The 72089-nt window shown below is 39.6% G+C and overlaps 1 pseudogene; it reads left to right on the forward strand.

Moving 5' to 3' along the window:
- The first annotated feature begins 24141 nt into the window (after positions 1 to 24141).
- Positions 24142 to 30324, forward strand: LOC148019766 (uncharacterized; annotated as a pseudogene).
- The last annotated feature ends 41765 nt before the right edge of the window (positions 30325 to 72089 follow it).

Below are 72089 nucleotides of genomic sequence, written 5' to 3' on the forward strand. Positions count from 1 at the left end.
TCTCGCCCTCTCCCTTTTGGTTTTGGAGAGTGTTAGGATATATTGTGAAAGGGAGAGGAAATGAGAGAGAAAGAGAGGGAGAGGGAGAGAGAGGGGGAGGAAATGAGAGAGGGAGAGAAAGAGAAAGAGATGTATACTCAAATGGATAGCTTTATGGAGATGTATGTCTACTCAAATGGATAGCTTTTGTCTGCTCAAGATGTAGTCCATCTATGTGTATATATATTGGAACGATAACATATCCATGATTATGGTAATTGTATGCACTTTGCTTTTTTTATGGGTACCATTACATCGACTCCTTAAGAGGGCTAAAAATTGGTCATACACTTTATAAAGTCTAATTAGGAGATTTAAGATGCACGATAATAGACTTATCGATAATGGTATGCAATGTGCTTTACCATGGGTCACGTACATTGGTAACTCTTGAAGATCGCTTAAAATTGTTCATATCCTTCATAATGTCCAAGTAGGGGATCTAATTGTGATATGCATAATTCCTTATTTTTGTATTAACTTTATAGGCATAACAAATTAGTAATCATGCCAACTAGTCAACGGAAGGACTAAAAGAAAATGATCCCCTAGCTAATGGTCATTATAGTACTTCATCAGAATGAACCCAAAAGTATAGCCATAGAAGAAGAATGCCTTAAATTGAGCATAGGATATTTTCTTCAAATGTTATGACTATGATTATAATTGATTGGAACAAATTTTATAACTATGGTACACACACACACACCCCCACACAGACACAAACATTTTTACTATTTGATATTGTCTTTGATATGGTAACCTTGTATTACATTGTTGCATTTGATGTCTTCCAATCATTACAATAAAAGTTGATAAATTTCATAGATGGCATTAATTTTTATACATGGACCTAGGACAAAAAAACCACATTACTAAGATGCTTTTTGTTGAGACTGATTTATTATTAGACTAAGAGATCCTCAATGATGCTCATAAATTTTGTTGACTAGGATTACTTATACTCAAATCCCTCTAGTGCAGTTGTATAAGTAATCCTAGTAGAGCCCCTCTAAGATACTCAAAGTACATAACCTAGAGACCGTAGCTAGGTATATAAGGTATAATGGCCATACAAGAAGACACCTCAATAATTGATTGATCACCACTAAATCCCAAAGAAGAATCGTGTTCCATCCTCTTCAACTCTATATTCAACTCGTGAAGAACTTCATTAATCATAGCATCCTTGTCACCAATCTTTTTGTTGCAATGATGAAGTAACATATTCATCACTTTTTCTTTTAGCATCTAAGGCATTATCCAATTTTTTAGTCAAGTCCAAACATTTAGTCTTCAACTCATGAACCTTATGAACCAATGCTTTTTTTTTCTACAATAATGAATAATTCTTTACCGGAACAAACAAATCCTTGAGCATGGTATATGGCCGAGATATAGCATCAATAAATCTCTCAACTACTATGTCCCATGCATTTTTTACATCAATCAGTAAAGCATTTCTTATATCTTGAAGTTTAGATTTCAACAGCATGGATGCATCAATATCAACCTCAATGTTTTTCAAAATTTGCTTCTCAACCTCTTGTAGAGGCTAAAACCTCTCAAGCAAGAACTTATGGTCAACTTGCAACTTGACATACATCTCCATAAAGCTATCCATTTGAGCCTCGTTTTCCCAGATTGTATTACAATGGATGCCGAGTATCTCAGTTGAAGACACTGCTTGCACTCTTAAGTGTGCAAGCAAAATACGAGTGGAGCGATACGAGTGTGACCGAGTTATTCAGGTACCTTGCACATAGGCTTCATTGATTTTTATTTTTGACACTATTATTATAAACATTTGTGCTTTTTCAAGGTGTTTTATGATTTTTTTCAGGTTATTGAAATATCATATATTACCACCTGCAAATGCCATGCCTGAGTCTCATGATGATGCACGACATGTTTTACGGAAGCTTGGCATGGACTACAATAACATCCATGCATGTATCAACGATTGCATACTGTTTCGAGGATAATACAAGACTATGGAGACATGTCCAAAGTGTGGTGCTTACAGGTATTGACAGGACTTGCAAGGGCAAACCATCCCTCAAAAAGTTCTCAGATACTTTTCGCTCATCCCCCGCATAAACCACATGTTTCGTACGTCCGGTATGGCGAGCTTGACAACGTGGCATGCACAGAATAGGTCCACGGATAGAGTTCAACGAATATCAGTAGATTTACGTGCATGGAGCCACATTGACTCTACGTTCCCAGGCTTTGCACGAGAGCCAAGGAATCTTCAGCTCGGTCTCACAATGGATGGCATGAACCCATTCGGTCTGCGCTCAACTTCTTACAATGTATGGCCTATAGTCCTTGTCAACTACAACATCCCTCCATGGCTTTCTACGAAGAAAGGACATCTCATCCTTAGCTTGCTCATCCTAGGCCATTACAAAGTAAAAAATATGAACGTGTATCTTCGTCCATTAGTCGATGAGCTTAAGATTTTGTGGGAGGAGGGGGTCACTGTGCAAGATATGAGCAACCGCGATGGTATGCAGCGGTCAGCCAATATTCGAGCCATTCTCATGTGGACGATGCATGACTTTCTGGGATTGGGAGAGTGCTTAGGTGAGTAGGCCTTTGTTCTCACTGGTAATATCTATATTTTATCTCATTCAATCAAGTATTCACTAGGTTGTGGTGTTGGAACAAGTATGGTTACCTTAGATTATCATGCATGTCCATTGTGCGGGCCACAGTTAGACTCTTGAAGGTCACGAACCATGAAGAAGATGGTATATCAAGGACACGTTGCTTTCTTGCCAGAGGATCATGAACTCAGGGAAGGTTTCCTTGGATGACCTCCAACACGTATGAATGCTGCAAGCTAGTACGAGCTAAAAATGGTCCACGCGGAATCACATCCAAATGGAATGCGACAGTTCTCAAGTTTCTATGAGTTGCCATATTGGACCCACTTACAGGTCAACCACTTGTTGGATCCCATGCATATTTTCAAGAATGTGGCCAGCTTGCTATGGGACCACATCACAGGAAAGAGAGACACTATAGTGGCACGAATGGATTTGAAGGAGGTAGGTAAGATGGAGACGCTTTGGCCGCAGTCAAGTGCTGATGGTCGCGTGCAGCTTCCTCGCGCTCCTTGGGTTTTTTCCACTAAAGAAGAGCGCATTGTAAAGCAAGTAATCAAGTCTATCCGCACTCCGATGGGTATGATGCGTTCTCTCATGTCCGCATTTTCTAAAGACGACCAATTGTCAGGGCTAAAATCCCATGATTGGCATAAGATATGTCAAGTTTGTGCTACGAATGGATTGTAATTAGAGTGGGCATTTTGCTATTTGGAATGTGGCCATTATTCATGATGCTTTCTCATTTGTGGTAGTTTGTACTACCGATCGCGATCGTAGGATGCCTTACTCAAAAAATTCGCGGGGCCATTTACAAGTTCTCGACTTTGGTGCAATGGATCTCAGAGAAAGACATTAAGACGTCCTCTATTGAATTCGTGAGGTGGGGAGCAATGGAGACGGTCTGTCTCTTTGAGAAATACTTACCCACTAGCATGCTCACGATACAAATCCACCTTCTTGTGCATCTTGTGGATGAAGTGGAGATGTGGTGGTTGGAAATGGGATAGAAAAAAGAATGGATGCCTCAATGGAAGAGAAGGTGAATCGGTTTTTTATGTTACACCATGCCTCCATGGAGACGTGGCTCACCAAGTACCAGATTGTAAGGCAAGATCGAGAGGAAGCGCGAGCTGAATTCCGACGTAGTACGCCTCATCGACCGATTTGATATCCCGAAGGCATGGAGGAGATGGCGTGGTTTATGTCAATGCGATAGTTGCATGGAGCCTTGACCGCAGCATCTCGCGAAGGGACAAAGATCTCAATGGAGGAGTGGGAATTCTCAAGGGGATGTAGTCCAAAGGTGATGAGGGGTTTAGAATCTATCATATTTAAATTTTATATGTGACATCTAATTTGAGTGTTTCAATGTACAATACAAAATATATAGTGCAGTGTGATCGCGCGGACGGCATTTTCATGTGGAGCGTATTGACAAAATACACTCCACAATGGACTGTGGTGTCATGGCAAGGTTCGAGCAAGAGAGCCGATGACAAGCAACGGATCCAAACACGGTTGTGGATGTGATGGAGTATTTTGGGAACTTGCAAAGTATTATTACGGTGGATTACCGTAGCTTCTCCATGATACTATTCGAGTGCAATGGTTCAAAGTGGTACTTGGAGGAGCTAGAGCAATAGTTCGACAAGGTCCATTTGGATTTCTCAAAATAGATTTCGAAAAAAAATAGTGAGATTTGCGCGACACCTTTATGTTTCCGGCCCATTATGAATAGGTGCATGGAGTCATTTGCTTGCTAATTGTATTACAACATGGTTTATGTCACAATGGTTTGAACTCTCTTGTACGTGTTTGTGAACAGGTAATCTTCTATCCAAACCCTCGACAACCTCGATGGTGGTATGTTATACCTTCAACTCCCCGAAGTGCGAGAGTATATGATCAAAGCGATGTTTCGAGCATAGATGAAGATAATATGCAAATAGAGGGGTCGATATTGCAAGGGGTGGAGGCCGTCGAAAGCTTGGAGCCAGCATCGGCTAACAATGATGGAAATACAGGAGTCCAAGAATTTTTTGAGAATGAGGCGGACTCATTCTTTTGTGGTGACATGTCTATCGACCTTCGAGTGCATGTGGAGTTGTGTTAGGAGATTAATATGGGACCATAGGATACTTCATACTTGGAGCATCCACTTACTCAATTCATTGACCAATCTCTTATAAAGGTACATAAGATATGCATTTTAAGTGAGATTTTTTTAAAATGATTTATATTACTATGCTTTGTATGATTTAAATTGATTATTCTAACATAAATTTTTATCTGTGCAGGTGACATTTTCAGGATGAGTCGAGGGATGAGTGATGAGGAGTTGCAGGACATCTTCTCACGCATGTCTCCAAACTAGCTCACGAGATTCAGAGAGATGGCAGACCAGGAGCTGTCTTGTTCTTCGTCAAGGCACTCTGCTAGATCTGCTTGAGCACGATCGGATGCTTCGGCTTCGAGCAGATGATCTTGATGCTCACGACTTGGGCCAGAGGGAGGGAGTGCATCGGGATCAGGGGGATGCTGTTGTGGAGACATGGATGTGTTGTCTTCGTCTCGTTGTTCAGCTGGAGCTGCATCACCTCCAAGATTTGTCACACCTGTGGGGACGTCTACTCCAGTTACTCTGGATTTTGCGCAACCATCAGCAGAGGTGGCACCCCTTTGGGTGCCACTCCGAGAGAGATTACCCTCGTCGATACACCAGATGCAGAGGGGTCTCCTGGATATGCCTAGGATCGTGGACGTAGATGGGAGAGGACCCATCTTAGGCAGACTCCTAGGGGTTATGGATATCTGGTTCATAGTACGTCAGGAGCCATAATCATGAATGATGAGGGGAAGAGGGTGATGGCTAGCATGAGAGAGTTATGCCAACAAGTTTTTCAGCACGTCTTGGATCATTGGAAGAACAAACCGGAGGGGAGCAAGGACTACATAGTAGCATCCTTGCACGAGGAGTTTCCGGTGCCAGCCACAATAGATAGATTCTCTACGGGTTGGATGATGGATTGCATGCATGCATACATGTCACATAGACAATCCGACGCACGCAAGGCAATCAAGAGTGGGGCTGCAAAGCCCGCGTGGTTAGATGTAGACGGTTGGTGCCGACTGAGGGAGGAGGCTACAGATTCTCCAGGACGTTGGAGTCAGCAGCGCGAGGCGGCGAGGGCACGACTCAGGGCCGAAGTGGTCCATCATCTTGGGAGTGGCGGCGGCCACATGACATATTTGGAGGACTTTGTAAGTTTTTCTTTTGTTTTGCTTGTTTGTTTTTTTGAAATATTCTTTGTATTGACAATCATGTTTCTAACAGCTAGCATTTTGTTTTCTTTGAAACACTCCATTACAAATCGCGATCCGATCGGCCTTGATACTCGATATGCGGAGAGGCACGATCTCAATGCATTGATCGACTGATTGTATAGACGCAGCGGCCTTGTAAGTCACTCATCTTTCTTGTCCGTAGTTACCATGAGATATTTGAATGCATTATTATATGGTGCATTGATGTGTTGTTTCTTTTTCTCCAGAGTCCGTTCGATGCTCCTTTGCCGGGATGAGCTTTCGGGGGATGAGGATTTGTAGCTCGCCCTTGGATCCGTGGAGCTCACACACCTTTATTTTTGAGTCGCCTGATCTATGTAGACATTTTCTATATATTAGTGATATCCTATCATGATTGTACCAATCGCTTTTTATGCGATCATGTATCATTTTTATGATTTCAGTATACATTCTTTTTGTTTGCAAGCGCTTTGTACACAGTAGTGCAGAAACTATTTTGTATGGCTCCCATAAAGCACACTGTACTATATGTGGCAAGGCAACTTGTTGCCCTGTCATAAAATTTTTTTAATCCTTGTTACCATCGCTATTAGTGTCACAAATTTTACTGCTTGCGTCGCTATTGCCGTCGCTATATGCATCTCAAAACGTCAGTATTAGCATTACTATTGGTGTCCAAATGCAATGCTGATAGCGACGCCAATAGCGATGCCAATACCAACGTTACTATGGCGTCGTTAATAACGATACTTTTTGCGACGACAAGGGAAAATTTTGTTGTTTGTATTTTCGTTGCTTTAAACGTCGATATAAGCCCTATATCTTGTAGTGTTGCTTGGTACAAGTAACCTCATGACCATTTGCTAATTCCACAAGCAGGGTAGATACTTCTACTGTGGCTATTCCTAATCTTTTTGCACATGCTAATGAGATAAAGGAATGTGTACTGCCACAATCAATCAAGGTCTTGAAACTTTTACCTTGATAGTCCGACAGTGTTTGAATCACCGAGAACTGGCGATTCCGCCCTTTCTTATGTAGAGTGGCATGGACTGTCGCCCTTTCAAACTCTGCTTCCATGGTCAGATCTTCTTCTTCTTCTTCCTCGCACATTTGCCTATTGGCAACATAGGCGGTTCTTCCTCTTCCTCGGGTAACGGCTCCTTGACCGTGGCCTGTTCCTTGGAAAGGCTTGAAGAAGGGATTACCTGTTTACTTAATAAAGCTTAACAAGGTAAATCAAGATGGTTAGATAGAAGAAGAACCATCGTGGTTAAAAGAGTACATGGATATATTTCATGAAGAGCTAACAAAGTTACTTTCGGAAAGAGAAGTTGATCATGATATTAAACTTCTTCCAGGAGCTGCTCTAGTGGCAAAGAGAGCTTTAAAAATGTCTATTATTGAAGCCATCAAACTAAAAGAGCAATTCAAACAACTGCTACAACAAGGGTATATTAGGCCAAGTAGTTCACCATGGGAAGCCCTAGTATTATTCCAAAAGAAGAAAGATGGAACTCTCCATCTTTGTAATCGACTACCGAGGGTTAAACTAGGTAACAATGAAAAATAAGTACTTGATCTCGAGGATAGAAAAGCTTCTTGATCATCTACAAGGTGCAAGGATCTTTTCTAAGATTGATCTTTGGTCATGATATTATCAGATAAAAAACAAGGATAAAGATATTCCTAAAACTACCTTCAACACAAGATACGGTCATTTCGAATTCATCATGATGTCATTTGAGTTGACAAATGCCCTAGCTGCCTTCAATAGGTTAATACAATACATTTTTAGGCCCAATCTCAATGATTTTGTTCTTGTATTCTTTGATGACATCCTAACTTATTCTAAGGAGGAAGAACGTGAACCACATCTTCGCATTGTCTTGGAGACAATGAGAATACACAAGTTCTATGCCAAGAAAAAGAAGTGTGCCTTCTTCAAAAGGAAGATTGAGTACTTGGGATTCATAGTGTCTGTTGAAGGTATATCAATAGATCCTACCAAGGTCAAAGATGTTCAAGATTGGCCACCCCTAACCACTATCAAGGAAGTGAGAAGTTTTCTAGGTTTAACAAGATGGTATAGGATATTCATAAAAAATTAGCCCAAATTGCCACACCTCTTACAGACCTACTCAAAAAGCAAGTTGCCATTATCTCAATGCCAATTGAACAATCTAGCATTGAGCAACTAAAGCATAGTTTAGTAACTGCTCCTACTTTAAGGCTACCTGACTTAAGCAAGGAATTTGAAGTTTTCACATATGCCAGCTCTCTTGCATTGGGATGCATACTAATGCACGAAGGACATCCTGTAGCTTACTCTTCAAGAAAGTTGAAAGCCCATGAAAAGAGATATGCTACTCATGACCTGGAGTTGTTAGCTGTGATTCATGCTCTCAAATTATGGAGACATTACTTGCTGGGAAATAATTTTTAATTAGTTATAGATCATAAAAGTCTTAAGTTGATTTTTACTAAACCTGATCTTAATATGAGGCAACGACGATGGATCAAAATTCTACAGGAGTATGACTTTGAAATTAAGTTCATAATTGGTAAAGAAAATTTAGTAGCAGATGCCATTAATTGTAAAGTCTTACTTAGTGCTCTTATCACTAAAGAACCATCTAGGGCAAAAAATCTGGCTACAATGGTATCAATGCGAACTAATCCTATCATCTAGTTGACTAAGGATGAAGGAAATAAGGACCCAAACTATCAATAATTGTTTTGGGAATTTTAGAATAAGGAACAAGATCCCAAATTCAAAATTAAGTACTAAGAATTTTCCATAGATGAAGACGAATGACTTTTTTATTTCAAAATGAGACTATGCATTCCTTCAAGTCATGCTCTCAAGAGAATGATACTCTGGGAAGCATATGACTCTCATTTTTCAGGACACTCAAGGTATGAAAAAACTCTTAATGTTATCAAGAAAAGCTATTACTAGCAAAGTCTCAAGGGTGATATCCTTAAGTTTGTTACTGAATGTCTAAATTGTCAAAGGGTAAAATCTAAACATGTCAAGTTAGTAGGAAGACTCCAGCCACTTGACATTCCCTAGATGAAATGGAAATTTATTAGCATAGAATTTGTAGTTGGGTTACCTTCTGTGCAAGAAGGATATAACTCAATAATGGTAATAGTCGAAATGCTAACAAAGGTTACTCATCTTATTCCAACAAAAACCAATTACAAAGCTTCAGATATTGTAAGAATTTTTGTAAAAGAGATTTTTAGGTTACATGGGTTACCTAAAAGGATCATCAATGATCGTGATTCTCTTTTCACATCACATATCTTGAAGAGTTTATTTGAAGCCATTGGGACTCAACTTTGTTTTAGTACTACTTATCATCCACAAATTGATGGGTAGACAAAACAAGTTAGCCAGGTGATTGAGGATATTCTGCATGCATATTGCAACAAGGAACCTAAAAGGTGGATTGAGTATCTATCCTTAGTGGAATTTGCTTATAATGCCTCCTATCATTAAAGTATTCATATGACTCCATTTCAGGTACTATATGGTCAAGATTGCCATATGCCACTTAATTTTTTTGATCCTACTCTAAGGGTAGAAGCTTTGAGAATTTTTTTAGAAGAAATAGATCATCAAATCAAGATTACCAGACACGATATTAAAACTCCCAAGGACCGACAAAAGGCATATGCTGATCTAATAAGGCAAGAACAAATCTTCAAAGAAGGAGACATGGTCTTCGTATGTGTCCATCCAAAGAAGAGTTATTTGTCTTTACGAGAATTTAAGAAGCTAAGTCCAAGATATTGTGGACCCTATAAGGTTCTCAAGTGCTTAGAACCAGATGCTTACAAGACACAACTCCCTGAGAATATAAAAATCCACAATGTATTTCATGTTAGCTTATTGGAGACATACGTAGCTAACTCTAACGGTATCCTTGACGATCAAAAAGTTGTAATGCCTAGCCAAGGAGTCCTTGAACTACATTGTGATATAGTAATTGATGTAAGGGAGAGAAAATTAAGGAGTAGAGCCCTTAGAGAAAGCCTTGTCCAGTGGAATGATTATCTTGAAGAAGATGCAACATGGATAGATGAGAATATTCTTTATCAACAATACCCATAGTCTCTCTCGAGATGAAGATATCTCGATTTCTCTAAGGGGAGGAGGATGTAATACTTCCACGAAATTAAAAGTCAGTTGGTTAGTTCAAAACTTAGTTAGTCAATTAGTAAGTTAGTAAGGTTGCTAACTAAAGACTAACTAAAGTAAAAATTAACTAGCATTAATAACTAATTAACTAACAAAAAAATCGAGTTTTTTTCAGATTGACAAGGACTATAGCCACCCATCACAGAAGTTGCCATGTGAATGAGAGTTATGAGACATATTATTAGTATTAGTATGTATAGTATGGATGGTCCAAAAATACTAGATTTTTGGGTAAAACTAGCATATTTTTTATATATTTAAGATTATTTATTGTAGATATCCTAAAAATCTATGGAAAATTCTAGAACATGATGTCATGTAAAAAGAACAAGTGGTTTTTTTCAACTAGTTTTGGAGATTTAATGTAAAGAAATAAGGATTCACAAAATTGCGTGTGTCATGATCGCAGTTTAGAGGCAACAAATAACACTCCAAAATAGGGAGAAGAAGAATGAGTGATCTAAAAGATTTTGGAGCAAGTGTCTTGGTGTTTTACCTCCCTTTGGAAGCCAAGGAACCATCATATTTGTGATTTGAGCATCAGATTGCATCTTAGAAGTTTCAAATTGCTGATTTTGTGAAGATACCCTCCATAACGAGCTCTTATTCTCAGTCACAATCCTTCTTCTCTTATTTAGATATAAATAAGAGGCATGGGGAGTGGTTTAGAGAGGCATAAGGAGACCCTAAGAGGTAGAGAGGGAGGTAGAGAGAGAGAGAGGTAGAAGGATACTCCTTCAAGAGGTTGCAAGACGGAGCTATTGAGAGAGAGAGAGAGAGAGAGAGAGAGAGAGAGAGAGAGAGAGAGAGAAAGAGAGAGAAGTTACCCCGAGAGGTTGCGAGGGAGAGAGCTAGCTCAACTCCTCCCTTACCTCGGTCTTCAACTAAGCAATCTTATCTTACGCTATCCCATCCCAAATTTATTCCTCCTTATTCATCCCTTGAATCCATTTGTAGACAATGGCTCCAAAGCAAAGAGGTGGAAAGACCATGAGAACCACCACAACCAGTCAAAGAATGGGTATTGCCGGAGATATGGGAGTGCCCAAGGTTGCTAGAGTTGCCACTACCAATGGACTGGGTGTAGCGTACGCAAGTCAAGCAAAGACAAAATTCCCAAAGTCGTCATGCCAAACTAGGTTATTCACATAATAATTAAGTACAAAAAAGTATTAGCTACCATATTTTTCACTTACACAAATTGATAATTTCATCTAGAGAGCATATTAGTATATGCATAAATGGTTAACTGCTACCTATGATTTGTACAGTTAGATTAATTAAGATTATAATTCATAAGATCATGATGGAAATAATTGCAGGAGGAATGTAGAAAAAAATGAGTAAAAGACTATATGCACACTCGAGATTAAAAAAATAACTCGATATATTGTCAACGCAACAAGGTTAAGGATGATTAATGCTTGTTATGAAAAGTGAATGTCTATTTAAGGGTCTTATAAATCATCTTATTAGAATTATTGTCGCAATATTTTTTCTAAAGGAAATTCGGGTATGTTGAGTAAGTTAGCCCCAAATGGAAAATTCATGTCTTTCTTAACATGTTGGAAGAGATGTTCTCAATACTTCTTTATGGGGAGGAGAATACTCATTAGAATATAAGGTTACCTTAGGATAAGGTCTACCTTGGTGGCTATGGAAGCAATGAATTGTACGATGGCATGGTTTTTATTGTTTGAAAGGATTATTGATATTTGCTAGAATCTAGATCTCTGATTAAAAACAGTGACAAACAAGATAAAATGAAAGATCATGCTAGGCTACCCCTAAGCTAGCAGCAAGACCCTACTCCAAGTGGGTCATGGTTATTGCTTCAAGAGGCTTAGACCGGCTCCATAGAGAAAGGTCTGTTCATAGGGATAGCCTCACGCAGTAGTAAATGTGGGTGCGAGGGGGAGCTCTAGTGGTAAATTTTGCAATACTCCTAGAATCGAACGAGCCCCTATGTGACCCAGGATGGGATCTTGGAACCTTAGATACTAGTTATAAGGGTGGAATCCTAGCAACAAAATACCCTCATGGAATTTTGTATATCTTTCGCAGTCGAAAAGATGAAAATTGTAATAAACTTCTAGCATAATAAAGAAATTTGTTTTATTCAAGGATTGTTTGAATTGTATGCATGTCTATGAGATAAATTACGTGAAGGAAGTTGTGATTTAATGGACTAATTAAGAAAGCTAGTTGTATATGTTTCAATAAATGTATTGTAGGTAATTAAAAAACTAAAGATGATTCTATCATCAAAGGAAAGCGGGTGGATGTAATCCTTGATGAGTTCGTCCAATAGTAGGATGGACTTGATTAGCTGCAAGCTTTTCTAAATCGGCATTAGAAATAGGAAGATGATAAATTGACCAACTAGTCATTAGGTAGAACCGACATGCATTGTTTTAGGGAGTCGGAATGGGATTTTGCCTTATGGCTAGGAAGGTTGATATACCACACTCCCCTCCGTCTCCCATTCTCTTTGAACTAAGTTCAATGGCAAGTCTACTTCAACTTGAGTAATCCTATAGAAGTGGAAACTTGAAATTACTGACACTAGATGGTTGCTAGGAGACCCGTCTAATTTCAGAAACCCAAAAATTCAAGTTGATCCTAGTGGGTTCGGCCGAAACTCTTCCGTTGCGATGTAGACTCTGTGGGGTCTAAGTGAGAAACCCCATGATGTTCCAAGGGAGTATTGGGCGGTGTCATTTGGAAAACCTACTGATACCTACTGATGGACTACAAAAAGGTGTACCTTGGAATGAGCTTGGCGGACACCTCACATGTTTGTAAATTTGTATATAGGATCTCACATTTTTTTCTTGTGCTCCCCAAGGGTTTTCTCATCTACAACTAGAGGCCTTTATTTGAGTGGGGATGTTGCAGCTATATATAGCTTAGTCTATCTAGACTAGGTCTCACACACATATATGTAGATTGTGATCAATATGAAATAGTCTTTGGGAGTGTACATGGTGTGTCTCTTCTCTCTCTCTCACATCTCTACATATCATCTCTCTCTACATCTCAATAGAGAACTCACGAGCCTCAAGTGCATCCAATTTCCCTTTATCAATACTAATCTTGCCAACACACTATATCAGCAAAAGACCTCTTCCAAGAGAAACCTACATATATCCTAATATGTAGTATTAGTGTTTAAAGCTCTTCCCTCCACTTGATTTGTCAAATCCTCATGTGCAAGAATGAGGTATCTTATCTACTAGAGTCCTATAAGCATAGTAACCAAATCTACCACCCATTTGTAATGAAGAGAAAAAGAATGGGCTGGTTGGATTCCATCTTGATGTTTCGTAATTAAGTACATTTGGTAGATACTAGACGAGTCAACAAATTATGCAATATCCTTGTAAATTCCTTTCCAACAACATCTTTCCTTAATCTTCTTAAATGTGCCCTAAACACCTCTATGGCCAGCTTAGTTACTCTCATGAAACTTTTGCATTTTTGGCAACAACTGACTAGCTCTCTCAATGATGACTTGTAGTGGAGCCCCTCTTTTCTTCTTTGCATGATTTCAAAGACATTCATCTTTCAAGAAGAATCCATATGCCTTTGTTTTAATCCTCTTTTGACCACTCATATTTCTTAGATAGTGTGCTAAGATGCTCGCATATTTTCAACCGTTCACATGTATATAAGTCCTCTAGCAACACCTTCATGTCTAAAACATAACCCATAGCATTTTCTTCTTGCTATCCAAGATTTATCGGTTGTGCTATATACACTTTATTTGCTACTAGATACACTATTACAACAACACTCCTAGTTAGTATTCTTGCCATACTTGCTATATTTAATGTTATCCTTGCATTTATAATAGTTGTACTTGCATTTATGATAGCCATGTACTTCCATTTATGATAGCTATACTTGCAATTACAATAGTTGTCATTGTAGTTATTATAGTAAAACATGCATTTTCAACAACAAAATCACCCTTCTCTTCATCTTCCATCATTCCCTCTTCATCCTGAAAAGTGTGCTCTTGATTGCTAAGTATCAATGCATTTAGGGAATATGACATATATACCAAATGAAATCATATATTTCCTTATGATTTAGGTGTAATTATGTCATCATCTTCTACTAGTATGGGACATGTTGAGTCAACAAACAATGCATCCTCCAGTGAGGATGAGACATTGCGTCTTCACAATCGAGACGCTTGGCTATGACGGAAAATCAAATGTATGTGTGATCGTTGTCGAGGATGTTTTTTTCGAGCACATTGAATCACAATGTTACACCTCAGCATGTACGGACAGTGGGACCAAGAAAAAGACCCAGTAATTTTTATTGCTTTATTTGCACAAATATTATTGGTCTATGTTGCGTCTTCACCATTCAACAAAACCTCCTTTTTTTTAATTGAGTAGGATGCAGTACCACATCCTCAAGTGGTCTCTCCAGGGCATTGAGAGGTTGCAAAGCGTCGACGCGAGGAGGCAGAGTCCTCAAGAAGAGTAGAGACTGATGTCGAGGATGTTTTTTCGAGCACGTCAAATCACAATGTCACATCTCAGCATGTATGGAGAGTGGGACCACGAAAAAGACCCATTAATTTTTATTGCTTTATTTGCGCGAATATTATTGGTCTATGTTGTGTCTTCACCATTCAAAAAAACCTCCTTTTTTAAATTGATTAGGATGTGGTACCACATCCTCAAATAGTCTCTCGAGGGCGTCGAGAGGTTGCAAAGCGTGGACACGAGGAGGCAGAGTCCTCAAGAAGAGTAGAGACTAATGACGATGATAGCATCCCTCTTCAAATGCCCCATCAAGTTTTGGAGAAAGAGATTTTGGACAACATGGTGCACGATTTATTTTCCCATGAGGTTAGTGTTGAGAATCAGCAATCACACTCAAACAGCCTCTTTGTATGGAGTCTCAGGGTCAAGGACATGCAGGCTAACTTATCCCATATGCACAATGGTGCCTACTGCAGTTTCCTACTTTCCTATAAAGCATTGTACTTGCTTCCTTTCTTAATGCAATGATAGTACTCTTTTCATTTCAGTAAAGTGTCAATGTCATTGTCCACATACATAAGATTGTGTTTATGAGTCCAAGTCTCAATCTTGGAACGTAATTCACTTGTGTAACAAACAGTGTCCATTCCATCATGAGTCTACACTTCTCCTTCCATCCTCCATAGCTTCCGGTTATGTCATGTTCTAGATCCCGCATTTCTAACATGGTATCAGAGCGCAGCTGAGCATGGCTTAGCATGTTTCAGGTCCTCTCTTTGCTCCCTCAGTCTCTCATGATCTCTATCCAGCTCAGTTCAAGTGTTTGACTTAATCTCCAACTTCATTTTCACTCTCTACCCCTTGGCAGCCATAGCCAAACTGGACCTGCAGTACTTGGAGCCTCCATATCTTCCTCTACAGACCTTATCTCCTCACGATTTCTTCTATGAATATCTTCTCTAGGTCAGGGCGAAGCCTCCTGGTACATCAGAGTCTGACATTGGTCCGTCTATGCTCCAGCATTGCTCAAAGTCGTGATTGCTATCCACATCTGCGCCTGTGCTGGTCGTACGTCTGATTCTCCCTCTGCGCTGCGCGATGTACCCTGCGGCCTTAGGGCTTTTGAAACTTACCCCATAGGCTTGCTTCTCATCAACCAGCACGCCGAATAATCCGTCCTACGAGCTGCGCCAGGTCGAAAACCAGTCAGGCTGAAAACCCTAACTGTGGGACTCCATAGCCATTTTTTCCAAGCTTCCATTTCACTTGATTTTCCTTATTGCCTTGAGTCAAGCTAAACCCTGCCACTTTGATTCACTGATTTGATTAGTCTCCAACAACATTTGTCCATCAAATCAAGGAGGGGAGATCTCTGAAGCATTGAAGCACTTAAAGACCATTGAAGATTTGAAGACCTCTCATAGACTTGAGTGACAGTAGATTTTCAATCAACTGAAGGTTTTGATACTCTAATCTACTCCAAAACTCAGTCTTTAGCAAGAAATCAAAACATCAAAATCAACAAGAAGGTTCAAGAAGATCCAGCATCAACATCAGGCTCATCAAGAACAATATCTATTGATACTTATCAAGTGTTATTTGACACTATTTTTCTTGTATCCTTTGATACACTTGAGTACAACACTCTTACTAATTTAACTCAGATCTGAAGGCATCAGCATCAAATCAAGAAGGGGAAGATCACTTGGAGTAAAATACTTTTGCAGATTTGGTATTCATTGACACTAAGCTAGTGCTTTTTAGCACTTGTGTCTCTCAATCAATTCTTCTATTGCTCAAATCTAATAAAGTTTGAAGTTGATTTGCTACTGTTCCCGTCAATCTAACATGGGCAAAGACTCGCCAAATGCTCGATTCAAAGGAGTCAGATTCCACACTTGGCAAACCCGCATCAAGCTCATCCTGATGAAGAAGGGTCTCTGGGCCATCACAAATGTCAAAGAGAAGAAACCAAGGGACGCGGACCTTGCAACTACTTGGCAAAAGAATGATGACAGAGCCCAGGCCATTATCAAATTGGAGCTAGACGACAGTTATATCCATCATATGGATAACTGTGAGACCTCACAGGATACATGGAAAAGACTTGACACCCTGTTCAGTGCACAATCTAAATCATCAAAGTATGGTCTCCTGATTGAATTCTTCAGGCTTGAAATGAAGTCCAGCGCATCACTTGCCACACATCTCAATTACATGGAAGGACTCCTAACCCAACTTGCAGGAATAAACATTAAAATGGATGAAGATGTTTGCATCGGTGTTCTACTTAAGAGCTTGCCTCCTGAATATAATAACGCATCAACAACTTTAATCAACATGCCAAATCCTGAACTTGTTGATATCCAGGCATCACTGTTAGAAGAAGAAAAGAAGCTAAAAACTAAAGAAGAACCAAGTACCTCTAGAGATGAGCATGCATTATATGTTGGCAACAGGTACAAAGGCAAGAAAGATCAGCTCTTTTGTGACTTCTGCAAAAGGACCGGACACACCGAGAAGTTCTGCCACGCAAGAAAGAGATCCCAAAAGGCCTATCTAGTCGCAGTCAAAGAAGAAGAAGAAAATGAAGCAAAGGAAGAAGAAGATGAAGATCACCAGGATCGGAAGGACAAGACTCATCAGTCCTTGTACTCTCATAATTCTGATAGACTGTTTTAATAGCCTTGTATTTTCCATGCCCTAATGCTTCCTGCCATAAGCTTTGTAAACTCCTTATGTAACTTGGCATTACAGTCCTTGTACACTTTGTGAGGCCCCTGTTACAGCCTCTGGATGTCCACCATGTTTATGGTACCCACACTTAGCTTTTTCTACGACAGCCTCTGGTGTTTTGCCATGTCTGTGGTATGCCCACACTTTGCAGGTGGTTCTCATTACAGCCTCTACACACTTTGTGCCTTTCCTAGTTGTGATTGAGGAGGGGTGTTGAGAATCAGCAATCACACTCAAACAGCCTCTTTGTATGGAGTCTCAGGGTCAAGGACATGCAGGCTAACTTATCCCGTATGCACAATGGTGCCTACTGCAGTTTCCTACTTTCCTATAAAGCATTGTACTTGCTTCCTTTCTTAATGCAATGATAGTACTCTTTTCATTTCAGTAAAGTGTCAATGTCATTGTCCACATACACAAGATTGTGTTTATGAGTCCAAGTCTCAATCTTGGAACCTAATTCACTTGTGTAACAAACAGTGTCCATTCCATCATGAGTCTACACTTCTCCTTCCATCCTCCATAGCTTCCGGTTATGTCATGTTCTAGATCCCGCATTTCTAACAGTTAGGGGGGAAGGCGCCACTAGAGAGACAGATGACCCACTACACATAGCATCAAAAACTCCATTATACGAAGGTTACACCTACTCTGTTCTACGTGCATCTCTCGAGATACTGAAGTTACAAACCATTTATGGATGGAGTAATGCTAGCTTGAATGCATTATTGAAGTATGTATCATTTGATATTAATTCATAAATGCTTCTAGACAATATTCCCGGTTTGTTAACTCTGTTTGCACAATATATGCAGGTTATTATCACAAATGCTTCCAAATGGAAATAAATTACCAACTAGAAGGGAGCAAGCAAGGCATTTCTTAACATCTCTTGGAGGTCTCGATTACGTTAAAATCCGTGTATGTGTCAATGATTGCATCTTTTTTTCATGGGGATCATGTATCTGCACGACAATGTCCTATTTGTGGTGAACCAAGATACAACCAGGAGATGAAATCAATGGATGTGCCCGTAAGGTTTTACGACATTTTCCTATTATTCCACGTATTCAACTTATGTTTAAGTGTGAATCTATTGCGAGAATCATGCCATGGCATGCTAGTCACCATTCAAGTGATGGAAAGTGGAGAATTCCTTCAGACACACTAGCTTGGCAACACGTAGACAATTTGTGGCCTACTTTCAAAGAAGAGCCCAGAAATTTGAGATTTAGTCTAGGATTAGATGGAATAAATCCATTTGGCATCAAAAGCACCTCATATAGTGTATGGCCAGTGGTATTGGTGAACTATAATATCCCTCTGTCCATGGCAATAAAAAAAAGGACATGTAATGTTGTCCCTTTTGATTCTTGGAAAACACAAAGTAAAAAACATGGATGTTTACTTAGAGCCTTTGATCGAGGAGCTAGAAATGCTATGGAGAGGTAGTGAGGTACAAGATGTGAGTGCATCATTGTCCTCTAGAGATTTTACTTTAAAGGGCATGTTGTTGTGGACCATGCATGACTTTCTAGGCTATGGAGAGTGTTCAGGTAGTTACATACTCTATTTTATTGATTTTTACCCTTAATCAAATATATGTCATCATTAACCCACTTGTTTTTAGAGGTTTAACTACATCAGGATATCATGCATGTCCAATTTTCGGTCCCTCTCTAGTTTCTTCTTGACCGACATGCTTGAAGAAGGTTATCTATGACAATCATCATCGTTTTCTTCCTATTGACCACCCCAAATATGCACCCCCCACTAATGGAAGAACTCCACAATCTCTGACCATTCAAGATTGAAAGGACACTTGGACACACACCAATGATTATCCTCCACTCGGCATGAGTCGGTAACTAGTTTACTTCTTTTGTTTGTCTTTAAAGTACACTCCATTACGAGAACAAGAAATAATATATTGTTTGTGCCTTAGATTCTCTATATTTTTTCGTCTCCCATATTGGACTGAACTTAAGATCAATCACCTCTTGGATCCCATGCATATATTCAAGAATGTTGCCTCTACATTATGGAATCACTTAATCGGGGCTCGTGATTCTGTCAATGTAAGGGAGGATTTACGTAGCGTTAGATGTATGAGATGAGCTTGGCCATGCATCAGACCTAGAGGAAAGATCGAGTTACCGCATGCATCTTAGATGTTGTCGAAGACCGAAGAAAAGATGGTGGAACAGCAAATATGTAGCTTTCAAACTCCTACAGGATATATGAGATGCCTCAACCAAGGGAGCCTTCATAAAGAAAAAGAAAAGAGGTGTGGAGCAACTATCTGGTTTAAAGTCTCACATATGACACAATGTGATTCAGGTAAGGATTTTCATAACCATAAATATATTAATTAGTGGAGTAACTATGTAGAGTAATTAACAATGTATGGATATTTACATACAGTTTATCCTTCCTACTAGCATATCCCACTGTGTTTCGAAAGATGTGCATGATATCATTTACAAGATGGGTGAGCTCGCGAGGTATGTATACTTTATACTTATTTTTTAGTTTACATATTATGTACATCACATAGTAAACCCTCTTGAATTTATGGACAAAACTAATCATCGTTCTCAATTGCATGTTGGTAGATTTGTGAGTTTGAAGGAAATTGATCCAAATACGTTGCAAGAGGCTCGAGTATTGTCCATTTAGGTGGTTTGTTTGGTGGAGGAGACTTTTCCTCGCTCCATTTTGACTACTCAAGTATACTTACTCGTACATTTGATTGATGAGATCACAATTTATGGGGTAGGTCATGCAAGGTGGATGTTTTCTCTAGAGCGCTTTATGAAAACCCTAAAAGATTTTGTAAGGCGAAATGCACGGCCCGAGGGAAGCATGGATGAGGGTTGGTTAGTGCAATCATCCCTTGTACAAATCTCTGAATATCTTACTATAGTGGACCCCTCTTTACCACGACTATGAAAAGATGATGAAGATTTGAGGATGACCTCTATAATACCTCAAAGAAAAGGAAGGAGCAAAGTGCTAGTGAAAGAGGAACTTCGTAAGTTAAATGTATTTTGTGTACTTAACAGCGAAGTAATGAGCAAATGGGTCACTATATAAAGAAGCAAGGGCAAGAAGAGTAATCGAAAGGCAAGCATTTTGTGCTAGACATGGACGTAATGTCCCATATCCAGAACATTTAAGTGTGCTTCCATATCATATTGATATAGATTGGCTACACGAAGAAATGGAGAAGATGGAAAAAGAGGAGGCGATGGATATATCGCAAGAGGAGTGGGAATACGCACAAGGTTGCTTATCAAAGGTGAGACATACTTATAATTAAATTATCTTTAGTTATATATGATATAATAATTTCACATGTTTCATCTTTAACTAAATCATTAATATGATCTCAACAATGTACTACTAGTGCACATTGTTCAATGCTATTTGGTGTGAAGGCAAATATTTTCGTGGCTTGATCCAAGATATATTGAAGCTTGAATTTAGGCAATTTTTTATATATGTACTAGATGTGAAGTGGTTTAAAGAAGTAGTAACAACACGTGAGCATTGCACAATTAGATGTCATCGAAGTGGATTTGTAGAATGACACATTCGTACTACCTCAACAATGCAAGCATGTATATTAGAAGCTATTTATTTTTATATATATTACTTCTTGATACATTCTCAAAATACAATAAATATCTAAGTTGCTTACTTTTTGTTTTTTAAATACAAGTTGTGTATCACCCAATGGTAAACAATAACTGATGGTGGCACGTCATCCCCATATTTAATCGTTCAAAACCAATATATGGCAATGCTACCAACATAGAGATAGTTTATGACAATCGAACAATCAATGATGATACAATCAAGATGATGCACATGATCGATGATATACATGATGCAGTGCAAGATGATCCCTGCAAGGATGTTCAAGGAAGCGCAGAAGAGGATAACAATATGGTTACATATGATGATGAAGAAATTGAGCATAGCAATATATCTGATAGTGGGATAGACTTATTTGTTTCATTGCCTATTGGTAACATAGACCTAGAGGTAGATAGTCTAGCAAGGGTCGATCTCATTGAAGATGAGATTGATCATTCATTGTAGCATATATAATTAGCTTTGAATGATTGGATGTATATTTGTAATACTCAGAAAGAAGTAAAGTTGGTAATGTACTAGCTGTTAAGATGTTTGTTCATATTTAGGGACTTTATGAGAAATGAAAAATATGTGCATTTATTTTCGCATCTATAGGCGCGTTTAAAAACGCGGGTATATAGATGCGTTCTATATACTAGCATGAATAGACACACTGATATACGCACTGATAAATGCACCCATTATTTCGCGTGTACAATGCGCGTCTATAGGGCCTTTCTTTTGTAGTGGAACAGGTTGTCAACAACAAACCCTTTGAGAGTTCCAATGAGTTCTTTGTAATCAGCGATTGCATCTTCATGCCAAAAAGCTCGACGTCCTTTCCCTTCTATTGTTCTTCATATTATCATCCGACAAGAACAACAATAGTCCAAGAGAAAGCATACTAAGCTTCCTTTCACCATGGCAATAACTCTCTCAAAAGTCCAAGTCACTGGCTCCTCATGAACTCCTAAGCTCGCCGTACCCCGATGTCAATTAATTGACTGCTCTCTGTAGCTTTCCAATATTTAACAAGCCTTGATATGCAAATTCCTTCTCACAAACATAAACATGGCCATCCTTCCTCAACAGCAAGCAGGCCCGTAGGCATCAAGGACTCAGCGTCGTCTCTTCTTCCCAATCTGGAGCACATGGTCGAAAAAGCTCATAGCTTTTCTTATTAAAGCTAAGGATTTATTTAAAAAAGCTATTATCTTCTATCCTTATATTGTCTCGCTGATCTTCCTTTCATACTAGACTTGTAAATTCAGGGATAAAAGGAGTTTCAAAACTTGTGATTATGATCTTTTTGTGAACCTCCTCTACTTGCATTCAAGCTTTTGCTTGAGTCACTAGCATTGCTTTTCTTCAAAACATCATTTCCATGACAGGAGAAGAGTGTTTAAAATGGTTTATGAAGGGAGCATCCTATAGTAGGCTACAATGTTCCTCTCATTTTGGAGATTTATTGCGGAAACATTTGTTGCATCTGAACTTGATGAGATTCCTTAAGTTGTAGCATCATTGTCTGTGCTAAACTGAAGATTATGTATCCAAAGAAGCTACACTGTCATCACTTCCTTCCTTGAGTCATGCATTGTGCCCTAACAAGGAAATATTCTTTGAAATAGATCATTGTGCTCATCCAATCATGATTCGAGAAATTTCGCAATGTTGGATCCATGCGATGCAACCAATCAAGAGATGCTCCCACACAAAAAATTATGAATGCATTGAAGAAGTTGTGTCTAGCCTAACTACATGTGCTCGTGTGTCATGCAAATGCAAATACAAAAGATACACACAACGGAAAATAAACTCATAATGATGTTGACTAAAGAGTTCAAAATCTTGGCAAAAAAGCCTTCAAGTTTGCAGTGGTAGACACGCAGTCTCATGACAATGATGCACTCTAGAGTTTTCACACTCTATTCGCCTAGCAGCATGAGATCCACCCATTCTTAACCTACAAATCCTTTGGCATGTGCCTAAGTCTTATAGATCTACAGTGCCAGAAGAAGTATCCTCTACCATGTCATTGTCTTCATCTTCTACCTCTTCTTCTTCCATATTCTCATGTTCATGCTCAGTATCAAGAACAAGGAGGGTTCATTGAATGAATCCATAAATGAGAGGACCTTGGAGGCATGAAAGCTACATGATCCATAAACTAATCGACTTGCATTAGATGTAGGTTGGACTAGTAAATCTAGCTACTTGACTAGAAACATTGCTGAAAATATTGTCAACCCCATGTGGAACCTATTTTCCCTATCACATTGAGGTGGACTTTCTCTTAGGGGAATTATGTATCCTTCATTCATGATTTCAATCGATACACATGGCTATACATTTTGAAGCACAAGGATGAGGTTCTCAATGCCTTTAGGGACTCTAAGAAGCATGATGAAAATGAACTTGGTTGTTATATATCATGTTTGAGATCTGATGGAGGTGGAGAATGTGTATCTAGAGATTTTGGCACGTACCTTGCTAAATATGGCATAAAAAGGCAGCTCACATGCAGTTACACACCTCAGTAGAATGGGGTGGCAGAGAGAAAAAATCAGGTGCTTATGGAAGTTTCTAGGGCAATGCTTAATGAAAAGAATTTGCCAAATGTTTATTGGGCTGAAGTAGTGGTTACTACAGTTTATGTATTGAACCAAACACCTACAATGGGTTTCATGATTTGACTCCGTATGAGAAATTGTATGGGTACAAGCTAGGCATTAGTCACCTAAAAGTATTTGGTTACATTGCCTATGTACATGTACTTGATGAAAAGAGAAATAAGTTAGATCCGAAAGCTATCAAAAGTGTTTTTCTTGGCTATGCACAGGAGAGAAAGGCTTATAAAATCCACTCAGGAAGCCCTGATGAACAAGGATGTAGTTTCTGATGAGCTAGCCTCATGGTATGGTGATCTGAATGCAGTGGTCTCTGATGGATAGCTAGCCCTACTTATGCTAAAAATTATCCTTCAACTAGTATGTCTATGAGTGGAGTGATAGGTGATGGTTCATCTACTATTAGTCCTTGGATAGGACGACTTTGCAATGGTGCTATTGCATCCACTAACACGGATATGTCACTGAGGGAGAGATTGGATAAAGGCAAAGAAAAGATGTTTGACAATGTGATTGGCCCACTTACAGCTAGATATGAGTCACCTGGCAGTGATAGTCGTGATAGTGAATTGGGCATACCATCAGTTATGATGCTTGGTGCGAGGCAAAGCAAGTATGTGCCGCCTCATGAGAGGCAAGCCCAGAGTGCACCACAGTTGAGGAGGTCTGAAAGGGTCTAAAAACTAGGTGATAGGCTAACATACAATGGGTATTCACCTAGACATTATGCATGTATGAATAAAGTGTCAGGCTACAAATAGCCTACAAAGTTCAGTGAGGTAGTTACATATGAGAATTGGTGTGCCACCATGGATGAGGAATACACAACATTGGCTGAAAATGAGACATGGGAATTAATTGGTCTATTTTTCTGAAGGAAAAGTACCCATTGGCTGCAAATGGGTTTATAAAGTAAAATGCAAGTTAGATGGCTCATTGGAAATGTATAAAGCCCAACTGATTGCAAAGGGATATGCATAGCAGTATGACCTAGATTATGAGGAGACTTTTAGCCTGGTTGCCAAGATGTCAACTATGAGAACAGTTATTGCATTAGTAGCTTTTAAGGGCTCAAAATTATGGAAGATAGATGTCAAAAATGCATTCTTGAATGGTGACTTGCTTGAAGAAGTGTATATGGAGCAGCCTGAAGGTTATGTACACCCTGACTATCTGATATATGTGTATAAATTGAAAAAGGCCTTGTATGGACTGAAACAAGCACCGAGAGCATGGAATGCTTGCATAAGCACTTATTTGCAATAGCTTGGTTTTCAGATAGGCCATGCAAATCACAGCCTATTTACAAAGAAGACAGAGCATGGTTATGTTTTTCTGGTGGTTTATGTCAATGATTTGATCATCAATGGAGATGATGATCATGGGATTGCTGAAATTAAAGCAATGTTGCATGTTGAATTCAAAGTCAAGGATCTTGGTGAGCTGTAGTACTTTCTTGGGATTGAGGTTGTGTCTACACCTCAAGGCATATGGTTATTACAAAAACAATATGCTTATGATAAGTTGTTGAAATATGGCATGACGGAGTGTAAAGCCATGGAAACACCATTGGATCAGAATGTCAAACTTGCAGTTGATATTGGGACTGAGATCGAGAATGTCACTATGTACAGATAGATGGTGGGTATCTTGATTTACCTTACTATTGCCCGTCCTGACTTGAGTTATGTAGTGGGGTTGAGTAGCCAATTTATGCAGAAACCTCATAAGCCACACTTAGATGTAGTCATGCAGATTATGCAGTACATGAAGAGTACTATTTATTATGGGTTGTTTTATGAGCATGGAAAATCATTCGACTTGATAGGTTATACGAATGCTGATTGGGCTAGTTGTCTCTATGACAGGAGGTCAACGAGTGGTTATTCTTTCAGTTTGAGTAGCAGTATGATCAGTTGGAGTAGTAAGAAGCAACTGACCATTGCTTTGTTTAGTACAAAGGCAAAATATAGGGGTGTAGCCTTAGCGGCATGCGAAGTAGTTTGGCTTGTGAAACTGCTATATGACTTGGGTATATAATTGGATAGCAAAGTCACATTGCATTGTGACAATCTCAATAGTGTGATGTTGGCTAGCAACCTTTCTATCATGCTAGATCCAAACACATAGAAGTTCATTACCATTTTATCAAGGAGATGGTACTTGCTGGAAAGATTGATCTACTCCATGTGAAGACAAAAGACCACGTAGTAGATATCTTTACCAAATCACTTGGTAAAGAGAATTTTATGCATTTCAGAGAGCTACTTGGAGTACAGTAGCTAGCTTGAGCTTGAGGGGGAGTGTTGAGAATCAAGCTCGTGATCAGTATCACTGACATGACCGACCTTATCTTAACAGTTGTCATCTTATCTGTCACTCTACATGTGCCTTGTAATAACTGAGTCGATCAAACTCAACCACAATTAGTGGTATGGTCAATTAGTGACCTAGTGTGTTTATCAGTTATGTGTGATTAGATTTCAGTAAGCATTATGGAAGAATGAGAAGAAGGGAACAAGAGAGTTCAATACTCTCTATTACAGTTCCATGTCTTTGTCTCTCTCTCCCTATGAATCTCGAACAAATTAATGCTCAAAGAAATAAAATTAAGGGTTCATGAATAGTATAGGAAACTTTGGAATATTCAAGATATGAAGGTAGAAAGTGGCGGCATTAAGAATAGGATATATGCAATGAAATAAGCTATTTGTAACTTCTTTCTTCATCTCAAAAAGTATTTTTTGAAGTATTTTCTATAATTGAGTGTTTTGATCTTGAATATAGAGATATCTTGCAACCCAATGAAGAAAGGGTACTGCACATAGAAAATTTCTTCTCAATAAGGAAGCTATCAAAGTGATCTTGAAGGATCAAAAGTACCAAAAGTTTGTAAACTAGAAAATTGAATCTTCTTGAAAGAAAAACAGATTTTAACCCAAGCAATATACAACCTCATTTGATGAGATAGCTATGTCCAATAGATGATGCACTACTATTTGCAAATCTCTTCAATTGAAGATAAAGGAATATAGGCTACATGAATCGATATTACCAAATACATTATCAATCAAAATCATATGAATGATTAAGTTCTATAGGTCCTAGGAGCTCTATTTTATATCAAGGATATGAACTATGGAGCAACAAGAGAGATGGTGGTATATAACAAATACAATAAGATAGTTTACAACTTGGAGGCCTTGTAACCATACTCTATTCCATTACTTGAAATTACTCCATATGAATTTGATGGCATCCTAAGATTTGTGCTCGAGCTCAATGAGTGTCAGATTATGAAGGATACAAAGCTAGAATAGGTTATCATCACCTTGATGAATATGATACTTGATCCAACAAATTCAAGGAAAATCCAAAATGGTTTAGTATCCAATTTGAGCATAATATATTTTCTCCAGGCTCCTTTGAGCTGAGAAATATATCTATCATGGAGTTTTTCTTACAATGATAGCATGGTTATGTCAAACTAAGAGTATTATATGCTTATAATGTGTGTGCACTCCATATTATAGTTGAGAATTTTGAAACCTTACATTGGATTTTTCATAAAATATATATATTGCAAATGATTAGTGAGTGAAGGAATGGGAGAATCTTGGAGGTCAAAAGATTTGGATGATACAAAGTAGAGTGGCATGCAACTAGAGATCCCAAGCCCTAAACTACATGTACAATCTTTCAAATGGATCCAATTCAAAGAGTCCATATATATATTGTATGCATAATGCAAAGCAGCTTGAGAAGAACAATTGGGAAAGGATGCTTGATAAGCACCTAAAAAATCCAAGTTTTAGGCCAATTTTAGACATTCCATTGTGGAGAGTCCATATTTGCATAGTGCACGGTCTTTATAAAATCATTGAGAATTTACTTTTCCTATATATGTGTTTTTTTCTACACAATACAACTAAGTCAATGTAAGTAAAGGAAATTGCAACTCTTGAGAAGGCATTGTCAAGCATTGGTTCACATGGTGAAAACACAAATATTAAAAAGGATGAGAAAATATCAAAGAATGGTTGAGGCATGCTGAAGATACTTTCCATTTGAGACCACAAAGTTTTTTACTTATACCAGTCTTAAATAATAATCCTTGCCAAAGTTATTATAGTTCATGTTAATGTGATTGAAGACATGAAAACCTAAATAAAGGCTCCCATTCTACAAATGCATCTAGATCAAATGGTTACATAACCAAATCGCACAAATAAGTGGTGATATATGTGAGTAAACAGGAAAGAGGAAAGTGGCTAGCCACATGTAGTTCCTCCTTTGTAAGAATCTTATGAAGCAATGGATGGTTTTGTAGATTGAAGAGCACTTCTAGTTCATGAGCCAAAATGATGGCATAGAGTGAAACATTAGAATGATATGTAGGATCAGCCTGTAGGTTACTAATGGCATGAAGTTGCTCAATAGTGGCTATAAGACAACTATTGGCATGAGCAATATCAAGTGGATGACTATACCAACAGTGTATCAAAAGGACGAGAAGTGGATCCTCTCCCTCTCTCTGAATCTCTTCATAAACAAAAGAAAGGGAGAAGTAAAGAAAATTGAAAATCAAAAGAGAAGAGAAAATACATTTACCTCAAAGCTTGAAGAAGAATCCTTTCATGCTTTCATAAACAAAAGAAATGGAGAAGCAAAGAAAATTGAAAAGTCAAAAGAGAAGAGAAAATGCATTTACCTCAAAGCTTGAAGAAGAATCCTTTCATGCTTCTCTCCTTCTTCTTTTCCTTCATGGGTTCCCTCCATCTCCTTTGTAGTTCTCTCTCTCTCTCTCTCTCACTCACTCTCTCTCTCTCTCTCTCTCTCTTTATTTTTCCTTCTTCTCTTTACTTTTCTATCTCCCTCTTTTTCCCTTTCTTCCTCCCCCTCCCTCTCTCTATTTTCCCTTCTTCCCTTTATTTTTCTATCTTTCTCTCCCTCCCTCTAGTTCTCTTTCTCCCTCTCTCCTCTCTCTCCTTTTCCCTTTCCTCTCTCTATTTTTCTCTTTAAATATTTATCTCCCTCCCTGCTTCTCTCCCTCTCCCTCTGCTTCTCCCTCTCCCTCTCTCTCTCTCTCTCTCTATATATATATATATATATATATATATATATATATATATCTCCCTCTCTACTTCTCTCTCTCCCTCCCCCTCTCTATTTTCCCTTCTTCCATTTATTTATCTCTCTTCCTCTCCCTCCCTATACACACACACACACACACACACACACACATATATATATATAAAATAGCAAATGATGCTTGTATGTATGCCTATAGAGGCTAGATGTATACCTAAAAGAGAGTGCCCATAAGAGGGTTTGTATGGAAGATATGAGAAAAGATTTATGCTCTAGAAGCTCTAGGGAGAGATGCCCTGAATCCCATAACCACGGTGAGGAAGAGTGGTACTATTGAAAAGCTATATAAGCATGTACTTGACACTCATTTCAAAAGCAATGGAGCTATCAATTTGAGTTACTCAAGACTGTATTTATGAGTCCAAGCTAATCTATCTTGGAACATAATTCACTTTAGTTACAATCTGTTCTCTCTATCATGTATTGTGTGTTTGATTTGCATCCACCATAGCTAACTAGCTTTAGATCCATGTTTCTCAACATGGTATTAGCAAAGCCAGGTTGAGCTAGGTAGCTAGTAGGTGAAGTTTCTCTCCTTCTATGAATTTCATGTCGCAAAAGATCCTCTACTAGTTCATTGGCTTCAAGCAAAGAAGGACTAGGCAGCTATCAACATCATCAATGAACCAGAGACCCTGCCTAGTGTTGGATCAAGAAGTCTACTTGCTATTAGTGACTTTTGACAAGTGCAGACAAGCCAAGGTATTTCAATACTGCAATATGATAGTCATACAAGGATGGCACAGTCTCAAGGTGCAATTGGTGATGTTGGTGGGGCACCAAAGACACGTGTAAGAGCTTGACCAGGTCAAGCAACTGATCCCCACAGTATTGCTAAGCGGCTCTGATGGGAGAGAATAGCAGAACGAATGAAGGCGCTTCAAGAGTTGGTTGCAAATTCTAATAAGATTGAAAATGCATCAATGCTTGATGAAACTACTGAGTATGTCAAGTTTTTGAAACTACAAGTGAAGGTCCTTAGTATGACCAGGCTTGGAGGTGCTGTTGTAGTTGCACCTCTTATTAGAGATCTACCTATTGATGAGGGAAAGAACACATTGGTACAAGCAACATTGGGTCAAAATTTAGGTCTTCTCAAGATGCCATGTTAGTAGCTGAACATGAAGTTGCGAGTCTGATGGAAGAAGATATGAGCACAACCATGTAATACCTTCAAAGGAAGGGCTTGTGTCTCATGCCCATATCATTGGCCCACAGCAATTTCAACCAGTTCAAGCCAAACTTCAAACAGTCACATTGAGCAAGTACTTAGCAGTAGCAAAAAACTACAAATGGGAATGTTCTTATCATTCCTTGCACACAGCAACAATCTGGCTACAAGCTTGATTATGCCACCTGCTACAGAAGCATATGGAATTAATGCCACAAATGCAAACACTGATTGCGCAATGAACCAAAGGGCCCACATGCAACTGATTGGTGTTGGAATAAGTAATGGTTCTGTATCATTAGCTCAATCATTAGCTTAGTTTGTTCAACCATTGAGCACCGGTAGTTATGACTCGACTTCACATTACACTAGCGGGCCATTTCTTTTTCTAAAGCAGAAGAGCAACTCACTCAACTATGAGTTACGATATTCACATCTATTGGTAGAATGATCTGGATCGGTGCAAAGAAAGGGGGCATGATAGACTAAGTGCAGGGTGCCACTGAGAAGGTCGAAAGCCAAGTGAAGCAAGCGATGTAGAGCTTGAAGGCCTCGGCTCAGCACATGGTTGAGGGCGTCAATGATAAGGTTGCTAGCCAAGCCAAAGAAAAGGATGTCTAGTTCGGAGACAACATCGAGAATAAGCCCAAAAGACCAGCTCCAAGGTCAGCGATGAGGCTGGCAACATCAAGGATGAGGCTTCTTCGGGAGCCAAGAAGCTAAAGGGAAAGGCTAAGAAGGCTAGTGATGAGGCTAGTCAGTTTGCCCATAACATGAAAGGGAAGGAAGTGGAGTCTTATCAGGAGAAGATTCAGAGAAGAAAGAGGACAAGGATGAAGGTGTTGGCCTCAGCAGCATTATCGATGGAAAAAACAAGAAGGGTCAATCATACACAGTAGGAACCTCCTCGGTGATGCATTCAATTGTGATATGCTCTTCAATGGTATCAATGAAGGGACCTACATGGTTTGGTGGTTGCGATTCATATTCAAAAGAACATTTTTACTAGAGGGACATAAAAGATGTCTTGGCTATAGTACTTCAAAACATCAAACCTTTTACGTGTGGAGAAACCAAATCTTCAATGATATTGGATGTGTGCTTGCTCTTATGTTTTCTTTTTATAGTAACCGCACTATTAGTATCACTTTCTTGTGAACCCATCATAGTCTCTTCATTAGGAGACAACAAAGTGCAACATACTCCTAAGAATGCAACTCATTTCACTTACCATGCCTCTGGATCCTTGTGTCTCTTTTTTTTGTTTTTTCCTTGAGTATTTTTGGTACAAACTTTTCTCATTGGAGGGGTATTCACCTTCTAGAGGGTCAAGGAAAATAGGTCATCTTCAATATACCTTTTTATCCCACTATTGCTCTATCTAGTAATCCTCATACATGCATTGATCCTCCTGCACATTTGCCCAGTCCTCACTCTCATGGAAGAGTTTTTAATAGTCCTCCTCTCCATCTACCCGTACATGAACCTAACTTTCAAATTCGCCATTACAAATCTTGAATGGATTAGCAAGATAGCACCACAGACATGCTACTAAAGAAGAATAGTGTAAACTACCTATACAAAATCCTCCATGCTACCAACTTCGTTGACTTCTAAGACTCTATATCTTGGTATAGCTTGAAATCATGGAAGACAATGCAAAACATTTTCTCTCTATGCTTTCTCTTTATCTCCTGGGTGTATTGGAAGAACAAATCGTGGTCCACTTGAATGTTATTGTAGTCCTCCCAACTAAAACCAATCTCTTTCCGTCATCTTGCAACATGGCCCAAAAGGTCTCTTGTCTTACCCAACTTCAAAATGGTGCATTTTCATCAGCTTGAATCAAAGATATGTTTTTTAATACCAATTCATCAAACTTATGATGCACATAATTTAGATGAACAAGAATAACCTATGTTCAGGCATGCCCATCAATGTTCGATTTTTTCTGTCAGAACCCTCCATGGCCTTCAATATCCTTACGCGATTTGCCTCATTTAGCTTTGAGGATGCCAATGTGTATACTCTCTCCTCGCTCAATACACCCTCTTTCTTGGAGCCCCACTCCAAGCATGAGACATTTTTGCATTGACAAACACATTGTTTCTTTGGACAAATGTAGTATAAGTACATATAGATGGCAGATACAAAGAGGTAGCAACTTGCTGATACCACTTCTCTCCAAGACTAGGATCTGCAACTCTTAGCAAATGTCTAGTTTTCTTGACGAGCTTTTCAGACACTATAGTACACCTCACCCCACTTGGTTCTAAACTCAAAGTCAGAGAGTTGTGTATGTTTCTATTCGATCGATCGTACTGCCATATCATACTCATACTACACTTGGTAATTAGGGACAACATCATTGCATTAGGAAAAAATGCATAAGGAAAAACATTGTTAAGATATCTTGAAGAACTTACTACCTTCCACATAAGATGGGCCAATGCAATCAATGGTGCCTTGTACCATGCAAGAATGGGCATCGGCTTTCTGTGCACTTGCACCCATGTCTTTCCCTCATCAGTTAGCTTGTCAAAAATAGTTGAGTGGTCAGCTTGCCCTAGCATCCTTACTTCACAAACAAGGTCTGGATACAAGGTATGGAAAAACCCCTTTTGTGTCAACCTATATACATTCTATATTAGGATCTCATGAATATGGTCCATTGCATACCTATTTGTACAAGAAATAACTAACAAAATCTCCCCCTTTGCTTGTAACAATTCCAATCTCTAAATACACATTCTTCATATGAACCTCCTCTTAGGAGGCCAAAAGGATAATTCATGGGGGAATAATGGCAAATTTTTTTAATTATCCCTCTTAGCCAACTGTCATGCTGGAGGAGAGGGGAATAGCAAGGGAAATTAAGCTCCTTTGCTAGAGCTCACAAGGGGGTAAAAATCCATGCATTGAGCCGTGTGGGGGCGTGAAGGTCCCCTCCCTCAGCTATAAATGCCATGGGGGTGAGTAGGAGGGGGAGAAAACAGGACGCTGCCTGGCCGTGAGGAAGGGGAAAGAAGGAGAACATACTTCGTGCATGCAAAGGCCGTGTGAGAGGGAGGGAGTGGAGCCGCTTGAAGATCGCCATCAGCCATCATTGAAGCTGCCGCCATCTGCCGCCGTCGTTCCGGCACTACCCGCCAGCTGCCGCCATTAGACTGTCATCCGCCCTTCCTCCACGTGTTGCAAGCTTCTTGCAGAAGCTTCCAAGAAGCTTCTTGGAAGCTTCTAAGGGGAGAAGCTAAGCCCCCCTTCATGTGGCTTCCTTAAAGCCCTCCTTTAGAAGGTTTTTTTTAAAAACCCTTTTCCCCCCTTTTTGTCCACCAAGTGCATCTTAAAACTTTCCCCTCCCCAAGATTTAAACCCCATTCCCGTGCATTCCCCCCCCCCCTTCTCCACGGAAATAACCCTCTTTAAGGTCTTTTACACCCTTTGCCCCCCTTTTCCAATCTGCTAAAGTCCATTTAGTACCCCCTTTCCCATGGAGTCCTATCCGAGGCCTTTAGGAAGCCTCGTCAAGCCCTTTTTTTTTCCCCTTGGATTGCCCACAAGCTCCCAATAGCCCGAGTGCTAAAACCCTCCCCGTGGACCTTCCCTATTGCCTTTCAAGCGGGTTCTTGTTATCCTGGGATCTTTTAAAAATCCCCTTTGCCTTCACAAAGCAAATCTTTTACACCCCTTCTTCCTCAAAGTTTGAGGAAACCTATAAAGCCTTCTAAAGCCGACTCTGAAAGACAGTGCAATTGGTCACAAAGGGATTTTTGCATTCGAACAAGATGGGTCAAGATCATAAATCTGCATCCAAGACGAAAAGGCCGCATTCGCAATGGCTCCTAAGAAAGCACAAGGCACAACCGTAGGAGGATCATCTCCTAACATCCATGTGGACATTTCACCACAAGTCCAGGTTCTTCTTCCTAAATTTGATTAACGTCGTAATATTTCAATTATGCATGAATCATTTGAGGAATAAGGATGCATGTTTTTTCGATTGAAAATACTTTGGCTAATAGATCACAATTGAGGGATTCGGTCATTAGTATATTTCAATAAAACGAACAAAATAAAGTGAGCATAAGATTTCTATGCATTTCTAGCAAGTCGTTTTTATGCATTGCAAAGTAATGAAATTAGATTAGTTAATGTCCATTTTTTCAAAACGGAATTATCATAGTACACTTCGATTAAGCATGGAAGGAATAAACCACATATTGCATTATTGAACATCTTTTTCGAAATGATTCTTAAAGAACAACCAAAAATCAACAAAAATAGCTAAATATATAGTCATTTCAACATTCAATGTATCCCCACACTTAATAAGGGAGTGTTCTCGCAACCTTAGAAAATGAGAATAAAAGCTCAAAATACTAGCTCTTCACTATATCTTCAACATTGATACCGATTGAAGGGTACAACAATACACATGCAGAAGTATCTTCAGATTGAGCATTCACATGAGCAAATTGAAGATAAGAGTTTGAACATGTTGAGGAAGTTTCCAATGACCCAAGAATGAGAGGCCAATTAAATATAGGTCCTATCATAGAATCATGTAAGTCCACTACTATCAACAAAGGATGTCAATATCAAATCCAAGAGTGTCCAATACATGCTGAGGTAGAAGAAGATTGATATATTCCATATAAGGTGGAATAGAAATGAGGGTAAAACATTGAAGAGGTGGATATGATAGATCATAGAAAGATGGAAAGTGTAAGGGTAATGATGTTGAAAATGTAGGAAATAATATTAAAAAGGCTTTCAGTGATTCAAAACAAAAATTGGAAGGAATAGGAGGAACAACAAGAGAAGGATCTATAGGAGGAGAAGAGGTAGTAGGATAAACACAGATGAAAATATGTGAAATTTTAGTAGCCTGAAAAATATTTGAATATATTTGAAAAAATAAATATTTTTGTATTTTATACATCAAGAAAAAGGAGTAATATATATCTGAACAATGCAATCACATTTGCATCACTCCATCCATAGTTTGCATGTATATCTAGGAGTGCAAGGAGCATCCTTAAATGAGATACTTAGTTCCCATCATAATGTGGTATGAAGGTTCTCTTAGTGGATTTGATGACCTTGTATCCATGGGTAGCAATGCATTGATTCATAGGCTCCGTCTCAAGCTCCAAAATTTAAGGAAGGTTTGGACAATCCCCAATGCCTTCTAGTGTTCAGAGTATAGTTGGCAAAGTGCTCTCTAATGGGTTTATCAACTCAGGTGTTCCTTTCATTGTATCCCATAAACTCTTCTTAGAGCTATAATAGATACATCACTTGATGGATGGGGACGTCCCTGTGGACATTTGCAGGGCTAGGTTTGATTGCAAAGCATGAATAATACAAATTATGCTCACCATTAACTCAAAGTCTAAGACCTTTTGATCAATGGTTTCTGATTGAACCCCCAAAGTGTTCCACATTGTCTATAAACAATAAATGTTTTTGTTGAAATGTAAGCTTGTATTGAGTGCATGGACATGGGACATGATAATTGTGATATGTCTCTCGATCTTGAATGTCATGGCCCTCATTATTTTCCATCCTATCTATATCATGGCAAACAATACACTTCTCTCTTTTCCTTAAACTATTTATTTCTTCCCCTATCCTCTATCTTTGTTTCTCTCCCCCTTCCCACTCATTATCTCTCTCTTTCCTCCTATTTCTTTCTTTTTCTCTCTCTATTTTTTATTTTTATTTTTGCTTTATATTTTTTAATTTATTATTTTTGTCTTTGTTTTTGTTTCTTTTGTTTTTCTCTCCCCCCTTTGCATCTTTATTTTTCCCCTCCTCTCTCTTTGTTTCTCCTCTCCCTCTCCCTCCCTTTGCATCTTTATTTTTCTCTCAATCCCTCTATTTATCTCTCTCTTTCCCACTCTTTTCTCGCATCTTTTTTTCTCTCTCCCTCCCTTTGCATCTTTATTTTTTTCTCTCCCTCTATTTATCTCTCTCTTTTTCCCTCTTTTTCACATCTTTATATGTCTCCCCCTTCCCCTCTCTCCTTGTTTCTCTCAACCTCACCCTCTCCCCCTCCAACCCTTTATTTTTTAAAATTTTATTTCTTTATTTTTATTTTTTTCTCCATGTCCTGTATTTCTTTATTTTTCTCTCTACTCTCTACATTTCTATTTCTCTCCTTCCCCCATCTTTTTGTTTCTATTTTTTTCTCCCCATCCCTCCATCTCTGTATTTTTCTCTCTTCCCCTCTCTCTCTATCTCTTTGATTCTCTATCCCCAATCCCTTTCTCTTGTCTTATCTTATTCTCTCTCTCTCTCTCTCTCTCTTTCTCTCTCCTTGTTTCATTACAAGGGAATGGAGAGATAGTGACGGCAATTTTGCGATGCAAAATAGCGGTGTCGATATTTGCATCGCAAATAGCGTCACTATTAGCAATGCTTATTGTGATACAAATCGAGATGCCGATCTGAGGAAAAAAAAGAGCCAAAAACCCGAGCGTAACATTTGCTACAAACATTTTCAAGAGAATGAAAGAGAGAGTAAGAGAGATCGTCGCCTTCTTAAGTGGGAGAGTGAGACCAAGAGGAAAAGAGAGAGAAGGAGAGCTCCTCACCGCCACCGTCATTCGGAAAGAAGAGAGATAAGTGCACAAGGAGAAAGAAGGAACATTGTGAAGAGGAGGCAGAAAAGAAATAATTCTTAAGCCTTTGTGGTAGATACATTACCTCTTTTTTCTTTGGTTTTATCTTCTTCTTTTTTTTGTGATGAGATACATTGAAAGAGAGAGAGGAAGAGAGGGAGAACAAGGAAGGAAGAGGAAGGGAGAAGGAGAGAGAGAAAAAGTATCAAAGGAGAGGAGAAAGAGAGAGAGAAAGGGTGGAAGAGTAACAAAGAGAGAGAGGAAGAGAGAAATGAGATATGAAGGGAGGAAGAGAGGAGAATGAGTAAGAGAAATGACGGGGGGAGAGAAACAAAGAGAAAGGAAACAAAGAAAGAGAAAGGCAAAAAGAAAGAGAGGGGGGAGAGAAAGAGAAAGGGGAGTAAAGGAAGAGGTGGAAGAAAAGGGTGAGGTAAAGAGAGGAAGGAGAGTGAAAAGAAAAGAGGGAGACAAAGCATGGAGAAAAAGAGATAGAATGAGGAAGAAAAAGAGAGATAGAGAGAACAATAAATAGAGAGCGAGAGAGAGGGAAAGTGAAATGGAAAAAATGAGAGAATTAGAGTGAATGGAATGATTAAAAAAATAAAGGGAGAGAGTGCCTTTCAATGTCCGCATTTTATAAGTTTTTAAATTTCTCTTTGATTTTGATTGTAAGATGCGTTGAGTGAGAGTGGAGAGGAAAAGAGAGAAAGCGATAGAGAGAAGGGAGGGAAAGAGAAAGAGAGAATAAGTGAGAGTGGGGAGGGAAGATGGGGGAGAGAAAGAAACATTGAGAGAGAGAGAGAGAGAGAAAGAGAGGGCAAGAGAGAAACAAAGAAGGATCAAGGAAGGCAAATAAAAAAAGAGAAAGAGAGAGAAAAATAGGGGTGGGGAGAGAAACAAAGAAGGATGAAGGGAGGCAAATCAAAAAAGGGAAATAGAGAGAGAAAGAGGGGTGGAGAGAGAAATAGAGAGAGGGATAGATAAAGACACAGAGACATGAATAGAAAAGGAATAGACAAAGAGAGATGAAGGGAGGCAAACAAATAAAGGGAAAGGTAGAGAAAGAGGATTAGAGATTTAAATGGATGAAGATCACCAATGAGGGGAAAAAAAACCTATTTTTTGTCGTAAGTAGACCAAATGGAAAAATGATGATGATTGTGATGTCCAAGGTCATAAGGTGTATCTTAATCACAGTGTGTCCCATGTTCTTGCACGCAATGCAAGCTGGCTGCGTTGCTTGTCCATAGAGCACATACGATGCTTTGGTGAGTTTCAATTGGAGATCAGTAACGAGACAATCTTAGAATTACTTTGAGCCAATGGTAAGAAATGTGTGTATCAATCATACTTTACATTTGCAAAGTAATTGAATATCATTACAAAAATATTAGTTGAGCTTGTGAAATTTATACACAAGGGTGACACTTCATTCCAAGAAATGCACCTATTGCAACCCATTAAAAGAGTTCATGGGCGTGCAATGGATGGAGTACCTAAGCCGATAGACCAATTGGAGGGTACACTATAGACTACACCCTCGATACCAAAGGAGACAATGAGCCTTTTGGGCCTTCCCCCAATCTTGGAGCCTCGAATGGAGGCAATGATCGATGCATTAATGACCAAGGATGATGAGTTATTTGATCCAATGAGCAAGGAAGTGGCCATACCATTATATGATAGCTACTGAGTATGTGAAGGTTATAGAGGGAAAAAAAATTTAGGTGATAGGACATGTAGCCTTGCCATCCTTCTAGCATATACACTAAATATTCTTACATAATTCATTTACGAATGTAATATACACCTAACATCCAAAAATTGTGCATCAAATTCTCTAAAAACAAGGAACCTATTGATTGCAAAAACTAAATATAATCAATTCAAAAAAGTATTACTTAAGGAGCTTTTTTTTCACTTGCTTAGGCCCGAGGAAAAGAGCTAATTCTAGTTGCAAAAGCTAGATATAATCACTTTGAAAAAGTATTATTCAAAGAGAATTTTCATTACTTGCTTAGGCTTGAGAAGAACAGCTTCACTTCAAGCTTTCATAGTAGTTAGATCGTGAGATATGAATAAGCCTCCCATTGATCTTCCGCTCACTCCATCTTATTGCAAACTTATTCAAGTCTTTTTGGGGGAGTATTTGGGCATTTGCAAGAGTTATACCATGGCATTGGAGCCAAAAACACCTATATAGGGAGTAGTAGTGACTCTGAGCTCTACTTCTTCCTTCTTATTTTTACATAAGTTTAAGTCATCTTCTATCTCTTCTTCCTTGGCCTTTAGGCTTTGATCTATCTTTTTTGGCTCTTCTTATTCTAGCTTATCTTCTTCCTTTGGCTTCCTAGCTCTCCACACTCTTTCTTCTAGCTTGGCTCCTTCCTTTCTTTCTACTTGCTTAATCCTTTTCCTAACTTTCTTTTTCTTGTTTTCTTCTACTTGTTTCTACATATAATTCTCTAACTTTTCTTTCTCTTTTAGCATACTCTTTGCTAACTCTACTTGTTCTTTTATCTATTTTCTTTTCTTTTTTTGTCTCATATTGATCTTCTTTATGGCTCCATCTAATAAGTCTTCTTCTTCTTCCTCTTCTTCTTCCCTATCTTCTTCTTCTATCTCCTCCCATATTTTCAGGGTTCTATTATTCAACTATCTTTCTATCTGATCATCATTGAATCTTGTGGGCTTGGTTGGTTGTTAGGGTTGGAGCTATTGACTCAAGGTTTTCCAAGATCTAGGGTAAGCTCCTTCTCACTCTTCTGTTATTCCTTGGGTTATTGGGATAGAGGTGTTCCAAGATCTACTCTAAGCTCATCCTCTCCTTTTTCTTCTTCTTTATCTTCTAACTCTTCATTTTTCTCTTCTCCTTCACCTATATTGTTATCTAAGGTAGAAGTGTTGGATCCATGTAGTGAATGCCCTAGTCCAGGTGCTTTCATCCTTCCATTCTCATTTTCTAGGTCTATCTACTCATCTACTTCTTTATCATCCTCTTCATCAAAGGCATCTCATGCCTCACAAGAGGGCACCAAGGTGGCCTCACTCTCAATCTTAATGGATGGAGGTGTTCCAAGATCAACATCGGGCTCATCCTTCCACTTTTGAAACTCCATTTCTTGACCTAAAACATGTGGATGCAAGGATTTATCCTTTTGACATGCACACCTATCTTCATTTTCTTTCTTATATCCTAACTCCATCATAATACTTTTTACCTTTGAATATACTTGGAATACATCAAATATATATATTTTTTGAATTTCTCCTTCTCACGCGGCGGTGCATCGTGCTGGAAGTGTAGAGGGGGAATAGAGGAGCCAGCAAGTTCCTCGCTAGAGCTTGCTCAGCTCCACGAGCATGCACAAGGACACGCGTGAGGGGAGGATTCCCTCCCCTCCCCTATTGCTCTTTGGGGAGAGTAGGCTTGGGGGAGGAAGGACGAAACCATTGCTCTGCTCATGTCACTGCCGAGCGTGTGGAGGAAGGAAGAAAGGGGGAAAGTTGGAGCTAGGCATGCGGGAGGCTGGCAAGGAGCTGCGGTTAGAGCTGGCACCTTGCGCCTGTGGGAAGAAGGACGCCATCTCGAAGTCAGGCGAACTTTCACTTCCCATCGTCACCGTCAAAAATCCCCCCCCCACGTGGCTACAGAAGCTTCAAGAAGCTTCTTGAAGCTTCTAAGGGGGGGCTCCTTAAGCCGCCTTCCTATACTTCATAAATCCATTCACCCCCCCTCCTGGTTTTACCCCTTAGAAATCCTTTCACCCCGCCCCGGTCTTAAGGCCTCAACCCCTTTCCGTGGGCTGTTAAACCCCCACACCCCTTGGCCTCATAACCCACAAATCCCTTCTCCGTGCCTAAATTTGTAAAGTCCCTTCTTGTGTTTCTTTGAAACCATGTTACACCCCCTCATATTCCTTTTTTTTAACACTTTCCCCCTAAGGACTTACCCAAGTGTTCCCTTTTCCTTACATACCCTTCTCCCTCCCCCGTACTATAAGCCTTCACCCTTCACCTTTTCCTTTCACCTTGGTTTAAATCCCTAAAACCTTTACTACGTCATGTCCTAAAACCTCTCTAAAAATCCCCCTTCCTATACCTTTTACCCCAAGCCCAAAGTTCTTCCAAGGTTCATATGGTTGCGAAGCCACAATCGCCCATAACCTTTTTTGTCGTGTATATATCCTATAGCGCCTTCTGAGGCTTTATAAACCTTTCCCTCTCCGAAGAAGCTAAGACCTTAAAGGTCTTGTTACCCCTTTCTCGTGGTCAATCCTTTAAAGTGCTCCTTGCCTCGAAAGTGAGATGGTGGAAATTCGAAAGGGAAGGTAAAAGCTGCCTTTACGTTCGAAGGATTACAACTACGATGCTGCCTAAGAAAGTCCAAGGAGTAGCTGCAGAAGGGTCATCTCCCGGTATCCATGTGGATATCTCACCCCAAAACCAGTTTTTTCCTTGGTTTTTTATACCGGTTTTAATTCAATCATGCAAGAGGAATTGTTAGGATAAGACATAGTTGTCCTAGTTATTTACGATGAAGGAATTTAGTTTAATTAAACATGCAAAATGGATAATGTATAAAACATAGTTTTCCTTCAAATAGCATTATGCATTGAAACGAATTATGAGCAAGATTATTTACCACTAAAGTAGCATATTTTGGATAAATCTTGAAGGTATAAAAACTGCATCTTGCACCATTAACCCCTATTCTTTTTACAATGAATCATCATAGAAGGTGAAATTCATGAGGTTTCTTACATTGCTTAAACTCTAGGAAGTCATCATTGCTAACTACATATCTTAGCAAGGGAAAGATTGTTTATTTTGCAAGAGTTTTGTTCGCAAGGTAAAAAAGGAAGTTTAATTGAATTTACCTAAAAGTAATAAAGTTTAGGACTGAAAAATCAATTGTCACATGGATAAAAAATCGTGCCGAGGTGATCTCGATATTACCTTCTAAAAGTTAACTGAATTAATATAAACTTAGAAATACTTATGCTGCGAAATATGCATTGGGAATGATTCAAATCCAAGAAACGTTTATACCTTAAATACTTGTCCACCTTCCCTAATTGTAGGGTCAATTAAATCGTAAACGTAAAAGAACTAGGGTTTGTCCCTAAGGTTCTTAAAGAAAATAATATAAGGAAACCCTAGGTCTGACAAACGTTAGTTTAAAGAAACTGAAACGGATTGTTTCATCGCATATTACGATGGAGGACTTGCACAGCAAGTACGAAGTCATATGGTCTTGTGATTGATTCACAAGAAGAAAGGTTAAATACCCTCAACAAGGATGGCGGATCCTTGCGCAAGTTATCTTGCAGAAAGTATGTATTCTTTGATATCCTTCTAAGTAAGGAAGGTTAAAACCGGAAACTAAAGTATCCAATGAACTTTAGGGATGACCAAGTTGGGTTAATAGGGTACGCCCTAACCTAGAATATAAGGGATCTTGCCAAGTTGCAAGACACCCTGGAACGGGCGCTGATGCATTCAAAAGGAAAGGATCATTCCTTAGTAGTTTGCCAACAACAAAATCAGTTAACGGAAATGTTTGTGCTTGCTAGAGATTTTAGAGCACTGTTTTGACTTATGAATTATAAGTTAAATGAATATCTATACTTCAGGTTGAAGGCCTGAAGGGAGAGGCAGCTTCAGTTACCCCCGACTGCCTGTGTAACCCTAACCAAGGGGGTTGTTGACCGCGCTGAGAATGTGGATCGAACCCACTGGGAGAGGTCTCTCCGTTGAGCTCTACTTGGAGCACGAGGACGCTTGAGTGCAAGGGGGGGCTCTGGCCATAAATCCCTTGCCTTCCCGATCGTGTACAGGAGGCTAACGTGACTCGGGATTGGATCTCGAGGCCCGCATACTAGTTTACGGGCGTAAGCTTGGAATAGTAATCCCTATGGATTACTGGATAGCCTTCGGGCGGATTATGGACAAGCCTACGGGCAGAACTCCTTGTATTTCAAAAATAAATATTATGATATGTTAATAAAAACTTGTTTGATATTGTTTTTCTATGCCACGTGATAAGATTACGTGAAGGAACCAGTGCTTAACGGTTTAATTAAAGAAGCTGATTGTTACATGTCAAATTAACATGTTAGATAAATACATAACTAAAAAAAATCGAGGAAAGTGCAGAGGATGGGCCATGGGTCCGTCCTACGGTTGGGTGATCCCGGTTAGCCGAGAACTTTTCTCAAATCTTGAAGAACAACAGGATGATCGTCAAAGGACACGAACAACAAAAGCGTTGACCTAGAGTTATGTCTTAACCGATTTATGTTGTTTTAGGGGAACAGAATGGGACTATGCCTTATGGCAGAGAGGTTGAGCTTTGCATCCCTCTCGTTTCCCATTCTCCTTGAACCAAGTGCAACGTGAATCCGCTTCAGACCTGGTGTTTGTGCGTAAAGTATTTCGCTTGGGTCTGATGCTAGTTACTGTCAGGTAATGACCAATCAAGAAAACCCTAATTTCGGTCGATCCTAAGTGGGAATGGCCAGGATACTTCCACTACGTGGCAGACGCGGGAAGCCCTAGATCGCAAATCCCATAACATTCCATGGGAGTGCCGGGCAGAAATTTCTAGACATCCTTTCCAATGGACTGCTAAGACGTGTCCTGGATGATGCTAGTGGACACGTTACAGTTGGTATGAGAGCCAACCAACAACGGAAATTGTTTTTATGAGATCTCAATAATATGAAGTAAAGAAATTATTGCTGTCCAAATATTTCCTTACCTTCAATGCTGTCTTGCAGAATTATGAAGCGTGGAACAAGTTTTTGGTATTTCGAGTCATGTTTATGACTGCAATGCATTCTCCGCTTTACAGACAAAGAATTGGGATGATGAACATCTTGGAGGAAATTTATAATCCATCACCTTTATACATGGAACGAAGATGGACGGGTGCTTCAGGAATCTACTATATAGCCACCCACCGGTTTGCTTATCTACAGACCAACCTAAAAAGGATCAAGTGGTTGGAAGACTTGAAAGTCGTGAAGCTGTTTGTTTTTGTGGAAGCTCACGTAAATTTGACTTTACATATTCGTGGTTGGAGGGTTGAAATGAACTCATATGTATATGAGGAAGTAACTCGTGTAATCCCCACCGACAGGATTAAAGTGTTGGACCGCCATGAGAAGTATGGATTCCAATGGAAAGGATATCCTGAACTTCCAATGACTTACTGATTCATCAAGATCCATGACCCAAAACCCTACTATTATACAGTTCTTGTAGATAAATGCAATACAACATTGTTCTCCCCAAACTAAATGTAACAATTGGCTTATCATCACATGAAACGTTGTATTGGAAAGGGCTATGCCCATGTATATACAAATAAAGACTTGTTTTTATCAATGTCCGACTGTGCATAAGAGTTGATAAAAAGTTAAGTAGCTACATTGTTTACGAGATAGCTGAATTAAAGATATGCTAACGTTGATTATCGTATAATAACATTAAGAAAACCTTTATTCACGCACAACCCCAGGTACAGGTTCCTAATTCGCCTCCTACATCAAGTATTGTTGTGATCCAGGAGAAGAAGTTCCTTCTCAAACAGATTAAGCCACCCGAGTTTGACGGGAGAGGCAGATTCGTCCAGGCTGATGTTGAAATTTGGATTGAATCCATGGAGGATTACTTCAAAGCAACTAGTACTGCACCCACCAATCAGGCTATGCTCGCCAAATTAAAACTCACCCGTGAAGCCAGACTTTGGTGGAAGCAATGGTGTAGGGATCAAGGGATTGCAGAGGGATCCATTACCTGGGAGAAGCTGAAGAAAGCTGTGCAGGGAAGATACTTACCACCTGCATATCGCACGCAGAAAATGAACGAGTTCTACGAGCTAAAACAGCTAGGACTCACTCTTGACGCATACTACTCTAAATTCACTTCACTTTTAAAGTATGCACCATAGATAGACATGACACAACAGGTATCCAAATTTTGCGCGGGCTTAAATCCACCAGTAAATACCTGTCTCGAATCTATGCGTCCATCAGATCTTTAGAATGCACTCATTTGAGCGGTGCCTATAATTCAAGAGGTGCAAGCTAGACCAAGGGGTAACAAAACTTGGTCTTATAGTGACCCGAACAGAGGAGCATTCAGACCTCAAATGAAGAGAGTTCAAGGTCATAATCAGGGACAAAGAAAGAAAGCAAGGATGAATAACGTCAACAACTTTGTTCCTACTCAAAGTAATGGCTAAAATCTCCATTGTTTCCACTGCAACGAACCCGGTCACTTCAAGAGGCAATGTCCTAAGCTCGGCGGAGGACATCGCCAAGTGCCTTTCCAAGGAACAGGCCGTGGTCAAGGAGCCGCTACCCGAGGAAGAGGAAGAACTGCCTGCATTGCCAATAGGCAAATGTGCGAAGGAGGGGAAGAAGAAGATCCAACCATGGAAGTAGAATTCGAAAGAGCGATAGTCCATGCCACTTTGCACAGGAAAGGGCTGAATTGCCAGTTCTCGGTGATTCAGACACCATCGGACTATCAAGGTAAAGGTTTCAAAACCTTGATTGATTGTGGCAGTACACATTCCTTTATCTCTCCAGCATGTGCAAAAAGATTAGGAATAGCCACATTAGAAGCATCTACCCTGCTTGTGGAATTGGCAAATGGTCGTGAAGTTACTTGTACGAGGCAAGCTGCTAAGGTGAAATTCTTTCTTGGAGGAAAGAAGACTTTGGTTAAATTTAGAGTCATGAATTTAGGTACCCATGAGTGTCTACTCGGAATGGATTGGCTTAGGCCCAACGACGCCCACATTCACTGTGGAAAGGGTCAAGTTTCCTTTCGAAACTCTGAAAGGGTATTAGTCACAACTCAAGGTGAGGCAGGAGTGCCAAGAATCCAATTGGCCAAAATATCTCGGATCATAAAAGGAGTCAGAAAAGGATTACCTGTTTACTTGATCAAACTCAACAAGTTAGATAAAAAACAAGAGTCTCATGAAGGACCTTCTTGGCTAAAGGAATACGTGGACGTATTCCCTAAAGAATTGACTGAACTTCCACATCAAAGAGAAGTGGATCATGAGATTAGGTTAGTGCCCGAAGATGCACCAATTGCCAAGAGACCTTATAGAATGTCCATACCAGAAGCAATTGAGCTGAAGGAAAAACTCAAGCAACTGTTAGATCAGGGCTACATCCAGCCTAGAAATTCACCGTGGGGAGCTCCAATACTATTCCAGAAAAAGAAAGATGGGACATTTCGACTATGTATTGATTACTGAGGGTTGAATCAATCAACAATCAAGAAAAAGTATCCTATTCCTACAATAGATGAGCTTTTTGATTGTCTTCAGGGTGCAAAGATATTTTCCAAGATTGATCTCAGGTTACTATCAGATAAGGATCAAGGAAGAAGATATCTCAAAGACGGCCTTCAATACAAGATATGGGCACTTTGAGTTCCTGGTTATGTCATTTGGTCTTACGAATGCACCTGCCACCTTCAATAGATTAATACAGGATATCTTTAGGCCATATCTTGATGATTTCGTGCTTGTCTTCTTCGATGACACTTTAGTCTATTCTAAACAGGAAGAAGATCATGAACCTCAACTGCGGATTGTCCTTGAGACAATGAGATCACATAAGCTATATGCAAAAATGAAAAAGTGTGCATTTTTCAAGCGTCAGATTGAATATCTGGGATTCATAGTATCATCAGAAGGAATATCAGTAGACCTAGCCAAGGTCAGAGATGTGCTTGAATGGCCAATACCAGTATCCGTCAAAGAGATATGCAGCTTTCTTGGATTGACAGGATGGTATAGGGTCTTCATAAAAAACTATGCTTTGATTACAGCACCTCTGACGGATTTACTGAAGAAGCAGACTTCTATTGCATGGTCAGCTCCCGAACAAATTAGCTTCGACAGATTGAAGCAAAGTTTGGTATCAGCACCTATTTTAAAACTTCCAGACCTTAATAAGGAGTTCGAGGTAGTAGCTGATGCTAGCATTCTTGCCTTGGGGTATGTACTTATGCAGGAAGGTCATCCAGTAGCATACTCTTCAAGGAAATTGAACAACCATGAAAAGAATTATGCTACGCATTATCTGGAATTACTAGCTCTCATCCATGCTCTAAAACTTTGGAGACACTACCTGGTGGGTAACAAGTTTACTCTAGTAACCGACCATAAGAGCCTCAAATGGATCTTTACCCAGAACGAGCTCAACATGAGGCAACGTCGGTGGATTGAAGTGTTGGAGGAATATGATTTTGAAATCAAGTACCGACCAAGGAAAGAGAATGTAGTTGCCGATGCACTTAGTCACAAGGCATTCCTAAATTCCCTAATCTTGCAGAATCCATCAACGGCCAGATCTCTAGCTACAAAAGTATCTATGCCAAACAACCCTATACTTGAGTTAGCTAGAGAGGAAGCATGCCATGAGTTGGCCTACCAAACAGTGCTAAAGGAGATCTCTACCAAGGAGCAGAATCAAAAGTTGCAAGCTAAGTATCAGGAATTTTCCATTGATAATGGACTTGCCTACTACAGAACAAGGCTGTGTATACCAACAAGCCAGTCACTTAAGCAGAAGATAATGTGGGAAGCTCATGATTCCCCTTTCACAGGTCATCTTGGGTATGCCGAGACTCTTAATGCAGTTAGGAAGAGCTACCATTGGGAGAGTCTCAAAGGTGACGTTCTCAAATATGTCACTAAGTGTTTGTCTTGCCAACGTATCAAAGCCAAACATGTCATGATGCCAGGGAAATTGCAACCGCTTGACATCCTCCAAATTAAATAGGAATTCATCAGTATGGATTTTGTTGTAGGTTTACCCCAAGTCTAGGGAGGATACAACTCCATCATGGTTGTGGTTGACATGCTTACCAAGGTTGCACACTATATTTTAGTAAAGACAAACTATAAAGCCTCTGACATTGCAAGGTTGTTTATCAAAGAGATATTCAAGCTACATGGGTTACCCAGAAGAATTATTAGTGACCGAGATTCTCTCTTCACATCACACTTCTGGAGAGCTATCTTTGAAGCTATTCGGACTCAACTCAGTTTTAGCACCGCCTACCACCCCCAAATAGATGGCCAAACAAAGCGAGTAAACCAAGTCATCAAGGATATGCTTAGGGCATACTGTTGTCGAGAGCCGAAGAGGTGGATTCAATACTTGCCATTGGTAGAATTTGCATACAATGCTTCTTATCGGCAGAGCATTCAGATGACTCCATTCCAAGCATTGTATGGTCATGATTGTCGAAGTCCCCTAAATTTTTCCGATCCAGCCTTAAGGGTTGAAGCTTCAAGACAGATGTTGGAAGACATGGATGATCAAATAATGTCAATAAGACAAGACATACAAGCGGCCAAGGATAGACAAAAGGCATACGCGGATTTGAAGCATCATGAAAGAGTCTCCGAAGAAGGAGACATGGTCTTCATTCGCATACGCCCTATAAAAGGGTTCTCTATCCCTAGGAGATTGCAAGAAGCTAAGTCCAAGGTATTGTGGGCCGTACAAAATCCTCAAATTCCTAGGACCCAATGCTTATAGATTGCAACTCCTTGAGAACCTAAAGGTTCACAGTGTATTCCATTTCAGCCTATTGAAAAAATATGTACCCAACCCTAACCATATACTTGATGACCAACAAATTGTAATGCCTAATCAAGGAGTCCTTGAACTAAGGCCTGATAGGATCTTAGATGTGAGGGAGAGACAATTAAGATCTAGAACCTTGAGAGAATGCCTCGTCTAGTGGAAAGATTATCCCGAAGAGGATGCCACTTGGATAGAAGAAGACACTCTCAACCATCAATATCCCCAGTTTATCTCGAGATGAGGACATCTCGATTCCTCTAAGGGGGAGAGAACGTAATATATTAAATATATATATATATTGAATTTCTCCTTCTCATGCGGCAGCGCATCGTGCTGGACGTGTAGAGGGGGGATAGAGGAGCCAACAAGCTCCTCGTTGGAGCTTGCTCGGCTCCACGAGCATGCACAGGGACACGCATGAGAGGAGGATTCCCTCCCCTCCCCTATATAAATGAGGGAGAGTAACCTTGGGGAAGGAAGGACGAAACCATTTCCCTATTAGTGTCGCTGTCGAGCGTGTGGAGGAAGGAAGAAAGGGGGAAAGTTGGAGTTGGGCCTGCGGGAGGCTCGCGAGGAGTTGCGGTCAGAGGCGGCACCCTGTGCCTGTGGGAAGAAGGACGCTATCTCGACGCTAGACGGACTTTCACTTCCCGTCGTCGCCGTCAAAAATCCCCCCCCACGTGGCTATAGAAGCTTCAAGAAGCTTCTTGAAGCTTCTAAGGGGGGGCTCCTTAAGCCCCCTTCCTATACTTCATAAATCCATTCACCCCCCCTTCTCAGTTTTACCCCTTAGAAATCCTTTCACCCCACCCTGGTCTTAAGGCCTCAACCCCTTTTTGTGGGCCATTAAACCCCCACACCCCTTGGCCTCATAACCCACAAATCCCTTCCCCGTGCGGAAATTTGTAAAGTCCCTTCTTGTGTTTCTTTGAAACCGTGTTACACCCCCTCATATTCCTTTTTTTTAACACTTTCCCCTTAAGGACTTACCCCCGTGTTTCCTTTTCCTTACATACCCTTTTCCCTCCCCCATACTATAAGCCTTAACCCTTCACCATTCCCTTTCACCCTGGTTTAAATCCCTAAAACTTTACTACACCATGTCCTAAAACCTCTCTAAAAATCCCCCTTCCTATACCTTTTACCCCAAGCCCAAAGTTCTCCCAAGGTTCATATGGTTGCGAAGCCACAATCGCCCATAACCTTTTTTGTCGTGTATATACCCTATAGGGCCTTCTGAGGCTTTATAAACCTTTCTTTCTCCAAAGAAGCTAAGACCTTAAAGGTCTTGTTACCTCTTTCTCGTGGTCAATCCTTTAAACGGCTCCTTGCCTCGAAAGTGAGACGGTGGAAATCCGAAAGGGAGGGTAAAAGCTGCCTTCACGTTCAAAGGATTACAACAGCGATGCCACCTAAGAAAGTCCAAGGAGTAGCTGCGGGAGGGTCATCTCCCGGTATCCATGTGGATATCTCACCCGAAAACCAGGTTTTTCCTTGGTTTTTTTATACTGGTTTTAATTCAATCATGCAAGAGGAATTGTTAGAATAAGATATAGTTTTCCTAGTTATTTACGATGAAGGAATTTAGTTTAATTAAACATGCAAAATGGATAATGTATAAAACATAGTTTTCCTTCAAATAGCATTATGCATTGAAACGAATTATGATCAAGATTATTTACCACTAAAGTAGCATATTTTGGCTAAATCTTGAAGCTATAAAAACTGCATCTTGCACCATTAACCCCTATTCTTTTTACAACAAATCATCATAGAAGGTGAAATTCATGAAAGGTTTCTTACGTTGCTTAAACTCTAGGAAGTCATCATTGCTAACTACATATCTTAGCAAGGGAAAGATTGTTTATTTTGCAAGAGTTTCGTTCGCAAGGAAAAAAAGGAAGTTTAATTGAATTTACCTAAAAGCAATAAAGTTTAGGACTGAAAAATCAATTGTCACATAGATAACAAATCGTGCCGAGGTGATCTCGATATTACCTTCTAAAAGTTAACTGAATTAATAGAAACTTAGAAATACTTATGCTGCAAAATATGCATTGGGAATGATTTAAATCCAAGAAACTTGTATGGTCAATTAAATCGTAAACGTAAAAGAACTAGGGTTTGTCCTTGAGGTTCTTAAAGAAAATAATATAAGGAAACCCCAGGTCTGACAAACGTCAATTTAAAGAAACTGAAACGGATTGTTTCATTGCATATTACGATGCAGGACTTGCACAGCAAGTACGAAGTCATATGGTCTTGTGATTGATTGACAAGAAGAAAGGTTAAATACCCTCAACAAGGATGGCGGATCCTTGCGCAAGTTATCTTGCAAAAAGTATGTATTCTTTGATATCCTTCTAAGTAAGGAAGGTTAAAACCGGAAACTAAAGTACCCAATGAACTTTAGGGTTGACCAAGTTGGGTTAATAGGGTACGCCCTAACCCAGAATATAAGGGATCTTGCCAAGTTGCAAGACACCCTGGAATGAGCGCTGATGCATTCAAAAGGAAAGGATCATTCCTTAGCAGTTTTCCAACAACAAGATCGGTTAATGAAAATATTTGTGCTTGCTGGAGATTTTAGACCACTGTTTGATTTATGAATTACAAGTTAAATGAATATCTATACTTCAGGTTGAAGGCCTGAAGGGAGAGGCAGCTTTAGTTACCCTCGACTGCCTGCCTGACCCTAACCAAGGGGGTTATTGATCACACCGGGAATGTGGACCGAACCCACTGCGAGAGGTCTCTCCGTTGAGCTCTACTTGGAGCAAGAGGATGCTTGGGTGCTAGAGGGGGCTCTGGCCGTAAATCCCTCGCCTTCCGGGTCCTGCACAGGAGGCTAACGTGACTCGGGATTGGATCTCGAGGCCCGTATACTAGTTTACAGGCGGAAGCTTGGAATAGTGATCCCTGTGGATTACTGGATAGCCTTGGGAAGATTATGGACAAGCCTATAGGAAAAACTCCTTGTATTTCAAAAATAAATATGATGATATGTTAATAAAGAACTTGTTTGATATTGTTTTTCTATGTCACGTAATAAGATTACGTGAAGGAACCAGTGCTTAACAGTTTAATTAAAGAAGGTGATTGTTACATGTCAAATTAACGTGTTAGATAATTACATAACCAAAACAAATCGAGGTAAGTGCGGAGGATGGGCCATGGGTCCATCCTACGGTTGGGTGGTCCCGGTTAGCCAATAACTTTTCTCAAATCTTGAAGAACAACGGGACAAAAGCGTTGACCTAGAGTTATGTCTTAACTGATTTACGTTGTTTTAGGGGAACGGAATGGGACTATGCCTTATGGCAGAGAGGTTGAGCTTTGCATCCCTCTCGTTTTCCATTCTCCTTGAACCAAGTGCAACATGAATCCGCTTCGGACATGGTGTTTTTGCATAAAGTAGTTCACTTGGGTCCGACGCTAGTTGCTGTAGGTAATGACCAATCAAGAAAACCCTAATTCCGGTCAATCCTAAGTGGGAACGGCCAGGATACTTCCGCTACGTGGCAGACGTGGGAAGCCCTAGATCGCAAATCCCGTAACATTCCATGGGAGTGTCGGGCGGAACTTTCTAGGCACCCTTTCCAATGGACTGCTAAGACGTGTCCTGGATGATGCTAGTGGACACGTTACAATACTTCTATTCTCCATCCTTCTCTCTTCACATAGTACTCTATCATTTCTTCCTCTTCTTGGACTCCTTCAGGTTGGAATTTTTTGAGATAGGGGTAGTCGGTGTAGATGAAATTTCCTTCTACGTGGTAGTTGATGGGAAAATATTCAGACTAGTAGTATCCATCTCCTTCAGGAGTCTATTTTTTATAGAGGTATTAGTCTTTAGGATAGCCTTCTCTATAGTAGTCTTTAGGGTAGTAGCAGAGGTACTAGTAGTCAACTTCTTCTTGTTGGTATTCTAAGATCAGGGCTAAGATTATTCTCTCCCTTTTCATCTTTGTCATCTTCATCTGACCAAAACTCTTATTTTTCTTTCACATATTTCTTCTTTTCTTGGCTCCTTGGTTCTTCTTTGGTTGACTTCACTCAAATTTTCAGCTCTTCGAATCTTTCAGCTGTCATCTGCTTCAAGTATGGTTTGGCTTGCTCTTTGGCTTCTTCCAATCCAGAGGAAAACTCCTAGTTCCACCTCAATATGATTTCTTGTTGCATCTTTATATCAAGGACTTGGGTCATCTTCACTTGCCATGGCCTAGCTCTCTCTTTCTCTCTATGTGTGTGTATGTTTTTCCTACTTTTCTTTTACCTCTTCCTCTCTCCCTCCCTACCTCTAATTCTCCCTCTTTCTTCCTCTTCTTTATCACTATGCCTATCTCCCTCCCTCTCTCTATACATCTCTTCATAAACAAAAGAAAGAGAGAAGTGAAGAAAAGAAAAAATTAAAGAGAGAAGAGAGAACACATTTACCTCAAAGCTTGAAGAAGAATTATTTCATGCTTTTCTCCTTCTTCTTTTTCTCCTTCATTGGTTATCTCCTTCTCCTTTCTCTCTCTCTGTCTCTCTCTCTCTCTCTCTCTCTCTACTTTTCTATTTTTACATCTCTCTCTATTTCCCCCTCCCCCTCCCCCTCCCTATCTTTATTGCTCTCCCTCTTTCCCTTCCTCCCTACATCTGTATATATATACTCTCTCTCTCTCTCTATCCCTTCCTCTCTCTATCTTCTGTTCTTTTCTTTATTTTTCTCTCTTTATCTTCATCTCTCTATTTCTCTTTTTTTCCCTCCTCTCTCTTTTTCTCTTTCGCTATTGCACACACACACACACACTCTCTCTCTCTCTCTCTCTTTATCTCTCACTCTATTTATCTATTTTTATCTCTCTCTGCCTCTCTCTCTCCTTATCTTTATGTCTCTCCTCCTTTTCCTTTCTTCCTCCTTCCCTGTGTGTGTGTGTATACATATTCTCTCTCTTTATCCATGTCTCTATCTCTATGTGTATATATAAAGATATATAGATATATATATACATATTCACTCTCTTTATCCCTCTCTCTCTATTTTTCCTTCTCTTCATTTTTTTCTCTCTCTCTCTCCCTATCTCTATATATTTTTCTCTCTTCCTCTCTCTCTTTTCTCTTCTTTCCTTTATTTTTCTCTCTCCCTTTTTCTTCCTCTTTATATTGCTCTCTCGATTTTCCTCTCCCTCCCTCTCTTTATTTCTCTCTTTCTCTCCCCCTTTAACAAATCCTTGACTATGCAGTAAAGGGTACCATTGCGTCCTATGGTCATTGCATCACTCCTAATTAGTAACTCCAAGACCAAAGTAAATACCTATAAGGAACCATAGACTACTGCAAGTTCCCCTAGTTCTTCTCAATCTGCAACAATAGTTGCTTACGCTGCACTTGGTTCAAGGAGAATGGGAAACAAGAGGGATGCAAGGCTTGATCTCTCTGCCATAAGGCATAGTCCAATTCTGCTCCCCTAAAACAACGTAAATCGAGATTATTGTAACTTAGATTTAGGTCAACGCTCTTGTTGTTCATGTTCTTTGAACAATCTTCTTGCTTCCATCATGATTGAGAAAAGTTCCTGGCCAACTGGGACCACCCATCCGTAGGACGGACCCATGGCCACATCTTCCACACTTTCCTCATGTCATTTTAGTTATTTAATTACCTAACACATTTAGTTGGACATGTATCAATCATCTTCCTTAATTAGCCCGTTAGGCACTGGTTGCTTTACGTAATCATAGCACTTGACATAGAAAAGCAATGTCAAACAAGTTCCTTTTCAAGATGTTATCATATTTATCTTTGAAATACATAAAGTCCAGCCCGTAGACTTATCCATAATCCGCTGGAAGGCTATCGAGAAATCCACAAGGATTACTAATCCAAGATTCTACCCATAGACTAGTATGCATGCCTCGAGATCCAATCCCGAGTCACGTTGGCCTCTTGTGCAGGGCCCAAAAGGCGAGGGATTTATTGCCGGAGCCCCCTCTGGCACCCAAGCATCCTCCTGCTCCAAGTAGCGCTCAATGGAGAGACCTCTCATGGCGGGTTCGGTCCACCTTCCTAGCGCGGTTAACAACTCCCTTGATTAGGGTCAAGCAAGCAATCGGGGGTAACTGAAGCTGCCTCTTCCTTCAGGCTTTCAACCTGAAGCATTAGATATCTTTTCATCGTTTAATTCTTTGAGCAAACAAAGCAAAATAGTGCTCTTAAAACTATTACAAGCACAATCATTTCCATTGGTCATTAATTTTTGGCAAACTACTAAGGAGTGAATCTTTCTTTCCAAATGTATCCAACACTCGATCCGGGATCAATTGCAACTTGGCAAGATCCCCAAGGGTTTGTTTGTTAACCCTATATCCTTGGGCTAGGGCCGTACACTATTAACCTGACTTAATCAAAATCTTAAGTTCTATTAGCAGTGAATATGTTATTCCAATTCACTGATTGGTCTTTTGCTTCAAGCAAATATCTAATCCCCAAATCTTGGTTACTTTACTCAAGAAAGGTACTATACCAGGATAATTATCCATCCTCTTGCAAGATAAACTTGCGTAAGAATCTGCCAATCTCATTCTGAGGAATTGGCCATTCCCTTGTGATCAAATCACAAGATCATGCAACTCTGCAATTTGTTGCACAAGTGTCGCATGAAACTATGGGACTATTTACCCATTGAATGGAGTCTTATAATCATGAAATCATGATTAGATATAACAATTCATTCCTGATTGCATTAGGCCGACATTGTCGGTCCTAGGGTTCCAAGTTCAAACCGAGTTTCATCTTTTTAATGAGAGATCCTTAGGGTAGAAACCCTAGATCGTCTCTCGCAAGTGCGTCCTATTATCGCTACATTCCGTGAATGTGGTCAAGTCTTTAGATTTAAGAGTTTTAGTTTTGGCAATAAGAGTGACTAGGTAATGTCCTCAACGTGCTAACCCTAGTTAGCTCTTTGGGATATGTTGCATTGAATTAACCCTTCCTAAATGAGTACCTCGTGGTTTTAGGTGTTTAGGTTTAAACAAATTTAACTTGTCTATTCTTGAAGATAATTATGCTACCATTTTTGTAACCACATGATTCATCACCTATGTATAAGTTGATTTACAAACCCTAACTTTTCGGGTTAAGGTCAAAGCATAGGTTAAGTTATAGCATAATTCCAATTTATAACATGCAACAAGATTCATGCTACTAAGCTTTAGGATTTTATGTTTAAACAAGCAACCTTTTTCTACTTTCATTTCCGAATGAATTTGTCGTATGCTGAACTTACATAACCTTTCGTTGATTTTTTTAAGGCCACTTTCCTATAGTTAAATCTTCTTCATGCAGCCCATAGTAATTTCCTACGGTTGCTAGTAACTTGATTGAATTTTAATGACTTTGAAACTGTTTTGGGATAGTTTGAGTATGTTTGGGAGCGTCATGATGGTTTTTGGTTGAGATCTCATGTTTTGATAAGTTTTGTGATGAGTCTCTTTGGTTCTAATAGGGTCTATTTTGCCTCTATTTTCATATGTTTTCTTTCAATTGGTAAGTTGAGATTGTGAATGAGTCTTTTGAGGAATTATTGAGAGTATTTTGAATGGTTTTGTATAGTTTGAAGTGGTTTTGATGGAAGCTGTATGGTTTTTAGTGTTTTGTTGACCCTTTGTAGAGCCTCTATTTCTATTTTGTTTCTTCTATTTACTTGTGCCAATGTTTTGTGGGATGGATGTTTAGCTTGGGAATGTTTTGTAATCTTGAAAAAGAAAGAATACAAGCTCAAATTAGCTGGAAGAAGTAGCTGAAGAAGACTTGAAGTGAAGACTATAGTGACAGTGATAGTAGTGAGCTCTTAAGGAACATTGTAGTGGCTTTGGTGACTCTTTATATCATACATATTTCTTAGGAGGGGTATCCATGACTATGAGAGGGTTAAAATGCGCTCCACAACAGATTGTGGTATCATGGCAAAGTTCAAGCAAGAGAGCCGATGGCGAGCCATGGATCCAAACACCATTATAGATGAGATGGAGTATTTTGGGAACTTGTAAGTATTATCATGGTAGATTATCGTAGCTTCTCCATGATCCTATTCGATATGCAGTGGTTCAAAGTGGTATTGGAAGGAGCTGGGGCAATTGTTCGACGAGATCCATTTGGATTTCTTGAAATAGATTCGGAAAAAAGATGGACAAATTTACACGACACATTTGTATTGCCAGCCAATTGAACAAGTGCATGACTCATGCCTTTTAAAATTTTATTACAATATGGTATATGTCATAAATGTTAAATCTCTCTTGTGTTGGATTTTGAATAGGTAATTTTCTATCAAAACTCCCAAAAACCTCGATGGTGGTGTGTTGTACCTTCAAGTCCCCGAAGTGTGAGAGTATATGATGAAAGCAATGTTCCCATCATAGATGAGGAGAGTACGCAGATAGAGGGATCGATATTGCAAGGGGTGGAGGCCGCCCAAAGCTTGGAGCATGTAGAGGAGGCAGAATCTGGTAACAATGATGGAAAAGCTAGGAGGCCAGGAATTATTTGAGAATAAGGTGGACTCATCCTTTTGTGGTGACCTTTCTATTGACCTTCTAGTGTATGCAGAGTTGTGACAAGAGATTGACATGGGACCATAGGCTATGTCATACTTAGAGCATCCACCTACTCAATTTGTTGATGATTCGCTTATAAGGATACTCTAGAATATGCATTTTAAGTAAGATCATTTTTTAAAGAGTTATATTACAGTGCTTTTCTTGAATCTTTATATTAATTATAATAACATAAATTTTTTTCTGTGTAAGTGATCTTTATGGATATTTGGATAGCATGATGAGTCAAGGGATGAGTGGCGATGAGCTGCAAGAGATCTTCACACGTATGTCTCCAGATCAGATGAATTGATTCGAAGATATCTTGGACCAAGAGCTATCTCAGACACCATCAGGCCATTCTGTTAGATCTACTTTGGCATGCTTTGATGCTTTGGTTTCTAGTAGACAAAGTCAACACTCGAAGGGAGTGGTTCTAGGGAATGCTGCGGAGACGTGGATGTAGTGAGTCTGTGGTCAGCTACCTGCTGACTTGAGATACAAGTGCTACTCCTCGCTCTCATGCAGGTTCAAGAGAGGGTGGCTCAGGTGGTTATTCTTGAGGTACCGACGCAGTGTCTCTGTTTCATTGTTCTATTGTAGTTGCGTCACTTGTCGGATTTGTCCCACTTGTGGGGATGCCTACTCGAGTCACTAGCTTTTACTCAGTCGTTAGTAGATGGTATCCCTATGGGTGCTACTCTGAGAGATACCACCCCCATAGATACACTAGATGTATAGGGGTCTCCTGGATATGCCCAATAGCACGGTCATAGGTTGGAGAGGACACATCTTAGGCATACCTCGAAGGGGTATAGATACCTTGTAGAATGATAGGATAGGAGTCATCATCATGAATGATGAGGGGAGGAGGGTGATAGCTCGTATGAGAGAGTTTTGCCAACAAGGTTTTTGGCACAATGTCTTGGATCATTGAAAGAACATACCGGAGGGGAGCAATGATTACGTAGTAGTATTCTTGCATGAGGAGTTTCCCGTACCCATCGTAGTAGACTCATTTTACATAGATTGGATGATGGAGTGCATGTGTGCATACATATCACACAAACGATGGGATGCACACAAGGCATTTAAGAGTGGGGCCTTAAAAGCCTGAGTGGCTAGATGCAGATGATTGGCGTTGACCCTGGGAGGAGGCTTTAGATTCTCCATGATATTGGAGACAGCAATGCGAGGCAGCGAGGGCACTACTGGAGGCAGGAGTGGTCCATCATCTTGGGAGTGGCAATCATAAGACTTATCTAGAAGACTTTATAAGTTTTTCTTTTGTTGTTCTCGCTTATTTTTTTGCAATATCTCTTATACTGACAATCATGTTTCTAATAACTGTAATTTGTTTTCTTTGCAACACTCCATTACAAACCGCGATCCCATCGGCCTAGAGACTTGATATGCAGAGAGACACGGTCTCACTGCATTGATCGATAGATTGTATGCACGGAGCAGCCCAATAAGCCCCTCATCTTTCTTGTCCGTAGTTACTAATTTTAATTAAAATGCATTGTTGTATGGTGGACTGATGTGTAGTTGTTTCATTTTTTGCAGAGTCCATTCGATACTCTGTAGCGGGATGAGCTTTCGGATGGCGAGGAACTAAAGCTCGTGCTTAGATCCATGGAGTGCACATCCTCTTTTTTTTTTGTCCTATGATTTATATAGGCATTTTCTATGCACTATGTTATTATCATCCTTTGAATCTTGCCATAATTCGATGAGCACTTTTATTAAGCAATCTTGTACTTATTTTATGTATCAGTCTTGTGGATTCAAGTATACTTTACCTTTAAAAAAAAATTTCTCTGTAACTGTTGCTATTAGTGTTGCAAATTATTGTTGCTATTCTCTGTAAATGTTGCAAATTTACCTGTACGCATAGCAATTATTGTCATAGTTTGTGTCACAAACTGTCGCTATTGGCATCACTATTTGCTTAGTCATTTTTGCGTCATAAATGTGATGCAAATAGTAACACCAATAGCAATGGTTCTATGGAGTGGCTAATACCAATGTGTTTAGCAACGACATAGGCAATTTTTTGGTGAACATTTTCATTGCTTTGAGAACGTCGGTATGAGGTCTTTATCTTGTAGTGTTTAATGTGAATGTATACAAGAATTTGTAACGTGTCCACTTGTATCTCCAAGACACGTCTTAGCAGTCCATCGGAAAGGGTGTCTAGAAAGATCCGCCGACACTCCTTTGGAATGTTATGGGGTTTGCGATCTAGGGCTTTCCACGTCTACCACATAGCGGAAGAAATTCGGCCATTCCCACTTAGGATCGACCTGAATTAGGGTTTTCCTTATTGGTCATTTCCTAACAGCAACTAGCGTCAGACCCAAGCTAACTACTTTAGGCAGAATCGCCAGGTCCGAAGCGGATTCACACTGCACTTGGTTCAAGGAGAATGGGAAACGAGTGGGATGCAAAGCTCAACTTCTCTACCATAAGGCATAGTGCCATTCCGTTCCCCTAAAATAGCGTAAATCAGGTCCACTCTTAACTCTAGGTCAACGCTTTAGTTATTCATGTTCTTTAATGATCCTCCTGCTGTCCATCATGATTTGAGAAAAGTTCCCGGCCAACTGGGACCACCCATCTATAGGACGGACCTATGGCCCATCCATTGCACTTTTCTTGAGTTGTTTTAGTTATTTAATTACCTAACACATTAGTTGGATATGCAACAATCAGCTTCTTTAATTAACCCGTTAGGCACTGGTTCTTTCACGTAATCTTATCACTTGACATAGAAAAACAATATTAGACAAGTTCCTTATTAACAGGTTATCATATTTATCTTTGAAATACAAAGAGTCCAGCCCATAGGCTTATTCATACTCCGCCCGAAGGCTATCCAACAATCCACAGGGATCACTAATCCAAGGTTTCACCCGTAGACTAGTATGCGGGCCTCGAGATCCAATCCCGAGTCACGTTAGCCTCTTGTGCAGGACCCGGAAGGCGAGGGATTTATGGCCAGAGCCCCCCTGGCACCCAAGCATCCTCCTGCCCCAAGTAGCACTCAACGGAGAGACCTCTCGTGGTGGGTTCGGTCCACTTTCCTGGCACGGTCAACAATCCCCTTAGTTAGGGTTAGGCAGGCAGTTGGGGGTAACTGAAGCTGCCTTTCCCTTCAAGCCTTCAACCTGAAGTATAGATATCCATTTATCTTTTAATTCATTGATCAAACAAATTCAAACAGTGCTCTAGAATTTGTAGCAAGCAGAAATATTTCCATTGATCGTTTTTATTGGCAAACTGTTAAGGAATGAATCCTTCCGGGATAACTGACTACTTGGCCAAATCCCCTATATCCTGGGTTAGGGCATACCCTATTAACCCAACTTGGTCAAACCTTAAGTTCATTGGGCACTTCAGTTTATCGGTTGGTCTTTAGTTTCCAATCAATCTTCTTTACTCAAGAAAGACCACTAACTTAGGATGATTATTCATCCTCTTGCAAGATAACTTGCGTAAGGACATGCCAACTTCATTGCGAGAACTTGGCCATCCCCTTGTGATCCAATCACAAGATCATATGACTTCGCACTTGTTGCACAAGTGCTGCATTGAACTATGAGACTATTGAGTCACGAAACAATCTGTTTTAGGTTCTTTAAACTGACATCGTTAGACCTAGGGTTTCCAAGCTTCATCTTTGTAAGATTCTCAGGGACAAACCCTAGTTCCTTTTACGATTACAATTCACTCTCCCTACATTCAGGGAATGTGGGCAAGTATTTAAGGTACAGGCGTTTCTTGGAATTTAACTCATTTCCAAAGAGTATTTCGCAACATAGGTGTTTTAAGTTTATGTCAATTTGGTTAACTCTAGAAGATAATTTCGAGATTACTTCCACATGATTCGTTATTTATGTGTAAATTGATTTTTCAATCCTAAACTTTATCGATTTGAGGTTAGGTTAATTCCAAATAATCTTTCTATACTTTGCGAACAAAATTCATGCTAAACAAGCAACCTTTTACTTGATAATTTACGATGTTGACAAACGATATTTTCCTAGAGTTTATGCATCATAAGAATCATTTCATGCTTGCACTTTCCATGATGATTCATTGCAAAGAGGATATGGATTAATAGTACGAGATGCAGTTTATACTTCTAGGCTTAATCAAAGTATACTATTTCAATGGATAATAATCTAGCTTATAATTCATTTCAATGCATAAAGCTATTTGCTAGAAATGCGTTTATGCTTTCATTATTTTGCATGTTCCATTAAAAGTATTGATGACCAAGTTCCTTCGACGTGAACAACTAGGATGAAAATATATCATATTTCTAACAATTAACCTTGAAAGATTAAATTATAACAATATCAAATAATAATTAGGAAGGAAAACCTGGGTTTGGGGTGAGATATCCACACGGATGCTGGGAGATAACCCTCCCGCAATTGCGCCTTGGACTTTCTTAGGAGGCATTTCCACCGTGACTCTCTTCCGCAATAACTTCTTTTTGATATTCCACCGTGACTCTCTTCCGCAATAACTTGCACCATCCGTCGAAAGCAGTTTTTTTGAAAGGCTCCCTCCTTGAAGTCGGAAATTCGAAAGGGTGTTTCCGAATCTTTCACAATTAAGACCCATTAAACCATGGGGATGGTTTAATGGCCTTTGTAAACTTTGCACGAACGGGAATAGAAAAGTGTGGAAACAAAACACAAGGTGCGGGAGAGCTCCAAGGGAAAATAATAACCGTTGTCAAAGAGTTTACTATTCATAATATAAATCATGGGATTCTTATGAACACAGAAGAGCTTCACTGGGAGTTATATGAGGAATTTGCATACAAAATTCAGACATTGTTATCCAATAACCATCTTAGTTACACAAGTTCTTTTGTATTTAGCATATAATTTTCAGTTATACCATGTATATTGATGAAAAATAAGTCTATGGGAACCTACAACTTGGTCAACTGGAAGTAATTGACAGTTTGCAGGATAAATCACATTGATTCAGGTGCAAAAATATGGTCAGAACTCAAGAAAAATGCCAAAAGTTGCCAAAAGTCCACTAGGTTCACAGGGGACCTGAAGTAATAGACTTAAGTGACCAGCAAGTGACCTGGGTAGGTCAAAAAGTGACCTGTGCCTGAGCAGGGAGTAGCCCGCATTTTTCGGCGCAAAATGCGGGCTACACAGTCTAAGCACAACTGAGAAAGCTGAAACTATGGTGCATGCTTTGGAGCATGCAAACTGAAGATCAACAGGTCCAGAAGCAGAAGATGTAAACAAGGTGAGAGCTCCACTTCTCTGCCCATTTGGTTTGACGAAAATGCATGTTGAAATAGTCTACAAAAGGGGAAAATCTAAGAGAAAAGTATTCAGCCTACTCTTATGCACGACTTCTCTCATTTTTTCTACCTCATTCTTGGTCCAATGAAGCCCCCGACTTGTACCCAAGTACTTGAGTGACTTTGGGGCAAGCAAAGGGTGAGGATTTGGAAGGTATATGGGCTGTTATGGGCTGAAATAACCAGTCATAAATAGGGCAGCCCATTATTATTGTCCATTTTTATGAGCAAACAAGAGATTTATGTGGTTGTAATGGAAGGAAATGACCTCTTTTCATCAGGACTTTGTTCGTTAATGATTAGAGGAGCTTCTTCATGAGTTTATGCACTCATTTGGAGCTTGATTATGGGCTGGAATTTTCTTTTTTAAAATAGGGTTGAAGCTAAAATTATGCTTATTCAATTCATTTCATGTATCATTGGCCCAAATCTTGAATGTATTTGAGTCTATCAACATAATACTTGTTCCAAAGGGTTGAAATCCATCTATGTACTTGAAATAAAAGCCATTAGAACTTGCATTTGATATTCATAATTGAATTGAGAATCTGAAAATATCCTTTATAATATGATGTATGTATCTAGAGGCATTTGATGTAATCAAGATAGAGTTATTTCTTCCGTTCATGTATGCTAAATACATAGAGAAAAAGCTTGAATTCTTCTTCCGTACCTAAATCATTTCTAAATACCGGATCTTATTAAACTCCAATCTATTTCCCCTTCTTGAACTTTGAATCCTAAACTCCTCTTCTGCACTAAAGCCCCGGTGGTAGACCTTCAGCCCTGAACACGACGACAGTGGTGAACCCGATGTGAAGGTCCGCTGCGGAAGAATAAGTCCAATGGGAGAATCATCAAGTTCCGGAGAAGATGCCTTGCAACAGTTGGTTCATCTAATGCATGAAAGCCAACAACAACAATTGCAATTTCAGCAGCAGTTGCAATTGCAACAACAACAGAGACAAGAAGAAGAGCGGATTGATGTTGCTACCATTTAAGCCTTAGAAGCAGTTGGACAAGAACTCAAGCAATTTAATGGGAAAAATGTATCCTCTTTCATCCGCCTTTATACTGACAAGATGGTCTTCTTTGGAGTCCCTCAACATGCTTGAAGCCGTTATTTTGCCCGTCTGGCTGTGCATGTTCTCCAGGACCGAATTCATGGTCTTTTTCAAAAAGATGCAGGATGGACTGTGTTCAAGAAGGCTCTTCGAGAAGAATTTTTCCTTGAAGATTCTGGTCTTATGACAAATAAAGTCTTCACCAAATGGGTCGAAAGGCCCAATAAGGCTCTAACCGCCAATGCTCTTCATCGAGAATTTGAAAGCAAATTTTCCCAATTAGATCCTGACGACCAATAAGGTATGGAAAGTCAAAAGATTGAATTATTTCTAAAGGCTGTAGATTCTTCTCTTCAGGAGATATTAATTGATCGACTTGAAGACCCTGACTCTGAGACGGGTTTGAAGACTACTTGGAGTGATGTCACTGAAGCAGTTAATATGATTTCTCAAAGAGAGCGATTGCACCTAAGATGGGGATCAACCCTTGCAATAACTAAATCTATGAAGGAGCATGTTCCAGTTTCTCGACCTCCTGTCTCTATGGCCGAGCAACCAAGAAATTTTGCTATTCCATCTCCAAAGAAGGATGTCATGGATGAGCTAATTAAAAGCATGCGGGATATCCATCTTAATCTAACAAAAATTAATTTTAAAGTGGAAAGGCTTGATGTAAAAGTAGAAGAAAGGGGTCGGTCAACTGCCCAAAGGCCTGTATGAGAAGGCTTCAAAAAAAGCTGTATTTGGTGTGATAGCCTTCAGCATGACAAGAGGGAGTGTGGTGCATTCCGTGAAGCTGAAGCACAAAAATTAGTCTTTTGGAAGGATGGTAAAATTCATGCAACCAAAATCGGGCTTCCTCTTGAGCCAAACTTCGGCAACAGTGGCATGAAGAAAATATTGGAGGATTTGGCAACAAGAACGGCCTATGCAGTTGTTGATGCTGCAACCTATGGGCTGCAAATTGAGCCAACTAATGAAATTGTTAAAGCATGTAAAACTAATGCAAAATCTAAAGTGTGGATGCAGGCGTTGGATCGCATGGAGCAAGACAAGGCAACTAAAGATGATTTAACCACTGCCAGTCAACGTATTCGAGGAAGAACCGGTTGGACCGAGCCTGTGGATTCATTTTTAGCTTTTACTTGGTTAGCTGAAATTAGTAATCAAGAAGCCATGATAGAAGAAAAGAGAAAAAGATGTTGCCGGTCCTTCTTCTTCAAGACCGACTAAACACATAACAAGAAGTAAACCAGACCAACAGAAGGCTGCTGAAAATGCACCACCGCCAGAGTTTAACATGGGAGATGCCCCTCAAGCAAAGAAGACAGAAGGAAAAAGAAAAAGCAAACATCCCAGTTACAAGTTGCAGTCTGACATAGAGACCGCAACAGATCTTAAAAGGATCCTAAAAGAAAGGATTCTTGGAAGTAGAATTGAATTTACATTAGGTGAAATTATCGGTATTGCAAAACAAGGATTTCATGATGTAATAATTGATGTAATTAAGTGAAAAAGAAAATATGTTGGTGAGGAAACTGAAGAATCTGTACATGCTTTTTTGCAAGTACTTCATGTGTATTTGCAGGATGAAGAGAAGCTGAAAACTCAAGGGATTTGATTGGAGGCAATCAAAGAATTGATTGCAGCCATAGAAGCCAAAGATGAAGTTGAAACTGAAGAAGCCATTATGGTGGGTACTTCTCAATCTAAAGTGCAGCCCATGCGTAAGAAAGAGGCTCTTCTTCACAACATGCAAGAAGAAAGTGAAGCTCACTTTATTCCTAGTAGTCACTACTCCCATACCCATTGGGCAAGGGCGACTACTGAAACTGTTGTTAAAATCAGTGAAAAAGAAACTCCATGCATTGCCCTTATAGACCATGGTTCAGAAATTAATGTTATGTTAAGAAGTCTCTATGAGAATGGCAGATGGCCCATTGATTTGGACCCAGGATGGCGCATGAAGGCAGCCAATAACTCTTCTGGCGATCTTTATGGAATATGTCCTTATATACAAGTTACTATTGGTAATGTAAAAGATGAATTTCATTCCTTTGTTCAAGATTCCTGTAGCTATCCTATCATTATTGGACAACCATTTATTTCCGAGTCTCGTTTAGAGACAAAGGATCTTAATGATGGTTCATCATATGCTCGGATAAGAAGCAAGGATAATGACAAAACTGTCCAATTCTTTACCGTTTGTGTTAATCACCATCGGAATAGGGATCAATTGAGAGATCATCTTATTCCTCCTAATGCCCAAGATTTTAAGGGTTTTCAGGTAGCGCTGCTATAAGTGGAGGCTATGGCAGTGCATCACGTCACAAAAAATTGCCTCCACATATAAAGGAGGCAAGGCCAAAAGCTGATTTGCTGGTTTTTACAGCCAATAGTATGGGCTGTTATAAACAGTTTTCAGCCATGAACAGGGCTGAAAGAAAGTATTTGTGTCATATGGAACAAGAGCTGAAGCAAATTAATGTTTTACCTAAAGATGAAGAAATTTCAGGACTATTTTATGGGCTAAATTATAATGATACAATGGCTGAAATTTATACAGCCGTTCATGCACAAAATCAAGCTGAAAATCACTCCATACAGGTATGTGCATTGGATATGTATGACATAATAGAAGAATTTGTAGATTATGAAGCTTTTGGACAGCCAAACAAGGATGAAGTAAGAGTAGAAACAAAGTATAAAACAATTGATAAAAAGGTCAAGCTGGTAGCTACTCCTCTACCACCTGAAAGCGAAGGACTGGTAGAAAGGGTATCCAAACAGCCGAGCCTTTGTGATCCTAAAGATATTGGTCACCAATTTACAACATAAAGTCTACAAAATCTAAAAATTGGTGACCAATATCTTTTCATAATGGTAAGTTAGTGAAAAGCTTTTATAGACTTTCACCAATAACTTAGGAAAATGAGTCCTTGGTAAGTTATTGGAACTTCTAAGTTATTGTCAAAGAGTTTATTATTCATAATATAAATCATGGGATTCTTATGAACATAGAAGAGCTTCACTGGGAGTTATATGAGGAATCTACATACAAAATTCAGACATTGTTATCCAATAACCATCTTAGTTACACAAGTTCTTTTGTATTTAGCATATAATTTTCAGTTATACCATATATATTGATGAAAAATAAGTCTATGGGAACTTACAACTTGGTCAACTGAAAGTAATTGACAGTCTATAGAATAAATCACATTGATTCAGGTGCAAAAATATGGTCAAAACTCAAGAAAAATGCCAAAAGTTGCCAAAAGTCCACTAGGTTCACAGGGGACCTGAAGTAATAGACTTAAGTGACCAACAAGAGACCTGGGTAGGTCAAAAAGTGACTTCGGCCTGAGCAGGGAGCAGCCCGCATTTTTCGGTGCAAAATGTGGGCTGCACAGCCTGAGCACAACTGGAGAAAGCTGAAGCTATGGTGCATGCTTTGGAGCATACAAACTCAAGATCAACAGGCCCAGAAGCAGAAGATGTAAACAGGGTGAGAGCTCCACTTCTCTGCCCATTTGGTTTGACGAAAATGCATGTTGAAACAATCTATAAAAGGGGAAAATCTGAGAGAAATATATTCAGCCTGCTCTTATGCACGACTTCTCTCATTTTTTCTACCTCATTCTTGGTCCAATGAAGCCCAACTTGTACCTAAGTACTTGAGTGACTTTGGGGCAAGCAAAGGGTGAGGATTTTGAAGGTATATGGGCTGTTATGGGCTGAAATAACCAGTCATAAATAGGGCAGCCCACTGTTATTGTCCATTTTTATGAGCAAATAAGAGATTTATGTGGTTGTAATGGAAGGAAATGACCTCTTTTCATCAGGAATTTGTTCATTAATGATTAGAGGAGCTTCTTCATGAGTTTATGCACTCATTTGGAGCTTGATTATGGGCTGGAATTTTCTTTTTTAAAATAGGGATGAAGCTAAAATTATGCTTCTTCAATTCATTTCATGTATCATTGGCCCAAATCTTGACTGTATTTGAGTCTATCAACATAATACTTGTTCCAAAGGATTGAAATCCATCTATGTACTTGAAATAAAAACCATTAGAACTTGCATTTGATATTCATAATTGAATTGAGAATTTGAAAATATCCTTTATGATATGATGTATGTATCCAGAGGCATTTGATGTAATCAAGATAGAGTTATTTCTTCCGTTCATGTATGCTAAATACATAGAGAAAAAGCTTGAATTCTTCTTCTGTACCTAAGTCATTTCTAAATCCCGGATCTTATTAAACCCTAATCTATTTCCCCTTCTTAAACTTTGAATCCTGAACTCCTCTTCTGCACTAAAGCCCCGGTGGTAGACCTTCAGCCCTTAACACGACGACACCGTAAAGGTTACAAGTAAGGTCGAAGGACCCTTAGGTCAAACTTGGAGGAAAGGGGTTTCAATACGCCACAAGGGGAGGGGCTAGGGAGGGTTTAAACATGGGGGATAGAGGGGTGGTTCCAAAGCCAAGGGATAGGGGTTTAAGGGATTATAAAATACGGAGGGTGATAAGACCTTTGAGGCCTTAGTTCTTCCAGGGGGGAAAAGGGGCTTATAAAGGTTAAAATTTGGGGGGGGGGGGGGGGTAAGACCTTTAAAGCCTAAAGGCTTAAGGGATAAGGGGGCTGATAGGACCTTTAAAGCCTAAATGCTTAAGGGATAGGGGGGGTTTAGACACGGGGGGGGGGGGGGGGGCTGTGAAAAGGTTTTTGAAAGGCACAACAAGGGGGGTGAAAGGGGGGCTTATTAAGCCCTTTGGAAGCTTCCCCCCCAGGAAGCTTCTAAAGCTTCCCCAAGTGGGGGGGGAAAGCTTAATGGCGACTGGCAGCGTGATGGACAGGCGACGAGGCCTGTGACTGTAGGTGGCAGTGCTGGGAGGACAGGCAGGCAGACGGCAGAATCAAGCGGCAGCGGCAGAGTGCTCCCACACGTCTTCTTTCTCTCTTGTTGACTGCATCAGCATAGGGCAGCACTCCCTTAGTCTTCAGTCCTTTGTCTTGCCTTCCTTTTTTTTTCCGACAGCAACCCCCCTTCTGGTTAAATAGGGGGGAGGGGAGATGATTCCTCCCCTTTGTGTCAGCGTGCATGGTTGTGTCCCTCTAGAAGCTCCACCGAGAAGCTTCTGCGACCTTACTATTCCTTCCCCTCCAGCAAGACTATCGGCTGGGGGGGATAAGGTAAAACAATTTGCATTATCGTCAAGAAATTAATAAAATTGCCTTATCATTATCCCCCTTTCCTATAAGGGGTAGTTCCCGCGAGGAAAGAGATTTAGAACTTTACATTCTCTCCCCCTTAGAGGAATCGAGATGTTCTCATCTTGAGGTAAACTGGGGATATTGATGGTTGAGAGTGCCTTCATCTACCCAAGTGGCATCCTCTTTGGGATAATCTTTCCACTGGACGAGGCATTCTCTCAAGGTTCTGGATCTTAATTGTCTCTCCCTAACATCTAAGATCCTGTCAGGCCTTAGTTCAAGGACTCCTTGACTAGGCATTACAACTTGTTGGTCATCAAGTACATGGTTAGGATTAGGTACATACTTCTTCAATAGGCTAATATGGAATACATTGTGAACCTTTAGGTTGTCAAGGAGTTGCAATCTATAAGCATTAGGTCCTAGGCATTTGAGGATCTTGTACGGCCCACAATACCTTGGACTTAGCTTCTTGCAATCTCCTAAGGATAGGGAACTCTTCTTAGAGTGTACGCAAATGAAGACCATGTCTCCTTCTTGGAAGATTCTATCTTGACGCTTCAAATCTGCGTATGCCTTCTGTCTATCCTTGGCAGCTTGGACGTCTTGTCTTATTAACTTTATTTGGTCATCCATCTCTTCCAACATCTGCCTTGAAGCTTCAACCCTTAAGATTGGATTTGAGAAGTTTAGGAGACTTCTGTAGTCATGACCATATAGCGATAAAAATAAGAGATCCCTATGACTTTTAGTTTGTAGATAGGTGGGAAAATGCTTACTTAATCAATAATGAAGAGTTTAGAAAAATGGGTGATGGGTGAATGTTAAGAGAGATCCTTCTTTTTGAGTTTCTTTTGGAAAAATTTTAGATTGAAATATGTAAATTTTTGTACATATTGCCTATTTTTTGAATTTTCAAGTAAAAAATTTAGCTTGATGAGATCAAGAAAATCTATCCAAAGAAAGCATTTGGGCTGAAAATTTCCCATAATTTTTAACATGGGCCATAATTCCAAAGGCTATCTCACCACCTACTATCACTCCTAATAATAGTTGACAACAATAATCACCGAGGATGACTACCATCAAAAAACAAGGAAAAATTAACATAATGTCCACAATGTGTTAGATAATCATAACCATTAAGTATATTTTACTAAATCTAATCCATCTCCAAGTTTACACCCATCATATAGAAACCCTCGATCTTAGAGCTATCTATCAATATGGCCATCAATATATGTGAAATTATAGTCACAATAGCAAGATAGTTAAATCCATTATAGCCCTTCCACATTGTGGGAGACTAGAAATTCATACTTAGCAAGTATGCTAACATATCAAAAGAATTAGTAGCAACAAAAATATCAAGGGAAAAAATTATGTGTGGATACTTCTTTCAAGCCTAGAAATCTAGTCAACATGCAAGAAGACCTACATGATTTGGACTATCTAGCACAATCAATATCTCCAATTTTGTAAAATTGGTTTACTCAATGAGAGCATAACGGGGAAAGAATTAGATGTTAGATAAATGATAATGTTGAATACTATAGCACTATCAATCTAATGAATATGATCCAATCTATGTTGCTTCAATATTTTTTCGTTACTAGACAAACTCCTACAATTCTTTTCGCATAAGAAAGATCTTCATATGAAACTTCCAAAGAGGGTAATTACTTTTGTTAAAATTTTGAGTAATTGAATTTTTGCTATCTTTAGACATCATAATAAATCTAAGGTTTAAAAAGTAAGAATGTCCTTGTAAATTTGTACAAAAGGTGTATAGTAAAAATTTGGAAAACATTTTTTACTAACTACTCCAAAACACATAATTTGTAAACTATAAGCAAAAAAACCTTATTTTTGCTTCCTAGCAAACATCTCAAAACTTATAGATTTGAATAGAGTAACCTGAAGAAATTGTGCCTAGCCTAACTACATGTGCTCATGCATCATGCAAATGCAAACACAAAAGATATACACAATGAAAAATAAACTCATAATGACACTGAGTAAAGAGTTCAAAATCTCGGCGAAAAACTCTACCCTCAGGTTCGCAGTGGTAGACGCATAGTGTCACGACATCCGCCCCCTCCAAACATGCACATCCTCTGACATGTACCAACTTGTTTACCACTCACAACGTTTTTCCCACCAAGATCATATGGGAAATTATCTTGGTAATATGATATGTAGATAAGTTGGCATGGGTTATCCAACATCCTCCTAAATCATATGGAAGAGTCAAAGTAGATAAGTTTTCATAGATCATCAAAACATCCAATGGCATAGTCTTCTCTCTTGCAAAAATCTGCTCCATAGCTTTAAGATCTTCTTTGGCTTGTTCATCATTAGACCATCCAATGACTCCAATCTTATTCATATCCATCATTGGCGAATCATCAATATTGTCCAAAGGTAATCTGACCTTCTAGTCAACATATTGTCTTTCTACTCTAGCTTCTTTGCTACAACCTGCAAATTTCAACTCTTGCTATAAATACCCTAGTAAACAAAAATTTTGTTGTGTATAAACAACACCCAACTCTTTTGATTGACAAAAATCAGTCATATCTTTTTCAGAGTGCATATAAACAGTCCAACAATGAGGCTCACAGCTTACTTCAGCTGCAAATCCTGTTTGCTGCTGTAAATTGGCACTTTGTAAATCTTTTTGCTGAAACATTTCAGCAAAGAACATTGTTTGCTGAGAATTCTCAACACCCAAAATTTCTTTCTACATGAAATCACCAATCTTGCAATTCTTTGCTAGAGAATTGACCTGTAAGACATATGACAACTCTTGATTTTCAATTTTCAACAATGCTGAAAGATCCTCCATAATATCCAAGCATAATAGGCTGTCATAATAAAGACCATCAGTAACCTCCTCATCAAAATCTTCTTCAAGTCTGTAGTGGTCTCAATGTCGGAAAGCGGCTTGAATCCAAGTTGCTTTTGTGGCTTTGGATCCTTTGCCTTTGGGGCTTTTTGATCTTTTTGAACGTTTTGCTTATGATGATCAGCCATGCATTGCTCTAGTTTTGAATAAGAAGGCTGAGAAATTGGATCTTCATTCCTTTTTCGCTTCTCCTCAACAAGCACTTTGACTCCCTGAGATTTCACCATCATGGAAGAACTTTTAGGGGTAGATGAAATTATGGTTGAAACTAGAGTTGGCTGCTGCTGCTCCCTCCTAGTCATCTTGTTTTGAAGGTCTTTTAAGTTCTTTAAAATTTCCTCCATCGTATCTTCCACAATCACTATTTCAGATGGTCTACCACCTGTAGCAGGAATAGACATAGGCATAGGCACAACATGAGAAATAGGAGAAGTAGTGGATGGTGCAATAGGAGAAGTAGGAGAAGTCGAGGTAGGAGAAGACATCGCTAGAGGTGTTCGCATGTCATTCTGCAAGTGTGCCTTCCATCTCCGCCTCTTCGTCAATGTAGAAACCGCATCAACAACATCTTGCCAATCTAGCTTCAATCCCATAGGCTACATACGGTCTTCAAGAAGATCTCCCAACTCATCCTAAAGTGCATGATCAACCACCTGCAAGAATAAATCCACTTTCTTTGAGTTTCGGGCTCTTTGCTCTTGTACATCCAA

This window comes from Lygodium microphyllum, chromosome 19, assembly GCF_053477565.2.
Source record: "Lygodium microphyllum isolate KBCC chromosome 19, Lygodium_microphyllum_v1.1.10, whole genome shotgun sequence".
Taxonomy (NCBI): Eukaryota; Viridiplantae; Streptophyta; class Polypodiopsida; order Schizaeales; family Lygodiaceae; genus Lygodium; species Lygodium microphyllum.